The sequence below is a fragment of the Lactuca serriola genome, chromosome 1 (assembly GCF_051521515.1).
Source record: "Lactuca serriola cultivar US96UC23 chromosome 1, Lser_US96UC23_V15, whole genome shotgun sequence".
NCBI classification, from domain to species: Eukaryota; Viridiplantae; Streptophyta; class Magnoliopsida; order Asterales; family Asteraceae; genus Lactuca; species Lactuca serriola.
In genome coordinates, this window is record NC_136408.1 from 152,519,401 (window position 1) to 152,591,489 (window position 72,089).

General features: G+C 36.0%; 4 protein-coding genes and 1 long non-coding RNA gene across 9 annotated transcripts; 1 reads left to right on the forward strand and 4 right to left on the reverse strand.

Annotated features, from left to right (window-relative positions):
• Nucleotides 1-14,387: 14,387 nt before the first annotated feature.
• LOC145099998 (TMV resistance protein N-like) lies at nucleotides 14,388-21,156 on the reverse strand. 2 transcript variants are annotated; one of them, XM_079037447.1, is made up of 7 exons: nucleotides 20,497-21,156; nucleotides 18,643-19,780; nucleotides 18,223-18,546; nucleotides 17,189-18,109; nucleotides 16,494-17,100; nucleotides 16,294-16,359; nucleotides 14,388-14,894 (listed from the first exon to the last, which is right to left on the reverse strand). In XM_079037447.1, the coding sequence occupies exons 2-6, from the start codon at nucleotides 18,949-18,951 to the stop codon at nucleotides 16,295-16,297; spliced, it is 2,226 nt and encodes a 741-aa protein (XP_078893573.1). In that variant the 5' UTR covers nucleotides 18,952-19,780; nucleotides 20,497-21,156; the 3' UTR covers nucleotides 14,388-14,894; nucleotide 16,294. The 2 variants fall into 2 exon arrangements, with proteins under 2 accessions (XP_078893573.1, XP_078893578.1); XM_079037452.1 differs by lacking the exon at nucleotides 14,388-14,894 and adding an exon at nucleotides 14,919-15,500.
• Nucleotides 19,019-21,029, reverse strand: LOC145063020 (disease resistance protein RPV1-like). The gene is made up of 3 exons (XM_079010626.1): nucleotides 20,497-21,029; nucleotides 19,311-19,780; nucleotides 19,019-19,041 (listed from the first exon to the last, which is right to left on the reverse strand). Exons 1-3 carry the CDS (start codon nucleotides 21,027-21,029, stop codon nucleotides 19,019-19,021), a joined length of 1,026 nt encoding a protein of 341 aa, XP_078866752.1.
• Nucleotides 21,157-39,467: 18,311 nt separating the features above from the next.
• On the reverse strand, nucleotides 39,468-41,782 carry LOC145100027 (uncharacterized). 2 transcript variants are annotated; one of them, XR_013704778.1, is made up of 4 exons: nucleotides 41,106-41,782; nucleotides 40,966-41,014; nucleotides 39,745-40,863; nucleotides 39,468-39,633 (listed from the first exon to the last, which is right to left on the reverse strand). It is a non-coding gene; the product is annotated as an uncharacterized LOC145100027 (long non-coding RNA). The 2 variants fall into 2 exon arrangements; XR_013704776.1 differs by having other exon boundaries at nucleotides 39,468-40,863; nucleotides 41,106-41,780.
• A 12,405-nt stretch (nucleotides 41,783-54,187) lies between these two features.
• Nucleotides 54,188-57,595, forward strand: LOC145063028 (uncharacterized). Its single transcript, XM_079010633.1, has 3 exons — nucleotides 54,188-54,782; nucleotides 56,820-56,867; nucleotides 57,591-57,595. The coding sequence occupies exons 1-3, from the start codon at nucleotides 54,188-54,190 to the stop codon at nucleotides 57,593-57,595; spliced, it is 648 nt and encodes a 215-aa protein (XP_078866759.1).
• Nucleotides 57,596-63,917: 6,322 nt separating this feature from the next.
• Nucleotides 63,918-71,036, reverse strand: LOC145099972 (disease resistance protein RPV1-like). Of its 3 annotated transcripts, none has more exons than XM_079037433.1 (9): nucleotides 70,849-71,036; nucleotides 70,600-70,693; nucleotides 69,188-69,828; nucleotides 67,351-68,491; nucleotides 66,935-67,258; nucleotides 65,991-66,857; nucleotides 65,319-65,913; nucleotides 65,115-65,180; nucleotides 63,918-64,330 (listed from the first exon to the last, which is right to left on the reverse strand). In XM_079037433.1, exons 3-8 carry the CDS (start codon nucleotides 69,718-69,720, stop codon nucleotides 65,116-65,118), a joined length of 3,525 nt encoding a protein of 1,174 aa, XP_078893559.1. In that variant the 5' UTR covers nucleotides 69,721-69,828; nucleotides 70,600-70,693; nucleotides 70,849-71,036; the 3' UTR covers nucleotides 63,918-64,330; nucleotide 65,115. The 3 variants fall into 3 exon arrangements, with proteins under 3 accessions (XP_078893559.1, XP_078893563.1, XP_078893567.1); XM_079037437.1 differs by having other exon boundaries at nucleotides 70,600-70,717; XM_079037441.1 differs by lacking the exon at nucleotides 70,600-70,693.
• Nucleotides 71,037-72,089: the final 1,053 nt, after the last annotated feature.

Consider the following 72,089-nt stretch of genomic DNA (forward strand, 5'->3'; position numbering starts at 1 on the left):
ACCTTTCTACAGTCGGTTGGTCGTCCAACCCAGACCGCATCTCCCATACTGCACCATCCCTACTCATCCCTGAGTCTGGCGACTCCAACTGGCACATCATCCACAATTCCCTGGCGCTCACTTTATTTCCCTTTCTAATGGATGCTCCACAAAAACTTGCTCTTCATGGCCATCCGGCCCCATACTCATTCACCACTGATCTCAGTCTAAACAATCCCCACGGAAATAACTAGTAAACCAGTAATACTAACCGCCACAAGCCATGGTACTCAAACCACGTGGCCACCTCTCGATCTGCTATGAATCATGATACCTGCACCATGATATCTCCTCTTAACCTTTTACGAATCAGGGTACTCGAACCATGTTCCATCTTCTCATTCCATCTCACATCATGGCATTCGAACCATGACATCACCTCTTAACCCTCTACTCATCATGGTACTCAAACCATGTTCCATCTTCACAATCCTGCTACTTAAATCCTCCGGATTAACCTTCCGGATCCCCGCGGTCATCTCGTCACAAATCATATGGAGAATCTCATCATCGCTAACACCACTGCTCTCCGGTGTGTGGTGTACCAACCATGATACCTCAGAAACACAACACAAAGATACCAGAGACTCGATTGAGTATACCCGCACTCGATCACCCAACCTTACTTGTTCCTTGGTACCCTAAGGATTTTTACTTGCACTGCCCATTGATCCGGTGTGTCCAGTAGTACGGGCCCTATACTACCTTTCACACCGCATCAATATTCATCCCAAGTTCTCCTCCTAGGATCCCAGCTCACAAGTGCTCTATACCTTGCTAAACATAGGCTACCCTTCGGTAGACCTCTCATAAGCTCCTCACAGCTACTTACTCACTCTCGAAGCATCACATAGCAGCAGAAATCTCCTAGGCTAAGGCATCACAAATCAGGCCACTCTAGTCCTAATATGAATACCTACCCTACTATCATGCATAGCATACCATATCATATCTCATAATACATAATGTAAGGGTATTTTGGGAAATCACCGTTCAGGCGCTGGCTGATCGTAGACACTGCTCCTTTCTGTCCGTCTCAAAATCTTTTACTCTTTTAAAAAAAATTATTTTATGAAAAACTTTCTCAATTCCTCAGTTTGAGTTCAGATTCATTCGAAGATGCACCCGAATCCCTCAAACCAAGGCTCTGATATCAACTTGTAACACCGTGAAATTTCAAAAAAAAAAATTCATTTTAAGTTTATAAAAATACTCCAATCACAATTCTCAAAAATGTGTATCAATTGTTTTCACATTACATAAGTGCAAATCAAAATCCCCAGAATCTTAAAACATCTCCACCATAAGTGTGTACGGATCATGTCGACGCTTTCCCGTGATCCTTGCTAGTACCTGAAACACATATCATAACAACTGTAAGCATAAATGCTTAGTGAGTTCCCCAAAATACCACATACCACTCATACGCCTTTCCAGGACATAACTCCATAGGATCTTCCGATCCATGTGCCTCAGCGGACTTCTGTTCCAAATCCTGGTGGACCTTCCGGTCCTACCCGTATTGACCTTCCGGTCCATGTCATCTTGACCTTCCGGTCCTTATCATACATAACGCATACATATCACATAATATCATATAGCACATACATCTCATAGCATACAAGACCTTCCGGTCACACATAGGTACCCTTCCAGGTACAGTATAGTGAGAAGACTCACCTCAATGAAGTCGGACAAACTCCCATGCTCAACGTCCCGACTTAGCCTCATCCTATTATTCAAATAGCATCCGCGGTCAATATTCTCTCATGATCTCATCTCTACAGACTGGGTAGAAGGCCATTCTACCCTTTCCTGAACTCTCCTGAATCAGTCTTGACCAGAACCCTAAAGTCAACGAAAGTCAATGGTCAAACTTTGACCCAACTCGTCGAGTGCACAAGGGCGACTCAGTGAGTTCATGCGGGTCCTCTAAATCCTTTCAGCCTCTCATGGATCGTCGAGTCATCCTTCCCCTCGATAAGTTACACCTGTCACGAATCGTGGGGCAACCCCGACTTGACTCGTCGAGTCTACTTATGGACTCGGCGAGTTGCTCCCATAACAACTCTCAAATGACCTTATGAGGTCAGATCTGCTTTATTAAACTTAAGATCTAGCCTTCCAGTGCTCAAAGGTCACATAAAGGTGCAACCTTTTACGTGCATGCAACCCACATCAAGCCATAAATGGAGAAATAACTCTAAAAATGGCAACCTAGTCTCCAATCCTCCATGAACAAGCATAAAGGTCACATAAAGGTGCAACCTTTACGTGCATGCAACCCACATCAAGCCATAAATGGAGAAATAACTTTAAAAATGGCAACCTAGTCTCCAATCCTCCATGAACAAGCATAAAGCAGAATGGGAAAGGTTCTCTATACCTCTATGGCTCCAGATCAGAGGTCTAACCCAGCAAGGGACCAAATACTCAACCTTTCAAACCTTAAAAGGTTTATAGAAACCCTAAATCATAGATTTTAACCCAAAATAGAAGGAAAGTTTGATTTGATACCTTAATAGTGTAGATCTGATCTTGAAAACCTTGGATCCACAGCTCCCTTGACCTCCTCTTGTTGGAAACCACTTTTCTTTTGCTAAAACACTCAAGAAATGGTGAGTTAGCCTTCCTCAAGCACCACAAACGCTCTCTCTCTCTCTCTCTAGGGTTTCTCTAGGGTGAAGTGGCCACAATGGAGGCTATAAAGGCCTTTAAATAGGGCACAGGCTCCGAGCATTAGGGTTTCACTTAATAGCACGGACTCCTCGAGTCCACCCATCAACTCGTTGAGTCCCTTCATTAATCCAGTCAACCAATCACGATCCTACTCGACGAGTCTAGGCATTGACTCGTCGAGTCCCTCCTCATGACTTCAAAAGAAATACTCAAATTAAACATGCCTGGAAATCCGGATGTTACACTTCTAGCACCAAAACACACCAAAAATCACTTTTAAGCACTACAATCACTCAAATGTCGGTTAAGGGTTGATTTATAGGGTTTTGAGGGATGGAGGCTGAAGGTATTAGGGTAAGGTTATGAGATAAGGAGCTTAAATAGGGTCCAAGACCCTAAAATAGGGTTCAGGTATGATTGGTGTACGCCCAGCGTACTATGAAGAACATTCGCGACCATTATGGTCAGTACGCCCAGCGTACTTCAAAAGTACGCCCAGCATACTAGTACGCCCAACGTACTCTTTTTGTACGCCCAGCGTACTCAGCTAAGCCTGAAACTACTAAACTTCTGAAGGCCATAATTTCTTTGTTATAAATCCGTTTTCGACGATCCTTATATCCACGAAAAGGTAACGAGAAGCCCTAAATTTCTATCAAATTATATATTCCTTAAGACCTTCCGAACAAAAGACCATTTTACACAAAAGCCCAAACTGACACTTTACCGAAATACCCCTTGGTTCCATAACACAAACCGAACATCCGGATCGTTTCTAATACATCACTCGCACCCAAAATGGCCTAGATATTACCCTTTCAAAAGCCATAATCCTTATGAGGACCGGCCTTTGGGCCACAACCTTAGACTAGGAGTCAATTCAGAACAGGGCATTACAACTCTTCCCCACTTAAGTTAGATTTCGTCCTCGAAACCGCTTCTTACTATCACTCGTATCAAGACAACTATCTGAGGAATACAACCGATGCCCCAAACCGAAACTTCCATCCATGAGCACTCTGCTGCTAACAACAACTGACGACCTATCCTGAACCATCAAGTACTTATCCCTGACATTCGTAGGGGTACAACCATTATTCTGTGCAGTCCATGGCCTTCCCAAGGCAACTGGAACCCGAACCCAAACCTCTTATCCCGAAATTAACACTCGAACCTTCAACCCTGCAACTCATTTTACTTCCTGAGTCCTGAAATCAATAACGGTCTGACTTCCCGACAACTGCCTGTGTTGAACAACTCCTTATCAGGATCTCACTAATAGCAACTCAATCATAAACCTTCCAACTCTGAGCATTCAATGGATCCTTAGAATAACTCTTCAAACCTAGTGAAGACCGAATTCTCGCTCTCTCAAATAAAACCAACCCCACTTGCTTTCAAATCCCTAATCACATTGCTATCAAGAACGGATCAAAGTCGCTAACTACATACCACGACGTCACACTTATACTCAACAGAGGGCTCAGATAATCCCACTATGATTCACTTGTCACTTCCCAATCAACCAGCTATTCCGTTCGTACTTACAACCTAAAACATAAATACTAATATTGTGCAAACACTGAAACTACCAGAAATACTGAATTGCCTGAAGCAGTATGTTGCCACATGGCTACTTTCCAAAAGCTACCGAGACCTCCTCGGTCTCAATTCGCTCGCCAATCATCTGAAATACTGGGTTCCGGCCCGGCTATAGAGCCAACGGACTCCCACTCAGTCGCCTCTCACGGCTTCTAAACGAAATCCTTCTCTGGACTAGTTTCCACTGGTTATCATGCCACTGTGGCTCTAACAACCTTCTGATCTAACTGATCGGGTCCATGCATTGAATCCTTTCATCATCAGTCTAAGGCTAAAACTGATTTCCACCTAACCAATGGTAGACTTATATCGCAAGCAATCTTATACAATCCATTGTTTCCCTGACCCCATAACTGTAGTGGCGCTCCTACAGTCTTATCACTAGGTCAACCAGATCTAATCCATCTAGGTAATTCTGAAATCCAATTCGTGTATTTCCATATCCTCACTGCTGCACCCGAACTGGTGGTTACTACTGCTCCTTCTGCGTTCTAACAACGCGCTCATGCCATTTACCAACCTAGTGAATGCTACGGCTACACCCAGAAACTTACAACACTCTACCTACTGGGTCAAACACGTACTCGACCTAACACAAAACTGAACTTGAATTCTACCTGGAGCTCAATCCTGGTTCCTGAAACCTGTTGTTTGAGAGTCTCGAATGTTGTCTACTGCTCAGGCCCCCAGCGAAAGGCCACCGACTTCTTGGTTAGTCGAGTCAAAGGAATCGCAATCTCAGAGAAGTCCTGTATAAATCTCTAGTAATAACCCACTAGACCCAGGAAACTCCGAATCTCAGATGGAGACCTCGGAATCTCCCACTGCATCATGACCACGAGATTTCACCCCATGCAACCAAGACTCACATTTAGAGATCTTTATAAAAAGTATCTCCCCCACTTAGATTCAACTAAGTCTTCATGGTACACAAGAATTGAAGGATTCCCAATCCTTCTCGCTCTTTAGTATCCCACTGCTGACAACCTATGCTTACCAATGCTAGCGATTAATCACTAGTTAAACCTTAAGATCGCCCATACTCGGAAATATTTATGAGTACTCTTGAAATATGGTCCAGTCTGACACCTCAATCTACCTCCCGTGCTGACACTAGAGGCCTCAATCTTCACTCTGGCTGACAAGTCCTCGTTCTCACTTCCAATCTTACAGAACCACTGAACTCTATCTATACACAGCCTATGCGAAAATATAATTCTCTTGAACCTCTAATGATCGGACACCCATGCATCTAACACTCGCAACTGACTCTACTATCTTCATGCTACCAGTTCTTCCCTAGCAACAGTAGTTCCTTGAACCCCAAAGTTCATCCATAGATAATTGTCGACTACGCTTGTACAATGATAGAACCCCTGGACGCCGACGTCACTGGAGATCTATCACTCTAACCCTGAACAAGTATCCTCTAAATAATACTCTTTCGCAGATCCCGACAAAGATCCGGAATGATACGGTACACGCGAAACCCACTCTGCAAGACGCGTCCCTCAGTGGGTTCATCAAGGACCTTTCAGCATGTAGGATAGCATACATTATTTTTGATAACCCAAACACTCGCAGAAAACCGACCCGAGATCTGACTCATCCAAACTCACTCACAATCCTAAAGCGATACGTATCCCCAACAGTCATCTATTAGTAGAAGAAGATGACACACCCGTAATATCTGGAGGAATACTGATCACCTTCAGTTGACTTGATCAACCCTACCACACCTGTAGTAGTCTAAACCCTTGGAGTGACAAACTCCCTTGTGCACTTTCTCGTACGTGTTGCACTGACTCTGGCCTTGCTGACCTTTCACCCGATGATCAGGATTCATGGATCTCTTCCCAGGACCCTTTATTACATGTACCTGGCATGACCCTATCTTCCCAGGGTGCTCCAAATCGATCTTGCATTTGCAAACTCTTGGAAATCATATCTTTCAAGGTCTGACACCCTGTCACACTCACTAGCTCACTTGCCAATGACTAAGCCGCAACAACTGGAACATCCTATGTCCCTAAACTGGGTCACAAACTCCTCCCCAAAGCTTCTTAGATTCTCCAAGACTCTCACCGATTCGAGTATGGATCATGTTCTTTCAGTAGTACGACCCAATACTACCTTCCACACCTATCCATACTTTCCTCGAAAATCCTCCTGAATCCTCCAAGTCACTTCCTTAAACTGGTACCCAAGTCTCGCTACACCTCGCTACTAACCCACTGAAACATATCCTAGGCTTTCCTAGGTTCCCGTATCCACCCAGCCCTCAACTGCTGAAAGACTCCCAATATGTCAACTAGCTACCTCATGAATATAGCCACATGCAATAGAGATCAGATAATCCTTCAAGTAAAATACTCATCTCTAGAACGGTTAGACTCAAAAGAGAGCTGCGCAATAGGGTCAATTCCATCACTCTGAGATTATCCAGTTTGTGCCACATGTGACTTAGCATATTCACTTGATAACTAGCTCACATTACTAAAAGCCCCACAAAGCAAAAAGCATGCAACATTCAGACAATGGAAATCTAACCAACATATTTCAAACAATTCAATATATTCCCTTATCAAGAATCTATACACACATGTAACTTCAAAGGCTAACACAATTAGGCATAACCTAAATAGGCTATCCTATCACTAACTCATCAATACTAGCATACATGTCTACAAGAAAATACAATAGGCATATAAGGCATCCTTCCTAGATCCTTATCCCTAGTCTAGCATGTAGTTCTCATGATCATATCATAACATATCATTTCATAACATGTATGGGTATCCTAGGGAAAACTCACTTGAGCTCGGCTGATTGCACGCATCAAACACCTTGTTCTTTTCAAAGTTCCCTTTTTCTCTTTTAAAATTCTTTTCAAAACTCTTTCTAGAAAATGATTTTCCTTTTGAAAATTTTCATACAAAGTCCTTAGTTTGAGTCCAGACATACTCAAAAGTGTGCCCGAATCCCTCAAACCAAGGCTCTGATACCAACTAGTAACATCCCAAAAATACAGACTAAAAATTTCATTTTAATTAAGTTATTGCATAAAACCAATCAGTATAAAAACTTTTGTTATAATATCTCTTGTCAAAAACCAAAGTTTTATTAATTAATATATACTATCATGAAACCGTATCAGAGTGTAATACCAAGGATCTTGTGTGTGGAAAACATAGTGTGATACGCTGCGATCGAGCCAGCTCCTTTCCTTTGAAAACAAGGTACCTACAACCAAAACTGAAAACCGTAAGGACGAAGCTTAGTGAGCTCCCCCATTATACCACACATACAATAACACATACTATCAGACATACCGGGGTGCCCGACCTACCCCATTCCAGGCATACCAGGGTGCCCGACCTACCCCGTTGAGCATACCGGGGTGCTCAACCTACCCCTATCAGACATACTGGGGTGTCCAACCTACCCCCTAGGTCCTAACAACCAAACTTGGGGACTATTCCCCTCTTACTACTACTACTACCGCATAAAGCATACCAAACTAGCACATAAATATTTCAGGTAGCAGCACACCTAGATGAGTATCACAAAAACAATCATGTAACATACAACTCCTACTGGTGGGTCGGCATTGTAGCCATAGACCCACAGCTACTGGAAGGTAACTTACCTCGAATGCAGAAGCCTCCCGAAGAAATCCTTGTTGCTGCACTGTCCACTTCCCGAGCTATCAATACCAATCAATATACCCAATTAGCAATTGGTTCCCATACCAAAATCCTTAATCCATGCATGGGGTAAAATGACCATCCTACCCATGGCCCAGTATGATCCAGAACTAAGGCCATAACCCAAACAAAAGTACAACACTATAATGTCCATAATCCAGTTAATGGCACAATTTTCTAAATTGGGCCCAAACCTTTACGTGAGTCTTGACATAAGGCCCAATCATTCTTTCCAGTCCAATACACTTCATATTTGTCACACCCCGCTAAAGCGGAAACATGAGGCGTGGCAATATAAAGGGTTTCATAGCAAAAGTTAAAAGACAACACCAACCATAGTTTAAAAATCATTACAAGTTTACAATGGGTTTGAACAAATTTTTAAAAGAAATTACAATGTAAACTAAAATACAACGCATGCGAATGCTCCTAAAAGTGATGTGTCCCTAAGTGCCACTTACTCGATGATTCCTGAAAAAGCATATAAAACGAGCGTCAACTAAAAAATAGTTGGTGAGTACTCACAGGTTAATATAATATTGGTTTCATGAATCGTAATCAAAGTTTTAATAGAAGTTTCCATAAATAAGGTATATTGTTAAAATGAGTAAATATGTTTGTATAAACAAAGTTCATTGTCATCATGAGAGATAAAATATATTGCCCAAATGGGATGCAACGTTCATATTCTCATGGGAAATAAAGTTTCCATAAATAGAAATATATTGCAAATGAGTAAATAAGTTTACATAAACAAATTTCGTTGTCATCATGAGAGATAAAGTATGTTGCTTAAAAAAGATGCAATGTTCATATTCTCAAGGGAAATAAAGTTTGTTGCTAAAACGAGATACAAGGTTCGTATGTGCATAATGATTATACCATGAGTTCACAACCCAAGCCTAACGACCGAGGATGCCCTCTTCTATGTCTATCGCTAACATAGGGAAATATGGCAAAATGCACTCATGTGACTCGTGCGAGTAAGGAGTTGTCTACCTCCTAATAGCGCTATCCATAATAACCATAGGCTCAAATGAGTTAATGAGTTGTGTAAACAGATTCCAGGGACTTAAATGCGATAAGGCCTCATGAATTAACAATAACATACACATACATAGCAACATATAACAACCAAGTTTGATACAAGTCAAATTAAATACAACGAACATAAATATTTTAGGACATGTTTTTCCACCCCAAAACATAAAAACCGAAAATAGGGGGAGTCGTGAATACTCACAATATGTATTGAGGTGATGCAAATGGTGCCTTTAACTACGATCCACTTGTATCACTATCAATTCCTACACGATGTTACACACTAATGAGTCTCTAATCGAAATCTAACACTAGTATACTTACTACTACGATAAAATTATGCCAATATTGTGTCAAACTTTAATATTGATAAGTTACAAACATTTTTCTTTAGAAATTAAATTTCAAAGAATCAATTGTTATATAACAATTTAAGTGGAAATTTCTCATTATTGAAATGTTAATATTTAACATTTTAAGAGGTGTTCCAATGATTAAATAATCAAAAACGAAATCAATTAAGTTCTAAAATTTCTCAAACGTTGCATTTCAGTTTTAACTGAAGTCAAAGACCTCAAGATAAAGTTTCTTGAATTTTTGATTTGTCTACCTATTTTTCTCCATTTTAATTTCTTGAATAACCATAAAATCATGAAAAATACTATACAATTAATAAAATTTACCAAACTTCAGATTTTGGTTCTAACTACATTAAGAGACTTCCAGATAAATTTTCAGGGATTATAGATATTCATAACCATTTTTCTTTTATTTAATTCTCTATATTCATTAAAATTCATGAAAAATAGCAATGAGTTAAGAAAATTCCCTAAACTTTTTATAATACTGCCATTACACATACTTAAGCTGGGAAAAACAAACAAAATGGGTTTCTAAACTGTTTAGCCCAATTTTATGAATTTTGAGCATTTATTCTAATAAAAATTGAAATAAATAGAAAATAGTTTCTAAAATTTCCCAAAATTCTTGAAACACTGTTATTAAACATTATTAAGCTGGGAAAAATATAAAAATGAATTTATAAACTATTTAACTAAATTTTATGATTTTTGTGTAATTATTCTAATAAAAATTGGGTTTAAATGTATTTAATCTTGGGAAAATAGAAGAAAAATAGCATACAAAAGAAAAAAAAATTCTAAATTTTTATGCAGCATCCTAATACATTATAAGAGTTTCTGGTAAATTTTGATGAATTTTGGATGAGTAAAACTATTTTTCCTGTCTTTAATCCATTATAAAAACAAAAATCATGGAAAAATAGATATACATTATGAAAAATTCCCAAAATATTTTCCTGAGTCTTAAATATAGGGTACAAGCTGCGAAAAATAAGAAATAATATTTATACATTCCCTAAAGTGGTTTTATGATTTATTGGAGCTAAATAAAAAAAATTAAAAACCATACTAAATAGTAACAAAAATCGATGAAACTTGAGTTTGATGTTTTAATCCTTAAAATCGATTTTTACACTAAGATTATGAACATGCAACCTTGTTTATCATACATGCTTGGTGTTAAAACAAATTCATGATGTTATAAAAACCATTTTAACAAAAAGAAAACAAGTTTGAAGAAGATGAAGAAGTAGAAAGTGTAAGAAAAATAGCAAAACTTGAAGGAAAAGTGAAGTAGAAATCGATTTTACCTTCAAGAACATCACAAGATGATGAAGATTTCGAGATTGAGGAGTGTTCTTGGGTTTGTTTTCTGGAAAATTTTGTGGTTCTTAGAGGGAGGAAGAGAGAATGGAGTGGTGTTTGGAGAAAAAATTTAGAGAGAAGGTAGAGAGAGTTTTCTAGAGAGAGAAAGAAGAGAGATGTGTGTGTGTTGGATAATGAGAATGTGACAAAGATATGGGGAGAGAGAGATCCGAATTTTTTAGTATAATACCCCTTTCTCATTCATTTTCTTTTATAAAATTTAAGTTCTTTTATAAAATATCTCAATTTTTATATAATATGTACACTTAAATCAAGTTTTTATTCATAAAACCTTAATTTTTGATTTATAAATTAAGGGCAAATGTTAATGAGTTAAATTTTATTTTCCGTGAATGAATTTTTATAATTTTAATTATTATAAGATCATATTATGGGGTTCATAACTATTTTTATAGAATTTTTAAGGTTAAATTTCATAAATTTAGGATTTTAGGGCATTTAGGGTTTTTGAGAGTTTGTAAATCTTTGGATATCAAAATCAATAGAATATCTATGGTATTATAACTCTTTTATAGTTATAATAATGTTTGTAACTTGTTTTATCATCTAATTGGCATTTTTATGTAGTGGTTTCGAGATTCAAGCGAAATTGAGGAAATCAAGTATACTAGTCCTAGTTTTCAACTTTAACTTAAGTTTCTATGAGACTATGACCTAATTTCTACAACTAGGTCAAGTGCATGATGTGTGTGTATATGATTCATGAAATGGAGTTCGAGTAAAAGAGTGACCCGAATATGGATGACCTCTACAGTTAAGTAGTAGTAGAATTCACATTCCAATGTGAAATCCAAGCATATTATCCATTGTTTCTAATTGATTCCAAGTTTCTAATAGGTTATATCTTAACTTCTAGTTACTAAGTCTAGTATGTGTCGTGCCTATATGTGTAACTAAGTTTGTTCAAATCTATAACCGACTCGAATTTTGATGGTTGTCACAATATTCTGATGGCCCAATAATAATCCGAACACTTAAACCTAAAATGCTAAAAAAAAACACGTGTGGCCCGGCCCTAGACCATATTGGGCCTCCACAAATAAAATATCAACCAAAAACCTGATGGCCCAACATCGCCCAAAACAACAAGCCCAGAAGATGGCCCAAACCGAAGCCCAAAAACCAAAATCCCATACTACTGAGTACGCGGGGCGTACTCAGCTTGTACGCTAAGCATACTGGCTTAAGGGCTTGTACGCCCAATGTACTCCTCCTGATGACCAACACTCAATCCTAGTTCTTAATCCATTAAGCCAAGACGTCCAAAACCTCAAAATAGCTTAATAGAAGTGACTTGACCCATAAAGTCGAATGCTTTAAGCCTTTGCATGGCTTAATGAATTCCAAACACCAAGGATGAATTCTAAAAGGTCAAAATCACTCCTAAAATATCTTAAAACTTCTTAATACCTTAAGACCTCAGTCCAAACTTCCAAATCTGATTTCAAGGGACTTCTTAAGTCATAAAGTTTCCAACTTTATGACTTAGCACAACTCAATGGGGCCTAAATCTAATACCTAATTTCCAAAATTCATCAAATGACTACCAAATCATGCATGGAAGGTTTATACCTCTCAAGATCTAAACTTTATGGAGTAACTTCTACTCACAAGAACACCTCAAAGGGACCAAAAACCATAACAATGTACCACTTAGCTAGATCTACATGAAAAAGTTTTCAAGGTTGAGACTTTATGCATCCAGAAGATACATCTAGGTACATAAAGCATGGATCCAAAAGCTCCAAGTCAAACAATGACTCTTCAAGAAGTTCATTCTTCCTCTTCTAGCACCAAAACACACCAAAAATCACTTTGAAGCTCTACAATCACTCAAATGTGGGCTAAGGGTCGATTGCAAGGGTTTTGAGGGATGGAGGCTGAAGGTATTAGGGTAAGGTTATGAGATAAGGAACTTAAATAGGGTCCAAGACCCTAAAATAGGGTTCGGGTCTAATTGGCGTACGCCCAGCGTTCATATGGTACGCCCAACATACTCCAAAGAACATTCACTACCATTTTGGTCAGTACGCCCAACGTACTCTAAAAGTACGATGAGCGTACTCTTTGTGTATGCCCAGCATACTCGGCTAAGCCTGAAACTACTAAACTTTTGAAGGCCATAACTTCTTCGTTATAAATCCGTTTTCGACGATCCTTATATCCATGAAAAGGTAACGAGAAGCCCTACACTTCTATCAACTCAGATCTTCCTTAAGACCTTCCGAACAAAAGTCTATTTTCCACAAAAGCCCAAACTGACACTTTATCAAAATACCCCTATGCTGCAAAACACAAACCGAACATCCGGATCGCTCCTGATACATCACTCGCACCCAAAATGGCCTAGATCTTAGCCTTTCAAAAACCATAATCCTTATGAAGACCGGCCTTCGGGCCACAACCTCAGACTAGGAGCCAAATTAGAACAGGGCGTTACAAAATAATTGATTAGTGCCAATAAGAACCATAAATGGCTCAAAATGACCTCAAGACAACAACTAAGTTAAATGTGTATGAAAATAACCTGAGATCAGACACACAACACATAAACGTTACATCCTCGTCATCAAATTTATTTGAAGTAAAAAACCAAATTATGAACAGTAAATAAACCAAGTTATGCTTCAACCAGATAAATTAACACCTGGTACTAAATTTGGGAAAAAGTCAACTGAAACATACCAATTTCGTTGACCATGTTATGCATGTGGCATGATATGCTCTAAAGATCAACAAAAATAGGAAACCAAAGGCATTTGGTTATAAAGAGAGCATCCAAGATTGCCATTTGTTTTTCGTTGTTCATAATTGTTTCATCAATAATGAAGTCAGCCATCCATTTCATCTTCTTCCCCTTCAAGATGATCCTCTTATGCAATGTCCTAAATGTTTAGACCTAGGGATCATGAGCAAGTTACAGTTACCACACAAGAAATGTTCCAGGTAATGATTACTAAAATCTGTTCGGAAAGTGACAAAAATACCTTTATTATCCCCAAATAAAATATGTCCAACCTTTACACTTATCTTAAAGAAATGACATGCATTATGAAGTGAAGTCAGGAAACTCAAAACTTTTGTAGAAAGCCAATGATGTTGTTATCTTGGAGGAGCTCATGGCCTTTTTCATCAAGCCCATAACACTTCTCTACTTTTCTATTAGATCAGTGCATCATAAATTACAAAGAACAACCATTCATTTACTTAGATAAGATCAAAAAAATGATTTTACCTCTTCTTTCTATTCGTCTTCTGAAACTAAAATAAGGTATTTTTAGTGGTTATGCCTAACAATGACGTTAAAAATCAAGAATTATAGTCGAACTCCCTTGGATATCTATAGTTAATCAAAGAAAACCATAGAGATATACACCAAATGGAAGTAACAAAGATTGATTCCAAAAAGAACAAACAATACAAATAAAAAAATTAGAAAAAAAAAATACAATTTGAGGAATTTTAGAATTTGGAATAGAAATATAAAAACATAAAAATTAGAATAGAAACATACAAATAGTGTCCAAATTAGTGATCGCTTCATCAAATGTCTAGAAAAAAATCGGAAAAATAAGTAATTTTAGAGAAAAGGAAGCCAAAAGATATGCCATTTAAAAAAAAATTAAAAATAAAAAAGAATTATACCTAGGCCGTGTGTCTCTCTGTGAGGGCGTGGTGGTGGCTGTGATATTGTTAATGAAATAACCAAAACCCGAATGAAACCCCAATGAAAATTGTAGCAAAAAAATAAAAAACAAACAAATATACATATGACCATTTGCAGTCTACGTTTTTTTTAATGTTATACAAAATGAATTAGGTTTTTATGTGTAATTAAATGAAATAGTGGCTGCCAAAAAGCTAAGTTGATATGGTAGCAAACATGACATCACATCACTCCCTCAAGCCTAAGAGAATGTATGGTTAGTGTGAATACATAAATCACCAATGTAGTTACCAAAGATAACTCAAATCTATGTAATCCACCCAAACAAAATTTGAGGGAGTTATTGACTCACTATGGCTTCCACAATCAACTACTGCAGGTAGTAACCACATGTCCAGTGACCAGTGTCCCCTACGAAATTATGAAAATTGGTGAGAAGATATATTAGGAAAGCAAAGGGAATTCAGATTGATACCATATTGTTAATACATCCAACCCCAATTTAAATTTGATTTTTTACTATGGTTAAGACTTAAAAGAAACAAAACAGGACAAATGCACATGTAGATCAAAATAAACCCAACAATACATTAATGACACAATGAACATAACTAGATTGATGTTCTCAGCTGCAACAATACATTAATGCCCTTATTACCAATTTCCAAAGAAGTTTATGTCGTGGGTAATATTTTGGATATATTAAAAGGATTCCTCATGTGCACTTATTTATTTTTCTTTAAGCGGTGTTAAATATTATACCAACATAAAGGATAACATATAACTTTCCAGTTAATTTTTTCTAGCCCTGAAATCCCCTTTTTTCCTTAAATCTTCGTAAGTTCTGGTAAAAATTTAAAGCATGTTACAAATGAAACGAAAAATTTTCAGAAGTCAAGTATGATACACCATACAAGAGGTAAATGACATGTTTTTAAAGACACATTAGTTATGGTTAAAAAAGAGTGAAATACATGGGGACAGTAATTTTGAACAAGCATTTGATGGGTGCCATTCCTGCATGGTTATGGATGAAAATTTATTAGTGAGGTAGATGTGTAACATGTTGTTTCCTTTAGAAAAACATCAAGTACATATGAGTAAAGCTAGAGCGTAAGATCAGTTTATTAGCACGAATATGTGTGTAATATGATCAACTCTTTGATGAACATATTGACACTATCTTCTTTATTAATGTGAGAGGTGAAATCTCTCTCAAAGAAAACTCTATCACAAAATATATGAATAAATCCCTACTCCCACATCTCTCCGCTATATACACAACTCCTTAACAGCACAACTAACCTCTGAATCCTGATCAACATTCTAACTAACTCTTTGTTGACTAAGTTTGACGCTAACTTTAACTTCTTTTTAACTATGACTTTCTAATTGACCTTTTCCCTCTTCTAGAGACTCGTCGCTCTGTTGGGCAATACATTGTGTTTTGAGGAGATAAATATGTATAAATAAAGTAGATCCAACTTAGTTTTGGTTAAAGTTTCAACATGGAAGTTTGGAAGATCCAATTCTTTGGGACAACAAAACACCAAAACAAAAGCATGTACATTGCCATTAGGAAACATATAAATGAACTGGAAAGAAGGCTAACTAGAATTGCAAAGTTGTAGATATGATCAAAGTTCGGGTGAGCCAAAAGTGTAAGTTGATTGAATGACAAAACTTAACGATTATTGCCTGCTGGAAATTTATTTATTTATGTGAAAACATATTTGAAATATGTTTGTGACCATTGATTTCTGTAGTTTTCTACTATGTGATGAGAAAAGGGGTTTTGGGATAAAAGTACCTTAAGGGCCATCCTCCATTACTGCAGACTTCCTTTGAGACAAAGCTTTGAAGTAGACTTGCTTATCTAATGAAAAGAAGAAGATTAAAGATTTGACAACGATTGCAAAAAATCATAACATTAGTTATTTATCACTACAACACTATCATTTAATTATTATCAGCTTTAGATAAAACATAATACATAAGAATGAGTTCTACCTTTAATTAAGCGGGCTCCCTCTTCACTAAGATTGCCAGAATTTAGTAGATACGTATCAATGTAAGGCCGCAGAATTCGACTTTTCTTTAGGATGTATTCTCCTGTTGTTGACTGAAATCCAGTGAGATCTCCACCAATGATGTGATTCCATGACTTGTAATAACCCAACACATCTTCTTCTACCTTGTTCTCTCCATCATCATACACAAAACTCACCCCACACTCCTTTGTAACTGCATCACCATCTGGAACCTTCCTTTGGGTAATAGTAATAGTAACGTGGTCACCACATTCCATTTCATTCGACCCAAACATCCAATGGCTTAACAACGTCAAACACTTTCCACCGAGATAGACTACGTCAAGGTAATGTTGGTATATCCAGGTGAGGTTTTTTGTTATATTACTAATTTTGATCAAGGGCAGATAAAAGGACTCAGAGAGATATAGAGGCGTCTGCACAAAGCAGAAATTCAATCCAGTGAGTTTGTTAGGGGATGATGGTATGGTAAATGATATTGATGGCCCTGTGCTTCTATCCGTAATCCAGCTCGGCATCTCTTGGCCTCCATAAATTGTGCTGAATATTCCAAATTCATAATACATCTGCCAAATACAACCACCGTAATTAATCACCATAAGTTATATATACATGTATATTCACACAGTGACATATATTTAACCAGATTTATACCTGCATTTCACATTCCTCTCTTCCTCTGTAGCCTGTACATGTTACCACGCACCTATCATTATGAGAGTCTAGCTTAGTCCAGCCCAATCTACATAATACCTTTTCCTCGACACTTTCCATTGGTTGGGTTTTAACCATGCCTTCAATTTCAAATGAAGAAGGTGCTAACATCTTCCAGTCCATAAAGAAATCGAGTGGGGACATTTGTGGGTGAAATATAACTTTTCGTAGCGAAGGCCTTTTAGAATCAAAATATAGTTTCATAAAAGTTAGTGTGTGTGGAGGATGTTCGACTGACGTCAACATATTACACTTTACCATACTAAGTGTCTCAAGCCTAGGAAGGCTTCTCACACAATTGGGCAAGGAAACTATAGGATTTTCATCTAAATATAATTCCTTTAACATGGACAGGCAACTGAAGTCCATCGGAAAGGATTCTGTGGACAAATTATTATCCTTAAGTGACAAGCTTACTAAAGATCTTGGTAAAGAAACTGTAAAGAACCTCAAATCACTTGGTATAACCTCGAGAATAGCGGAGGAATCCAGTTTAGTGTTTACACCAGTGCTGTTAGCCTTGAACTTTTCTATTGAATCCATATCCCTAATCTTGATTTGAGATTCACCGAGATAACAACCATTTAGAAATATTTTTTTAACTCTTTTTAACATGCCTATGATTCTTGGTAGTTTTTCAAGCTTGTTGCAATAGCTCAGATCAACAAGGATAAGTTCAAGACATTGCTCAACTGATAGACAAACCTCAAGCAAACCAATGCAACCTTTAAGTATTAACCTCTCAAGTGAAGGGAGGTGGTCAAAGCCACTAAGACTATAAAGTTGTTCACAGAAACTCAAATTAAGAATTTTCAACGATCCAAGCAACCTTTTGTCTTTTGAGCATGATCCAATCAATTGCTGAAATTGAGATAAGTTAGACCCAATCAATTGTTGAAACTGAGATAAGTTAAAACAATAGTGAATTTATCAACCAGACATAGAAGAATAACAAATGGTGATAGATAGATTACCTTTAGCCTCTTATGAAGTCGTTGTGGAAAGCTATAATGAATCCCAAATGATTCAATCTTGCTATACGACATGTCAAGAGAAACCAAATTCTCCATCGGTAATTCTGAAGGTATAGATTTCAAAGGGAACCCATGCATACACAACCATCTTAATTCCTCAGGAAAATTCTTGTAAGAGCCGGTCATTTGTACGTAGTTGAGTTGTAGCAGCATTAGCCTATACATGTTACCAAATACATTTGTTTTCAACTCAACTGATCCATGCAACTTCTCTTTCTTAAGCATTCTCATGTCAATAGTGAGACCAAGAACATTTTCCGTACCCTAAGAAAAAGTGGATGCAAAAATACTTAAAAATATTACAAACATGTATATAGAAATGCAACATGCATGCTTTAAACAAGTGTACATGGCTCTTACATTTTTTTGTTTCAACACTCTAAATGACTCATGACCCCATAATCGACTTCGTTCCCACGGTTTGTAAAGTGATTCTTGACGTACTACAAATCTTTCCATCTCTTGAACAAGCTGATGCATCATCAACTCATTATTTCGTCCAATCCTAAGAAGGCATCTGTCAATGAGATTCGTGATCCCGGTTTTTGTTTCAATATTGCATGCCTCTAATATTGTTATAGCAACATTTCTGTCCATTCTGACAAAAATAAATGTAATATGCTTAAACAACTCCTTATCATTTTCTGATGGCAAAGAGTCAAAACTCATTTTCAAGACATTATATATAGGGGAATCATTTTTTTCCTCAGCCAGTCTATGTACCCCTCCCAATAATTTACATCTCGATTGTATAGAGACCTGCCCAATAATTTAAGAGCCATTGGATGCCCTTCACAATAACTCACAAGCTTTTCAGACACTTCTTCATAACCTGCCTTAGGATTGTTGCTCATGAATAATAAAAAAATAAAAAAAAAAAAACAGAACTTTTTGTGATTCGGTAGTAGATAAGCCTTCAAGCTTATGCACTGTATACTTGGGTTTAATGTTCGTTTTGAATAGTGAACAACTTTGTGTCAACCATGCGTCCTTTGTTGTTATTATTATTTTGCTTCTTGGACGAAAACCTTTTCTTCCAAGTAACGCATCTATTTGGTCGAGACTACCAATATCATCAAGAACCACAAACACCTTTTTACGGGCTACTGCAGTCTCAATCATTGAGGTGTATATTGAAACGTCATGAACTTGAATTGAACTTGGTTTTGAAATGTCATCGTAGAGTTGTTTTTGTACATCAATAATCCCATTATATCTTTCATCACATCTCCCATTGATATCTTCAATGAAGCTACTTGTGTCAAATTCATGAGAATGTAACACATAGGCAGCTTTCGCTAAAGACGTCTTACCGATCCCACCCATACCCAAAATAGTGAGTACGTTTGCAGTATGTGTGGATGCATCTTTCAACCATGAAGTGATGAATTTAATGGAATTGTCCATCCCAATAAGTTGTGGCAGTGGAAACCTTGATGATAAGCGTAATTTACGGAAGATATCCTTAAGAATTTCATCAATAAACTCCACCTCTGGCCTGAAATTTAATTTAATAAGAAGTAAGAACCACAAAATCAAATCCAAAAAACTAATATTTCTCACATGATAAATATTATGGTATTTTCACTTCTAATCATATAAGCATCTAATGTGCAAGGTCATAATGATTACATATAACACGACCAGAGCCATGAAGGTAATATATGATTCATTAAGGGTCAACCACATTTCTTTCTGCTTCTACAAAGCAATCAAACTTCAATATTGACGTGGTTTTAATTGAATCGTAACAAAATGGCAGTGAATAATTATAAGTTAAACTATAGTACTTACAATATCATAATAAAATATAATATGACCTGAATGTAGAATGATATAAAGAATAGTTGATGCATTACAACCAATCAAAATATGGCTATAGATATAATTAAATTCTTCAAAGCATATAAAATCATGAAAATGGTGTATCAAAATGAACTTATTTACGATAAAATAAAAAAATGCATGACAAATGTTTTAAAATTAGCGGGATGCTTAAACCTACCTGCATGAACTAATTTATGAGATCACATAATTGCAAAAGTAGAATCAATTTAAAGCATATTTTTATCCGACTTTAAATGCTTAAAAATATGTCTATTTGATGATTATGAAGAAATATGTCGATATTCATAAGGAGAAGATGATATGACATTTTATGTGTTGATTAAACAACATTAAAAAATATGGAAATATGGCTAAGAATGTGATTACCTGCCTTTTACGTTCTTCCCTTTTAATCCAGCAACTTCGGTAAGGGCTTTATTCCACCTGTCCATCTTTTGAGCCCAATTACTTCTTTTACTTGCATTTGTTTCTGCCTCCATTATCTGTCTATGCTTAGCCATTGCATCTCCGAAGGTATTTTGTTGCTTCCTGACTTCGGTTGGCTCAACATGATAAAATATGGGGATAACAATATGGTTGGATGTCATACGTTGCTCAAGGATCAACACCAATTCATCAAGACACCGTGTGGAAGCAGCATATGTCTTAGACAACACGACAACAGAAGCCCTGGATGCTTTAATTGCACTCTCCAATTCTGGTTTCAGATCTTCCCCTGTTTCAATCTCTTCATCATCCAAGAAGGTGGTGATATTGGCATGAATGAGGGCATTATAAAGGTGATTAGTGAAACTATGACGAGTGTCAACACCTCTGAAACATAAAAATACATCATATCCATGACCATGAGCTGATGAAGAAGATGAAGACCCTTTAGACATTTCATGGAGAACAACCATTATGAGTTACGGGTTTAGGACTCTTCACCTTTCCCACGATTTTGTGGATTTCAATTTCTCTTTTCTCCTAATGATTGGGTGTATCCATGTAAGCTCTGAAAACTCTTCCACACATCATCAGTTAGAATTGGTCGCTCAGAAAGCAAGTATTGTGTTCCGAAAAGTCTATATTATTAATACCTTATGCAACTAAAGTCTCATCAGAAAAATAACTTCAATGATAACTGCTTATAAATAAAATTAAAAAACAAATACATATGCACCTTCAAACATTTCAATGTGAATTTAATATGCTTCACAAATAATCAACATTTATACAATTATGTATTTATATTGAATCCCATAACATTCAAATGGGAATTGTTTACTAGAAGATCCACTACTGCATCCTATGAAAGAGATTGCAAAACGTATAGGCGATTTCCAAACTTTCACTAGATATGAAGTTATGAACAAACATTAAAAAATCCAAACACAAGAATAAATAAGTTTCTTGACAAAAAGAATCTTTTCAAGTTTATGGTGATCTCCTGTTATACCAAATTAATGCACAACTAGAGCAAGGAGTGACATAAGTTTTTACTGACCAACATTGTAGGTTTTAACTCTACAAAGAAATCCATTGTAAAATTTTCTACTCAAAGAAAAAAACAACTAATTCAGCTTATTCACAAATAAATGGAGAACTACTTGATTAATTTACGCACTAGCAAGAACCTAATCTTACAATATGGCTTCAATAATTCAGCAAATTTTTGACAGTGGGAACATAAACATGAAATTTATATTATTACAACTGAATATTAAACTCCGATCATTATGAGTATTTAGATACCATTCAAGAGCAGATATATCATTCAAAAAGAATCATATGTACGTTTTTATAAACTGAATAATATAAAGGATTTAAGGAAGTAATACTCGAAGATTGAAAATTTCCCCAATGTGCAACAAGTTTAGTTCATCATTCTGGACTACTATACGCAAAACGTGATGGATTTGTGTTATCCTAAGTGGTTATAAACAGAGAAAAAGTCATTTACATAATAGAAATTCCAATCGCCTGATAATTGAAAAAAAAATTATTATGATGTGATTTATAATTAGTAAGATGAAATTGTCTAACAACGTGACAAAGTAGCTTTGTGAGAGTTTCCTTTCATAGTTACCTGGAGGAAACAAGAGCCCTAAAGCAGCGAGAATAGTTGACGAACCAATGGCAGACAGAAGGAACAGCGAACGGTGGTAAGTCTTCGGATGTCGGGTCAACGGAGAAGGGAACGACGACAGAGGAGAATGATTTTTGTTTTTATTTTTTTTTTCTTTTTCTGCTGGAGCGCCTTCAATATGGCCCTTTTTTAGGAAATTATACATATGGCCCCTTGACTTCACTCAAATTAGCAGGTTTTGATATAACTGCCATTATGTTTCAAAGACATCCTGATATTACATTATGTATATATGATGCCTATATGGTATGTGTGTGGTGAAATTTCTCTAATTGGGTGGTAGATTTCTTGTTAATGATCATTTTAAGGTTGAAAAAAACTAATAAAAAATGTCAGTATATTATAAGGATCAAATTTGAAATTTACTTGTATTATAACAATTTAATTACAGAAAAAGTCATTATGGTATATTAAAATTACACCACTGGTCCAACTTTGGATTTAGTTACATGGATAATCAGAGTGGTTTCACTTTGTTGTTGTTTTGGTCTTGCTTCATTAATTTTGGCTTATTACTAAAAAAAGACATTATTACATTGATTTTAGCTTTTTACTGATTTTATTATACAAAATTAAATAAATGGTCCTTGTTTTTTAAAAGTTTTCAAGTACATGACAACTTTAGATTTTGATACATGTGGTAGATATCATGTTACTACATATTTTGTCCTTTTAACCAATACCATTAAGTTTCACCATTATGAGTATGTATAATGACTAATTTACCATTTTTTCTACTTTTATTGTAACGTCCTAAAAACAAGGTCCTGAAAATTTCTTTTCAATTAATTAAATAAACCATAATAAACAAATCATATAGTTCATAAACAAAAGTTGTTATATCAAATCAGAGTATCATCTCAAAACATGTTCTTTTATCGGAGTATAAGCCTCCCAGGCTAAAGCTTCTTAGTGTGTGCGATACAGTCATCCCGAGCTCCTCCCTCCGCTACCGGAAGTACCTAAAACCAAAACTTAAAACTGTAAGCACGAAGCTTAGTGAGTTCCCCAATCTACCACATACCATAGATAATCACATACTGCAAACACTGGACCTAACCTGTGTGGCATCCCTAAAATCTCGGCCAGAAAAGAATTGCGGAATTTGTTCCCAAAAACAAAGCATGATAAAATAATATTTACCAAAACATTTCGTAAAGAAATATACTTTCATTATATAATCAAAACTCGGGATGTCATGTTCCGATACAGACCATAAAGCATAAACGATAACATTACAAGTCATTCAACAAATATATACATGAACAGACTTGTAAACAAAACAACTTGATGATTCATCCATCTTATGCCCTTGCGCCACTTCCTGTAATACAAATAAAACTGAGTGGGTTAGGCTTGGGAGCCTGGTGAACATATAGGGTTTTCAACCCACAATAAATAATTATATTTAATTCCACCAACCAACAATAACCCAATTACCCATTCTCGTTATTCTCACTTTACGTCCCTAAGACAACTAACATAATGGACCTAGTCTAAGAATATTTCATCGGGGCGACAACACATGCCTCGGGGGTTTCCCAGCAATATATGTCAAATAAGGCAACCATGAGGGGGATGGAGTATAGTGAATGAACACCTAAGTTCATTAACACCTACAGGTGGCGAATCTGCTAGCGTTCCACAGCACTGTCTAGAAAAGTCTGTGGTCGTCATCTAAACTCCGCTAGATGACTGAATCAAAAACAACATCAAGACCTCTCATCTGTTTATCACACAACTATCTACCCATGTTCTACCCTACATATTAGTAGATAAAAATATATATTTTTATACATAGTTAAAACCAGTATAGCATGTTCAATCAATACGTATTCCATATAACAGATGAGGCACACACACATAACACGTATTTCATAGAGAATAAATCAGATCTATGAGATAGAAGAAAGTGAATATACATTCACACATAACATGTATTTCGTATAAAATACTTCATAATTATGTGTTAGAAGAAAGTAACCACACACTCACTTGATGAGAAGACGATTAGATATCACTACGGCTTGTAATGGTAGTATTCTTCGGTGAAACCGGGATCACTTTACACACTGGGCTTCTCGCGGGCAGAGCTTCGGCTCGGAAACTCTTTTCTTCTCGGGATCTCCGGGCTTCGGGACTTGATTCGGGTCTCGGGATGAACATCGGGGCTTCGGGGGGTTAAAATAGGGCTTAGAAAGAGTATCGGAAGTGGAAGAGAAAAGATGGAGCAACCAAAATCGACTGCCCCTTGAATTCTATTTATAGGGCTGATTTTCATTCCTCACATCGTGAGTTTCTAAAGCTCACGTCATGAGCCCGATAGGTCATCACGTTCGTCATTCGTCCACTTGTGTCTGCAGCTTTGAAAGGTCAAATCAGCCTGCTCACGTCGTGAGCACCGTCTCAGGTCGTGAGTCTTGACACAGGCTCGGTTTCGTGCCACGAACTTCAGAAATTTATATCTTTCGCATACGAGCTTCGTTTTTTATGTTCTTTATATCCACGTGTAGGTGAGATTATGCTCTACAACTCTCATTTAGACTCCATTGGATAATTTTGACTTTAATTTTAATATATTATTTTTAGTAGGCCGTGACAGGTAAACTCCGTTCGAAATTCATAACTCCTTCATCTGAACTCCGTTTTCGTCTGTCTTTTTATCGTTTCACTACTATTGATGAGATCTTCGATTCTCATTTAGATTGTTTCGGCTAAAAATCACTCGATCTCAAATCGAGGATTCGGGTTGCATACTGCTAAGTCAAAACTTAGAAAAATCATAACTTCCGCATACAAAGTCAGATTTGGGCGTTCTTTTTATGCACGCTCTCGGTTTAACGAACTCTACAACTTTCGTTTAGATCACTAAGGCTAAATATCGCTCTAACGTAAATTTCACTTTTTACGTCATTCAGCGTCGTGTCGGTTTTGTCGCGAAATTTCGATAGGTTATAACTTCTTCGTTATAACTCGGATTTCGGCGTTCTTTATATCCCCAGAATCCTTGTTTCGACCACTACAACTTTATGTAAAGATATCGGGCGTATCTCACACTTTAATTTTGATGCTTATTTTTATCCTTTATTAATTATATCTTTATAATTAAGTAATAAGCACACAAATACACATAATTCACATAATACTCAAATATTTCATCATTAATACTTTAAAAAGAGCTACAAGTGTTAACCTAGACTATTACATCAACAAAAATGCCTAGCCTGGAAACACGGGCGTTACAATTCTCCCCCCCCCCCCCCTTAGGATGATTCTGTCCCCGGAATCACACATCAACAAACACATGCAGATAGCGACTCAAAATGTCACTCTCCGTTCCCTAGGTGAGATTTGGCCCATTCGAATGTTTCCAACGGACAAGCACTAATTCGACCATCTTGCGTCGAAGCTTCTTAGTCTTTCGGTCAACAATTGCCTCTGGTTCTTCAATTAACGTCTTGTTTTCATCAATTCTCAATTCAGAAATTGGAATTATGTCAGGAACTTCTCCCGTGAAATTCCTAAAATAACACACATGAAAAGTGTTATGAATTCCATTCAGTTCTTCTGGTAGTTCTAGCTTGTAAGCTTGGTTCCCAATTCTTTGAAGAACTTTAAACGGTCCAATAAACCTTGGACTCAACTTTCCCTTTTTACCAAATCTTATAAGTCCCTTCCACGGTGAGACTTTAAGTAAAACCGAATCCCCAACTTCAAAAGTCATCGGTCTTCGCTTCTTGTCAGCATAGCTCTTTTGACGATCTTGAGCTGCTAACATTCTTTCCCTGATCACTTTCAACTTCTCGGCAGTCTGATGGACCATCTCGGGTCCCATAAACCGCTTTTCTCCAGCCTCAAGCCAACAAGACGGCGTACGACACTTCTGTCCCTACAAAGCTTGATAAGGTGCCATCTTTATGCTCGAGTGGAAACTATTATTGTAGGAAAATTCTACCAAAGGTAAATGCTAATCCCAATTACCTAGGAATTCTAGGGTACATGCTCTCAGCATATCTTCAAGTGTTTGTATTGTTCTTTCACTCTGACCATCAGTCCGTGGATGGTAAGTTGTACTTAAACACAACTTAGTACCCATTTCCTCTTGTAGACTTTTCCAAAACCTTGAGGTGAAACGACTATCACGATCCGATACAATCGTTAATGGAACACCGTGAAGCCTCACAATTTCCTTCACATAAGAATTTGAGAGCTTATCCACAGACCATTTATCATTGGCTGCTATGAAATGCGCACTCTTAGTGAATCGATCAACGACCACCCAAATCATGTCGTGACCACTTTTCGTTCTGGGCAGTTTAGTGACAAAATCCATAGTAATGTCTTCCCACTTACCCATAGGTACAGGTAAAGGTTCTAAACTCCCATATGGTTTCTGATGTTGTGTCTTGACTCTCGCACAAGTCACACACTCGGCCACATACTTTGCAACATCAAGCTTCATAGTTGGCCACCAGTAGTAGGGTTTCACGTCCCTATACATTTTAGTGCTGCCAGGATGAATCGAGTACATGGTTTTGTGAGCTTCTTCCATCAGAAGATCTCTAATTCCTCTGGAATTAGGTACCCAAATACGATCTTGGAATACCTTCAGTCCATGACCGTTTGTACCAAACACCAACGTTTTGCCCAAACGTTCCTCCTTTCGGTCATTTTTTCCCAGAAGCTTCTTCTTGAGCTTTCTTTATACTCTCCACAATTGTCGAGACAGATTCTATTCTCAACGCTCTTGGCCTTTTTCTCTCAACATTAACTTTCCGACTGAGAGCATCAACAACAACATTAGCTTTATCGGGGTGATAAAGTATCTCACAGTCGTAGTCCTTGAGTAACTCTAGCCAGCGTCGTTGCCTCATATTTAACTCTTTCTGATTAAAGAGATATTGGAGACTCTTATGATCAATGAAAAGTTTGCACTTCGTGCCATAGAGGTAATGCCTTCATATGTTTAGAGCTAAAAATACGGCTGCCAACTCCAAATCGTGAGTAGGGTAGTTCTTTTCATGCTCCTTCAACTGTTGAGATGCATATACGATCACCTTTTCTCTTTGGATCAAAACACAACCTAACCCAACACCATACACATCGCTATAGACAGCAAAGTCTTCAACTCCATCGGGTAAAGAAAGTATCGGTGCCTCGCGTAGCTTCTTCTTTAGCTTCTCGAATGCTTCTTTATGCTTATCGCTCCAAGCTTAAGTAGCTCATTTGTGGTTCAAAGTTGTTAACGGAGTAGCAATCAAAAAAATCCTTGGATAAACCTTCAGTAATATTCGGCTAATCCTAAAAAGCTTCGGATCTCCGTGGGACTTTCGGTTGTTCCCACTTCATCACAGCTTCAATCTTTGTTGGATCAACCATTATCCCTTCTTGGTTGACCACGTGACCCAAGAATTGGACTTCTCGAATCTAAAAATCACATTTGGAGAACTTTGCATACAACTTCTTCTTCAAGACTTCTAACACTTCTCGCAAGTGTCTGTCATGCTCCTCTTGGCTTTTCGAGTAAATCAAAATGTCATCTATAAACACTATCATAGATTTATCTAGGAACGAATTACAAACCCTATTCATCAAATCCATGAACGCTGCTAGAGCATTGGTTAGTCCAAATGACATAACCAAAAACTCGTAGTGCCCATATCGTGTTCTGAATGCAGTCTTCACGATATCTTGTTCACTTACCTTCAGCCGATGATATCCTGACCTTAGATCGATCTTCGAGAAATAGCTCAAACCTTGCAATTGATCAAACAGGTCATCAATCCTTGGCAACGGGTATCTATTCTTTATTGTTGCCTTTTTTCAGCTCTCTGTAATCAATGCATATTCTCATGCTCCCTTCATTCTTCTTTACGAATAACACCGGAGCTCCCCAGGGCGATGAACTTGGTCTAATGAAACCTTTGTCCAATAACTCCTGAAATTGCATCATCAGCTCTTTCATCTCCGTCGGTGCTAATCGATACGGTGCTTTTGCTATTGGTGTGGTTCCTGGTAGCAAGTCTATTCTAAACTCCACTTGTCTATCAGGTGGTAATCCAGGAAGATCTTTGGGAAATACTTCTGGATAATCACACACCACTGGAATACTCTGCATCACCTTCTTTTCCTTCTTAGCATCGATCACGAATGCTAAATATGATGTACATCCCTTGGTCAAAAACTTTCTGGCTTTCATTAGGGAAATTATTCTAGAATTTACTCGCCGTTTGTCCCCGTACACCATAAATGACTCTTTCCCTGGTGGGTTTACTTTTACTATCTTCTTTCTGCACAATATTTCGACATCATTGGCACTAAGCCAATCCATTCCCAGAACGATGTCGAAACCATTAAGTTCAATAGGCAATAATTCCTCGTGAAACTTATTTCCATTAAGTTCGATTAAGATGTTTTTCATATGATGGATAACAGGTACAAACTTGCCACTAGCAACTTCGACTAATAAAGCATTATCTAGTCTATCAACAGGCAAAGCTAGTTTTCTACCAAACTCATGCGAAATAAAGGAGTAGTTGGCTCCAGAATCAAACAAAATTTGAGCAGGTAATTCATTTACGAGAAAGGTACCTGAAGCGACATCAGCTTCATCCTTTGCAGCCTTAAGTGTCATCTGGAAGGCTCTTGCCTTCGGCTTTGGTGGAATGTTGGGCTTAGCTGCCTCCTTCTTCTTCGGACAGTCTTTCAAAATGTGCCCCTCTTCATTGCAACCAAAACACATCCTTTTGTTGGACGGACACTCATTGGCAAAATGCCCAATTTTTCCACACTTGTAGCAGGTTACATCCTCACTACATTTCCCAATGTGCTTTTTCTTGCACTTCTCACACCATTTCGCTTCGCCTCCTTTTCCTCCAAATTTTTTCGAATCAGACTTCGAAAATTTGCTTTTCTTATTGGAACCTGAGGTTCCTTCAAACTTTCTCTTCTTGCCAACTTCAACCTTGCTGGCGGTTCTTCCCTTGATCATATCCTCAACAGACTTGGCAGCCCAAATAGCTGCCTCTAGAGTAGGTGCCTGCCGCACTTGCACCGCGTACTCCCATGGCAGTCGTTTTGCGTATCGGTCAACCTTTTTCAGCTCATCTGGCACGATGCGCAAAGCAAACTCCATCTTGTCTATGAAATTGTTAGTATATTCGTCAACTGACATGCTGCCTTTTGTCAATGTCAGAAACTTGTTTTCCAATTCCAACAGATTTTGAGCCGAGCAGAACTTACGCTTGAACTGCGCCAAGAACTCTGCCCATGTTAGTTGTAGTGGCTCATTAGGGCTTAGGGTTTTCCCTAAAGTGTTCCACCAACAAACAGCTCCACCCCTAAACTGGCGTACTGCAAAAGTGGTCTGCAACTTGCCTCTGCAGCCACACGTCATGAAGGCTAGCTCCATTTTTGATATCCAATCCATGACTCCGATCGGATCCTCCTTTCTAGTGAAGGTCGATGGTTTGCAAGTCAGAAAGTCCTTATACTTGCATCCCATTCTATCATTCCTTACATCCTGATTGTTTTGCCTAACTATCGGTGGGTTGGCTTGACCAACAGATCCACTGAAGTTTCCACCTTCTGAGTGCCCTTCATTTAATTCGGGCTCTTCCACTTGAATTGACACTTCTTCACAATTCTGTTGAAGCAACCACCTATTCTCCTCCATTTGACGATCCAACATTGTTTGAATCATCATTTGTACACCAGCCATTGTTATTGGCTCAGGTGCTGCAGTTACAACAGGTATTTGTTCAATCACTGGTGGTTAATTCCTGTTTTCATCAGCATTTCCAACTCCACTCCTCGTTCTCACCATTTTTGATCTATACACCGAATAAGGTGAAATTAGATCCTAATTCATGATAGATATTCAAATCATCCTTATCACTCCAAAACGTTTACATGCTAGTTCTAATATCATAGACGTACGCTTAGAATCCTACACACATAAGGTTTCCAGATCCGGTCGGCAACAGACCATAGATCCGAATAAATAATATCACATATGGCAAACATATAACATTTAGCACATAAAAGCATTTTAGGCAATTTTCCTAAAATAAACTAGTGCTCGTGTCAAAAATATAACAGACACACATCTCAAAATTTCACTTAGCATTCTAAGTTTAAGTCTAGAAATCCTACAAATTCCTAGTTCGCTTAAACTAATGCTTTGATACCAACTGTGGCATCCCCAAAATCTCGGCCAGAAAAGACCGATTTTCATTTATGTTTTTAAAATAATTTCGGAGTAAATCCGTTTGATTTGAAAGAGTTGCGGAATTTGTTCCCAAAAACAAAGTATGATAAAATAATATTTACCAAAGCATTTCATAAAGAAAAGTATTTTCATTACATAATCAAAACTCGAGATGTCATGTTCCGATACAGACCATAAAGCATAAACGATAACATTACAAGTCATTCAACAAATACATACATGAACAGACTTGTAAACAAAACAACTTGATGATTCATTCATCTTATGCCCTTGCGCCTCTTTCTGTAATGCAAATAAACCTGAGTGGGTCAGGCTTGGGACCCTGGTGAGCATATAGGGTTTTCAACCCACAGAAAAAAAAATTATATTTAATTCCACCAACCAACAATAACCCAATTACCCATTCACGTTATTCTCACTTTACGTCCCTAAGACAACTAAGATAAGGGACCTAGTCTAAGAATATTTCATCGGGGCGACAACACATGCTTCGGGGGTTTCCCAGCAATATATGTCAAATAAGGCAACCATGAGGGGGATGGAGTACAACGAATGAACACCCAAGTTCATTAACACCTACAGGTGGCGAACCTGCTAGCGTTCCACAGGACTGTCTAGAAAAGTCTGTGGTCGTCATCTAAACTCCGCTAGATGACTGAATCAAAAACAACATCAAGGCCTCTCATCTGTTTATCACACAACTATCTACCCATGTTCTACCCGACATATTAGTAGATAAAAATATATATTTTTATACATAGTTAAAACCAGTATAGCATGTTCAATCAATACATATTCCATATAACAAATGAGGCATACACACATAACACATATTTCATAGAGAATAAATCAGATCTATGAGATAGAAGAAAGTGAATATACATTCACACATATCACAACAAAATATACACATAACAAGTATTTCGTATAAAATACTTCATAATTATGCGTTAGAAGAAAGTAACCACACACTCACTTGATCAGAAGACAATCAGATAGCACTACGGCTTCTAATGGTAGTATTCTTCGGTGAAACCGGGATCACTTCGCACACCGGGCTTCTTGCGGGCAGAGCTTCGGCTCAGAAACTCTTTTCTTTTCGGGATCTTCGGGCTTCGGGACTTGCTTCGGGTATCGGGATGAACACTAGGGCTTCGGGGGGTTAAAATAGGGCTTAGAGAGAGTATCGGGAGTGGGAGAGAAGAGATGGAGCAACCAATATCGGCTGCCCCTTGAATTCTATTTATAAGGCTGATTTTCATTACTCACGTCCTGAGTTTCTAAAGCTCACGTCATGAGCCCAATAGGTCACCGCATTCGTCATTCGTCCACTTGTGTCTGCAGCTTTGAAAGGTCAAATCGAGGATTCGGGCTGCATACTGCTAAGTCGAAACTTAGAAAAATCATAACTTCCTCATACGAAGTCAGATTTGGGCGTTCTTTTTATGCATGCTCTCGGTTTAACGAACTCTAAAACTTTTGTTTAGATCACTAAGTCTAAATATCTCTCTAACGTAAATTTCACTTTTTATGTCATTCAGCGTCGTGCCGGTTCTGTCGCGAAATTTCGACAGGTCGTAACTTCTTCGTTATAACTCGGATTTCGGCGTTCTTTATATCGCCGGAATCCTTGTTTCGACCACTACAACTTTATGTAAAGATATCGGGCTTATCTCACACTTTAATTTTGACGCTTATTTTTGTCCTTTATTAATTATATCTTTATAGTTAAGTAATAAGCACACAAATACACATAATTCACATAATACTCAAATATTTTATCATTAATACTTCTAAAAGAGCTACAAGGGTTAACCTAGACTATGACATCAACGAAAATGCCTAGCCTAGAAACGCGGGCGTTACAACCCGCTACATCGGGCCCCGCCCGGCATCAGGCCCCACCTGGGATCAGGCCCCACCTGGGATCAGGCACCGCCTAGCATCGAGCCCCGTTTGGTATACAAATATGTTTCTACCAGGCCCCATCAATCTTCGGGCCCTACCCCTATTCTACTACTAATGAAATATGGAACCCCGTCCACACTCAACTAGTGATGAGATACGGGCCCCCGCCCACACTCATCCCCCTACCAGGTACATACACGTATCTCAAAGACAACGAGTATAACTACACATACACTACTGCCTTGGGTACCACCTGACATCGAACCGTAGATCAGAAACATACATATAAACCTTCATCGGGGCTTGTCCGACATCGGATCTAAATCCGGTATTCACTAACATACATAAACGAGCCGGCATTGGTGCCTTAGACCCATTCTTACTAGAGAAAACTCACCTCGCAAAGCTGACTGTAGAATCCTGCGAATAACCCCTCGTTACTAGTTGGCAGATCCCCGAACTGCTGATCCCTCAACTCCTCGAGCTATCAATACCAAAATATCAGTTGGTCCAAATCAATAATCCTCCTTAGGGTAAAATGACCATTTTACCCCTAGTCCAACTTGGTCCATATCTAAGGCTTAAAACCATAAATAAAAAGGCCCAACACTAGATGGGCTTCCCAAACCCACTAGTGGCCCACTAATGACCCAATTTGTTAAATCGGGCCCAAATCCTCTAGTGGGCCTTACCCCAAACCCAAACATCTTCTTGGCCCACATCATATGACTTCTGCTGGCCCACTAAGGCCCAAAGTCCAAAATATGGCCCAATCTAAAGCCCAAACTTATAGAGTATGCGGGGAGTACATTCACATACACTAAGCATACTAGCCAATGGTGTGTATGCTGGTTATCATCAGATGAGGGTCAGAGAAGAGGATACGCAAAAGGCAGCCTTTTGAACTTATTTAAGTCATTACAAGTTTGTGGTGATGCCCTCTGGGATCACCAATGCTCCAGCCGCATTCATGGATCTCATGAATCGTGTATGAAGGCCTATGTTGGATCAGTCTGTGATTCTGTTTATTAATGACATCCTGGTCTACTCCAAGACCTAGGAGTAGCATGACGAGCATCTGAGAGTTGTATTGGAGACCATGATAAGGGAGAGATTATATTTGAAATTCTCCAAGTGGAGTTATGGTTGCACGAGGTGTAGTTTATGGGGCACCTTGTCAACCAAAACAATATTCTAGTCGATTCGACCAAGGTTGAGGCGGTGATGAGGTGGGAGGTTCCTAGGTGTCCATCTGAGATTCAAAGTTTCTTTGGATTGGAAGGTTATTATCAGATATTCATTCAAGATTTCTCCAAGATAACAATTCCCTTGACTGGTTAACGAAGAAGACCGTCATGTTTTGTTGGGAGCTTGAGCAGCATGCAACTTTTAAGAATCTAAGGCAGAAATTATGTAGGCTCAAATTCTGACACTGTCGGAGGTTGTTGAGGACTTTGTGATGCTTTGAGGCAGTTGAATCCTCAAGAGGTGAATTACCCTATGAACGATTTGGAATTGGGGGTTGTGTTGTTCGCCATCAAGAGTTGGTGACATTACCTCTATGGGGTCCGCTGTATTATTTACATCGATCACAAGAGCCTGAGGTATTTGATGGATCAACCGAATCTGAATATGAGGTAGCATAGATGGTTGGATGTGGTGAAGGATTATGATTATGAGATCCTTTATCACCCGGGGAAGGCCAATATGGTGGTCAATGCTCTCAGCCACAAGGCGGCCGCTGCTTCTGATTATGGATGTGTGTTTGAGGATGATAGTGATTACCCCACTCTTTGACAAAATTTGAGTGGCTTAGGTTAAGGCTATGAAGGAAGAGCTCTAGAAGAGTGAGCGCATAGTGTGTTAGGTGACTTCCTTTGATTATGACAGCCAGGGGTTATTGATCCTTCATCGGAGGGTGTAGGTTCCATATTAGGGTGGTGCACGTCAGGTTTTGATGGAGGATGTGCACAAGTCGATATTATCTAATCACCCCGGAGCAACAAAGATGTATAGAGATCTCCAGATAGGCTATTGGTGGCGTTGCATGAAGCGAAATGTGGCCTGGTATGAGGAGATGTGCCTGACTTGCAGGAAATTCAAGACCGAGCATTAGACGCCTCATGGAAAATGGAGCGGTTGGGAGTTCCTGTTTGGAAATAGGAAGATATTACGATAGATTTCATTAGAAAGTTACCACGGACGGCGCGCATAGTGGATTTGATATGGGTCATCGTGGATCGATTAACCAAGAGCACACATTTCATTCCGATTCAGGAGGGTGTTTCAGTGGATAAGCTGGACGATGTCTACATTCGGGAGGTAGTGGCATGCCATGGGGTTCCTGTTTATGTGGTCTCTGATAGGGATGTTTGGTTTACTTCTAGGTTCTGGAAGAGATTCCATGAGGAGTTTGGTACTTTTCTGCATTTTCACATGTCTTTTCACCTAGAGAATGACGGTCAGTGTGAGCAGATTATCTAGACTTTGGAAGATATGTTGTAGGCATGTGTTCTGGATTTTGGCGGTAGATGGGATGTGTATCTTCCTTTGGCATAATTTCCATATAACAACAGTTATCATGCTAGCATTGATCAACCTCCTTTTGAGATACTCACGGAAGGAAGTGTAGGACCCAGATATGTTGGGGAGAGGTCGGTCAACGAGTAATGGGGTGTACCAAGGTGTTACTCAAGATGAAAAAATTGATTCAATAGGTCTACAACAGAGTTTAGACAGCTCAGTGCCGATAGAAGAGTTACGTGGATAGACACCAGTCAAAATTGGAGGTCCACGTTGGGGACATGGTGCCCCTGATGATGTCACCTTGGATAAGTGTCATCCAGTTTAGGAATCGAGATAAGCTAGTCCCCAGGTATATTGGTCCTTTCAGGGTTTTAGCTCGGGTAGGCAAGGTGGCGTATCGTTTGATCTGCCGAAGAGCTTAGTCAGATTCATAGCACTTTTAACGTCTCTCCGTTGCAGATGTGGTTGGTTGATGATTCCACAGTGGTTTCATTGGAGGATATTCAGGTGGATGACCGCCTGAATTATATAAAGATACCAGTGTTGTTCCTTGATAGGAGGACGAAGACTCTACGAAATAAGATGGTGGATTTAGTGAAGGTGTAGTGGCAGCACCAAAAGGGTTCTGAATGGACGTGGGAGCCCGAGGACAAGATGAGGGAGCATTACCCGGAGTTATTTGCGGAAGCATACTTCAAGGAAAAAGTCTAATTTCAATGGATAGGAATTATAACACTCAATTCAAGGTACTTTTCACTTTTGATGCTTAGTGTGTATAAAGTTTGCAAATTTGGTCCCTAGGGGCATTGTTTCTTTTTTTGGAAAAATGGGAATACTCTAGACGTACTTCTCATACGTCGGCCATACGCAATCAGGGGACAAACCCTAAATTTTGGGTTTGGACCCTATTTAAGCAACATTATGACCTATGATCCTCTCTTTTACCAGCCTCAATTACCCTTTAAGCCTTATTTAGAAACCACGACCCATCTAGAGAAGATTTGACCTCTTTGTGTGTGTTTTAGTATGTGCTGGTGAACCTTTAGGAAGAAGAAACTTGAAGAAGGAGATTTGATAAGGGAGAGCTTATAGATTCAGATTCTACTCATCATTTCCAGCTCCATTGAGGTATAAATCTTGGAACCTGGTCATTTTATGCTTAGATCTAGTTATTATGGAGTTCTATTGACTTTTTAGTCACATAAATGAGATCCAGTTGGATTCTTCCATTCCAGAAGTTAGGAGTTGCTTCTCTTTATGTTTCTAATGTCCCTAGTCTATAAAGTTAGCATCTTGATGGTTGAGGATCAACCATGCATTGGTGAAAGTAGGACGCTAAATCTAGGGTATGAGTTCATTTGAGCCATGAAAAGGATCCAAGCTAGTAACTTTATGATTAAAACATCCCCAAAGATTAGATCTGAAGTTTGGATGTCTGGTTGTAAGCATTAAGTCCTTAATGGAAAAAGTGCTTAATGGGTGCGTACATTGGGCGTACGTAAGCGTACGCTACACATACCTGTTCGAGCCCCGATCAGGCAAGCCTCCGAATAATTCGGGTGTACTTTTGGTACGTATAGCGTACTAGGCCCAATCTTGGGCTTTAATGGTTTGGGCCATATTTGGGCTATTAGTGTATTGGTTTTGTTGGGTCACTAGCCGTTCTGACTTTGGGCTATTGTTAGGCTTTGGTTCTTCTTAGATTTAGGCCCATTTTAGGCTTTGGGTGTCCTTTAGAAATTGGGCTACTATTGGGCTTTTAGTGCCATTAAGTTTGGGGCTTGGTTATTAGGCCGAGTGAGGAAAGGGTAAAATGGTCTTTTTACCTTGGGTGTTGGAAAAATGAACTAGATTCTAGGTTATGGTTTATGGCCCAATTATTAATTGAGCTTTTATTTGATTAGTTATAGCGGGTATTCTCCGATTCAGTAGCCCGATCATTTGTTTGATTGACAACAGACTGAGTTGAGTTTGCTCACTATATTGTAGGATACTAGGATATGTCATGTGTATGTAGTCTTTATTATCCTTTTTTATGTGTTATATGCATGTGTTCCTATTTACTATATGGATTTAGGGTGAAATAGACCTGGTACAGCCTTGTGTTGACATATGAGTTGAAATAGACCCGGTACGGCTTTGGGCCAACGCATGAGTTGAAATAGACTCAGGAGTGAAATAGACCCGGGGGTGAAATATATCTGACACAACCTTGTACTGACAATATGTATTGTATACGGTATTTTGGGGAACTCACTAAGCTTTGTACTTACGATTTTCAGCTTATATTTCAGGTACTCCCGGATTGCATCGCACACACCATGACTTTTCACTCATATAAACTCTGATGTGTTTTAGATGATAATGAATATGTTATCAATTCCCTGTGGCTTTGATAAACACGATAGGTTGATGTTTTATTTAATATAAAAACAAAAAAAAATGGTTTTGAGTTTTGGGACGTTACATATAGGATCGTATGACATTAACAAATATTATTCTATAATGACTCGTGGACATAAAGATCTTTAATGTTAATGACATCAAATCTAAAGCTTGTTGAAATCTTGTATGATCTTGTTGTGAAATCAAAATTTGGTGGTATGAAACCAGAAATTATATTCTAGATGTTGGGAAAAATATCATGAAATAAGAATTTATTGGGATTTTAATTGATTTATGTTTGAATTTGAGTATGTTTGTATATTTTATACTTATTAAGCAACTTCATTCATAAGTTTTGTCAAGCATATATGGTAATATGATCATTTTCATCATTCATCACATTCAGTTATAAGCAAAATCAAACAACATGTTTCAATCAAAAGCATACTCAGTTAGAGCTTCTGCTCAATCACATCTGACTTAATGAACAACTAATAAACAACTCGTTATCCAATTGCATGTTGTGTGGGATTGTTTATTTATCTGTCCAATATATATATATATATATATATATATATATATATATATATATATATATATATATATATATATATACTAGCCGTTTACCCGCGTTAAGCGACAGGTGAATATAGTTTTTTAGAAATTAGTTTCTTAAGACGATTAGTTCTTTTCCGCAAATAGTTTACTACATCAAAACAATTATCAATAAGAGTTATGGTAACAAATACGAAATCACTAAGAAAAACATAAAGAGTTAGAATTGTTTATAAATGAGTAAGCACACATGATTTATGAATCTTTTTTCCAATGAGTAGTGTGAAATCATATGGTATGAAAATAAAGTCGTGATTGATGACTTGTGGCAAACTAAAGAGATCAGGCGACCTCAGCTGCTCCGTTTAACACCCAAATGCAGCCTCCACATCAATATCTTCCCAATATGCCCTCACAACATTCAAATTATGCATACATGTGGCGACTACCACCACCGACTTCTCCTTTTTTTCGAACCCCCTCTTGTTCATCTAGTTTTTTGTTGTCTTATGAGAGTTTTGAGAATGATCTGGATCTACACGGCAATCGCACCACCGAGGTATGTCGATGTTGGAGGGAAGACTATTCTAGATGTATGTTGTGGCAGATCCGAAAATGGTGACAGTTTATTGTGGCCCGATGGCGGAGGAAAACTGCCCATGTAGGTAACCAGCCAACAGGGTGGTCGTTGCTTCTTGTGTGGTGGGACATGTTGTAGACGATTAAACATGGTTGAAGGGTAATTTTGAACAAATCTTCCCAAATATTTGGCATTAACACACACAAAAATCATCGTAGGGACAAAAAGGTCAAAACTTGACAAATATAAACACTTTTATGTCAAAAACCTTTATGGAATACATTTGAAATCCAACTTTTAACGAATCTTGTTTTGCCTTTGGAAGATTTGTAACTTATATAGATACATATGTTTTCTATCAGACTGTTTAAAAAAAAAAACAAATAAGAACACACACATACCTTTTTATCAACTGTTTCTTGACAAATCATTTATAAAAAAAAATTATATCGATAACTAAAATAAGAGTATAATTGGTGATAATGATGCAATACTTACTTTATGAGCATCCACGTTATGAACAATAAATCTCATTTAAATCATCCACAATTATATAATAATCACGTTTGGTAAATAAAACTAAATCAAATATGAACATTTTCCCACTACATATGCCAAATGTTTAAGCTTGGGCTTTTATTAATGTCGTGCAAGCTAATACTCGTCGGTACTTGTATAAAGTTAACACACCATTTGTTTTATCATAGCATCTTACTTCCTTTGTTGCTAACTATTTTAAGTGAAAAATAAAAGAACCACACTTTTTGGTTGTTTTAGGGTGAATTTCCAAGACTACTTACTACATGGCAAGAAACATAAATATATTTGGCGTTTTTGTAATCAACCCAGAGAAATAATGAAAATATGATATTGTGAATAAACAAATATATTAAAGTACACGACTATTTCTTGCTAAATTCTAGAAACATCAACATATGTTAAGCTATTTTTTTTTTTTTAACTTCTAAGCAAACATACATTACACGCAAGACACAAAATCATTTTTAGCTAAAACACAACAAATATACATAAACACAGGGACCATTGCTGCTAATATGGAAAATATTCACATATGTCTGCCTATATATGTATCACACATATTCAACCAACACAAGCACGTCATAAGTATACATATTTATATACCTAAAGATTTAGACAAAATTCACCTGCCCCTGCCCTCTCCAACAACCCCTATAAAATTTATGACTTACATCATGTGTAGTCACTAATCTTTCAAGAAATCTGAAAATTTATATGATATTCTCAAAACTCAAAAGCAATATATTTTATTATGTAACGTACCTTTTAGAGTTGAGAATCATAATGAGGTCCCTCTTTATTATTTTTGAGCAAAGAAATGGTTGAAGAGACATCATATAACATTGACTTTATAACATCAAAACTACATTACTGCAACACAAATGAAGCCACTACTTGAACTTGGTGTTGTAATGATAATGTCTTTCTATTTCTTAAAACTGTATTACTGAAACACAAATGAACACTATACTTTCACAATACAAATAAAAACAACAATTTTATATTTTTGGCATAAACAAATGAAAATTATGTTTATATTTTACAAAGTTGTACTTGAAAACCGATTTTCTTTCTAGAAGGGCAACACCCACAACAAAACTTGAGCAGATAATGCTAGTTGGAACCAAAATAAATTTAGTGTATTTACAAAAGATGTGAAACATGATAGTTGATTACATGTGGCCAAGAGGATAGGTTTCTTCAAAGGTCTATTTTAAGGGGTCACTTTTTTTGTTTGTTTTAGACGCAGATAAACTTATTTACCAATTTGTTCAAAATCATTAATTCAAAATATTTGTAATTTACTCTATTATATGAAAGTCAGAACAAAAATGAGATCTTTTTGTCTCACTTTCAGAAATATGAGATTTAAGTATTTAACCGACTTTTTTTTAAAGTAAAATGGTAAATATACCTTAACAAACAGCACAATAGCCTTTTTAATTGATTTTTCCCTTATTTCCTTTATCGCACCTATGAGCAAATTCCTTAGAAAATAGCCCATATTTACACAAAAAATACCACTTGCCCACCTTCCAAGCTCTTGGTGTGGGAGAAGGGATTTAAGCTTTACCTAATGAGTGATATTTAGTTACAGGTCCTTATGTCTTCTTCCAAGTGACTGAAATCACCAAAAATTCCATTTTTATTTAAATTTTGTAAACACAATTGCAAAATTTAGGTAAATACATGTATAAAAACAGGAAATTAGGTTAATCTTTCCAATTAGTTTGTGGTTCCATTCATTTCCAGGCACCAAGAACATCAATCTGGGGTTCGTTCATTTTCATTCTTCAATAAAAAAAAACATGAAAAATCGAAAACATTAACCAATGGAAGTGGTTTTACCTCAGATTATGAGTCATGGTCAAGAATGCAAACCTGGACATTGATTAAACAAAAATTAACATGTACTGACAAATTAAAATACAAAATGAAACAAAACAAACATAAATCTTTGAAAATGTTGAAGCAGAATCTGACCTTTGAAAACATAATTTCTCAATATAACCTCTTTTTAGCCTTCATGATTCTTCAAAAACCCAAAAAACAGGAATCTTTCAAAAACAAAAATAGATATACAGCAAGAAAGAATAGTAGGAGGTGGTTTTGATAACTTTTACCATGTGGTGGTTGTTACACAGATGAAGAAGTCACAAACAGGAGGTCGGAGGCCGTTTCAGATAACCAAATCGTAAAGAACAATCATTGGGAAAATAAGCCACTTCTCGATTCGTGAAATCCAAAATCAAATAGTTTTTGGAAACACACACACATATAAAGAGAGATAGAAAGAGTAATCGGGGTGTTTTACCTCTTTTTAGTCGTGATAGAGTAGCAGGTGGTCCATTTGTACATTGGTGGTTCGGTGGTGGCAGGGATAAACAGTGGTGGTGAGTGGTGTTAGGGTTTTTTTTTACTGAGAGGAGAAGGAAATATATTTCATAGAAAGAGAAATGGAAATTATATCATTAAAGGAGAAGATCGCCTGATATAAGGGGAGGGCAGGCCAGAATTGAAAGAATTTTGCCGGGATCTCTGGCTTCAAGATGACTTCATCACAGATCAAAGGACCGGGTCAAAGTGTGTGATAGATAAGCGAGAGAAATCAAAATAATATGGAAAGAGTGTGGGTGCTAGAGTTTTTAGAGTGATTCTTGAAGAGACTCAATTCAAATTTTGAATCGGGTGAACAGATATTAGGGTGGAAATTATGGGTTGATGATGGTAACAGGCGAGATCAGGAGCAGATAACAAATTTCAATTTTGACTTTTGATAGATTCAGTTCTTTGACCGCACTGTAAAGCATAAATTGATTATAGCATGTGGGAAAGCGGACAATTTCTATTTTTGCATTTTTTTGAATTTTTGAATGAAATGGAAATTAAAGAATGAGAAAAGATTGGCTTTGTTATTTGTACTATAAGCTTAATAGTTTGGACGTCTTAAATCTATTTTTAAAAATAATAAGGTTTGTATAATAATATAGTAAGATATATCGACATATATTTGTAAGTCGATATTTTAGTTTACTATTCATATTTGTTTAATATATTAAATAACAATTAACAAGCTTATACTCGCAGACACATCCTCTACGTGGCCCCCACACCCCCTTGCGACACTGACACATTTTGATTTGATGTGTAGTTACTTATTCTGCCCAATTCGTTTTTCTAGCATTATAACTTTTTTTTTTGGAAAAAAATCTATAAAAATTAAAGTTCTTAAAATTTAATTTTCTATAAAATGAACATAATCATGAAAATTTAAAAAAAAGTTAACTTTTTAAAAATTTTAATTATTATAAAAACCCAGAAAAAAATTCTCCATAAACCTTAAAAATTTAAATGATATTTTTACTCAATATACTAGTAACTTTTTAAAAATAATTTTTTAACATAAGTTTTTGTGGTGTTTATATTTTAATTTTAATAAATATTTTTATAAAATATAACATACATGTTTTTATCCAAATTAAAAAAAGCAAATGATAGAGTTCATGGTAATACTATTTTTGTGAGTTTATATATATATATATATATATATATATATATATATATATATATATATATATATATATATATATATATATATATATATATATATATATATATATATATATATATATATTGTTAAGGATGCAAACATTTTGTTTCAATGATTTTAAATTTTTTTGAAAAATAAGATGTGAAATTTTCTGTTGTTCGAATAAAAAAATCCTTTTGAAGGTTTATCATATATCATATATTATAAAATTTTTGAAAAGAATTTTATAAATATGGTTGTTTTGATGCCAATTTTATTTTAAATGATTATAAGATTTGTTTTAAATAAAATCAAACATAATATGATTCAAAATGAGATGATTCAAAATATTTATAATTCAGAAAAAAGTTATCATTCAATATTATACGATCCTTAATTTGTTATGATCTAAAAATATTTTGATTCAAATATTTTACGATCATTAAGTATATATTTTATTATTCAAAATTAAATGATTCTAAATGTATAATTATCCAAAATTTGTGTTTTGAACAAATACTTTATTTAATTGAATATATTACTGATCTGAAATCATATGATTCGAAAATGATATGATCCAAAACACTATGATTCAAAATGTAATGATCAAAAAATAATATAACTTAAAAATAGTATCAACGGAAAATATTATAATCCTTTAATATTTTTCTTATTTAAAGTTTTGTAATTGTTACACATTTAAAACTCAAACATATATTTAGTTTAAAAAAAACAAAAAAACAAAAACAGAAAAAGCACCAAAAACAAAATAAACAAAAACTTTATTATCTTTAAGTATGTAGTAAAAACATTACAAAAATAAAAGAATGAATAAAAACGAATAAAAGAAAAAAAATTAATTTTCTTGAAAATAAGATGAGAAAACAACCTTGAAAAACCGAGTGTGTGTGCGTGTGTGTGTATATATATATATATATATATATATATATATATATATATATATATTTAGAGAGAGAGAGAGAGGGTGCTAGGATCACATATAAATGGACAAGTATTGTGTAAATGTGTAACTCAATGTCAGCCAATCATTTTGAAAACCTAGATAAAGGTATTATGGTAATTAACAAAATAATTAATAAATTATATATTAATTTTTTCCATTAGTTTAGGTAACAAATTACTCATTCCAAATTTATCTCATTGTTTCTCTCTCTTCTCAAGGATGGGTGATTCATGTGTGAACATCAAAGCTTTTGGAATGACTTCTTCAAGAGAATATCATTTTCTTTCATTGCAGCCTTGTTGTAGGATTCTTGCGATAAACAGCAGGCCATGGAGACCAGGTGACGATCATTTCTAATTTTTGCATATCCTGCACTAGCAAGAACCCTAAGTTAAAGGAGATCAAACCATGGTTTGTATTGGGGGTTAATGGCGCAAGAATTGGTAAATACTCAATACATTTCCTTAATTGTTTTTTAATTGCATACTATTTATTTTTTCTTCAACATATTTGATTTTTATTTGGATTCCAAATAGGTTTATGCTTATTTTAGGATGAGTTGTTTGGTAATCTTGATGCTTATATAATTTTACATGAAACAATTCATTTCAACTTTTTTTAATTTTCATGCTTGGGTTGGTTTCAAAGAACGAGTTTAATTGCTTTTTAGGTGGTCTATGTTAAGATGCATATTACATATTTGATACAATGCCTTATAAAAATTGAATCTGTTTTAAAAATTAAAAACTTTTAAACCATTAGCATGATGGAATTCCATAATCGATAATTCCTTAAGTCTAGCTTATCCACCTTCCAATCATATGTGTTGACCACAAAGGTTTTTCTTTATGACATCGTGATAGTTTCATTCCTTTTTGTTTGAATCTGATGCAAATTTCGTTGTTGTTGTTGTTTTTTTTTTTTTTTTTTTTTTTTTTTTTTTTTGTAATTTAATACAATTCTATTTGTTTGAATTTGTGTAATACTTTTATTTGAGAATGTTACTGCTCATATAATTTCGATTTCTTGAGTGTTAAATTTGTTTTCTTGTTTTTGAATATGATGTAAATTTTGTTTTTTTCATACACTGTGATACACTTTTTCATTTCTTACACAGTTAAATATATATTTTTTAATCTCATGGAATTATTGATTTTATTCTTACACTAGGGAGAAAATCCTTGTCGTCACTATTCACCAATCCTAGAATTTTGCTTATGTGATGTTTTTTGGTTTGTCAAACATCACAATTTGAAAAAACTCGAAAAATAAGCTAGCTTATTAGCTAACGTTGTGTCGCACCAAACATATCTAAAGTGTTACATGCATATCTAAGTAATTTTAAATGTTTACTAAATTTGCTTTATTTATAATAATCCACAAAACAAAAAATAAAAAAAAAATAAAAAAAATGACATTACCATTTAGTAGGTGTGTGTAACTCGATTTTTTTAATCATAAATACGTTTCCATATAAATGATAAACGAAACGATTTTTCTATTATTAATTCTCCAACCTCTTAAAGTAATCATTTTCTACAACTGGGTTTTAATTATCTCAGTTAATTGATATAATAACAAAGATGACCAATAGGGAATTGATATAAGCTTTGATATTTTTTTTAAGAGAGTCGGGTGTGGGCAATGCACGTTCCGCGTTATCTTAAATGGCAAGCACCTTTAACGGCGCCATAACGGCAGGTGCCCGTTAAAACCGTTACGTCATTAGGCGTTACCGTGATAACGAGTCGTAACGCCAAAAAATGTGACCATGTGCAATTTGTTCCGTTGAAAAACGGTAATATTACCGTTTGACAGTGAAATGAAAAAAAATTACTGCTTAATTTAATTTAACTATATCAATACATATATCTCATTTTATTACACTTCTATTCCTCTATATGTATCTCTATTTCTCTATATCTATCTCTATTTCATTCAAAAAAAAAAAAAAACTACTATGGATCAAAACCCGAATACCCCTCCTCCGAAGACAAACACATCCACTCCATTAGGTTTTGTGGGATATGAGGGATACATGAACCTTCTAAACTCCTAAAACTCATCACAAATTCCATATTCCGGCAATTTTTTCAATCCCGCCTCATCCCCACTATAATTCTCTAACTCACCATTTATGCAACAAAATGCAAACATTCAACAAAACCATTTTAACACATTCGGTCCCATGCGCCAAACTATAACACCCAAAGTTTGAAAAGCCAAGAAAAGAAAGAAAACCCCAATTTTAAGGGGAGACTCGACGAGTCCAAGGAGGGACTCGGCGAGTCCGAGCGGGATCCGGGTTGAGGTGTAAGCGACCAACTCGGCGAGTCGGCCAAGGTGACTCGGCGAGTCTGGTCTGAGCAAGGAAAACCCTAAATCCGGGACTTGGAGCTTATTTAAACGTCTCATTCTCTCCCCTAGGGTTCCTTTACTGCGTCTCTAGCACATATCACTAAACCCTAGCCGCCATAATCGTTTTGGAGCAAGATTTTCCCTTAGTGAAGCTTTTGAAGCTTGGAGAAGGAAGAAAGGCCTTGGAGGTGCAAGAAGGGACTGTAGATCCGGGATTGAGAAGACATTTCAGACCAATTGGAGGTAATAAGCTGTTGCCTGGACCCCCTTTGCATGTAGATCTATTCTTATGTGTGAGTTTTGGTCATTTTGGTATGATATGTAACCATTTCAAGTTAGAGGTCCAGATCTGAGGTTGCTACCTCAGATCCATGTTTGTTTTGGTCTAGAATCCCCTAAAGTATCAGCCCTTGGTATGTTGAAGATGTATGTTTGCCATAAACCCTAGTTTAATGTGTTTTGAGCCTAGATCTCTTAATCTACACATAAAGTTTGCCACTTTACGTAGGGGATAGGCCTTAGAAGTATGGATCTATAAGTTGGAAGCCCTGTTTGGCTCGAAAAGTCACTGCATGGATTAAGGACTAAATAGACTCGGTGAGTAGCTTGAAGATGAGGAGGAACTCGACGAGTGGGATGAACAGCTCAACGAGTCGGATGAAGTTAGGCATGGACTCGGCGAGTTGGAAGAACAACTCGACGAGTTGGTTGAAGATTGTCTTGGACTCGGCGAGTCTATTCTTGGACTCGGCGAGTCAGGTCGCGAAACCCCAAACCCTTCGAGTTGAAACTCGAATCAGTGAGTCGGGTGGAGACTCAGCGAGTTGGACAGGTTAGGACTCGGGAATAGTTGGACTCGGTGAGTCATGGACTGACTCGGCGAGTCGAGTCGCGAATAGAAAGACCCTGAGCATATGAACTCGGCAAGTCATTAGGAGGACTCGGCGAGTAGGGTTGACCTGGAAGGTTGACTTTGACCAAGATTTTGACCTTGACTACAGTTGACCTAGTAGACCCTTGGAGGTCAGTTGCACTAAGTGTGATATGGTCGTTGGTAGATCGAGGAGCTAGTGGAGCAGCAGTTCGGAGTCAGAGGTCAAGTAGCAGTCAGAAGGATTAGCAGCATCAGTTCAGCAGACTCAGGTGAGTTTCCTTCCAGTAGGAACGGGTCTAAGGCCACAATGCCGGCCCGTTTAGCTAGTAGTAGTTTCCGGATTTTGATTTGATGCAGTAGTTAGTATGTTTGATGCCTTCGTGGCTCAGACAAGATTTATGTGTTATGTGTTCCGGGCTACGGCCCAATGTAGTATGCAGTATATGTGAGTTTATGCCAGGTGATATGTTATGATATGTTGTGTTCAGTTAGCTTTGGACTTTGGTCCGATGTAGGGGACAAGGTCCCAGTCAGTTAGCTTCGGACTTCGGTTCGATGGAGGGGACAAGGTCCCAGTCAGTTAGCTACGGACTTCGGTCTGATGGAGGGGACAAGGTCCCAGTCAGTTAGCTTCGGACTTCGGTCCGATGGAGGGGACAAGGTCCCAGTCAGTAGCTTCGGACTTCGGTCCGATGTAGGGGACAAGGTCCCAGTCAGTTAGCTTCGGACTTCGGTCCGATGGAGGGGACAAGGTCCCAGTCAGTCAGCTTCGGACTTCGGTCTGATGGAGGGGGCAAGGCCCCAGTATGTGCTTTATATGTTATTGTATGGTATGTGGTAGTTTGGGGGAGCTCACTAAGCTTCGTGCTTACGATTTTCAGTTTTGGTTTCAGGTACCCAGTTTTCAAAAGAGGAGCTCGGGGAGATTGCAGTGCACACACCATAGTCAGTTAGCCTGGGAATGTTTGACTCTGATAATGATATTATGTTTTGAATTAATACTCGAGAAATTATGTTATGACTTATGATACAGTTTTATAAATATGATTTTAGTAATGTTTTTAAAGAAATTTTTTGGGTCGTTACACAAACACTTATACAACCCACACCCGCGCAAGAACCCGTTCAAGCCGGGGGTAGTCAGAAAGCATCGGGAAAAAAAAGCGAGACCAAAAAAGAAAGGGAAAGAGGTCGTTGTCGGGACAGATGAAACGAAAGCACCTCCAACATGGTGGACACCGGAGGAAGAGAATGCGTTGGCGGTGGCTTGGTGCGGTACTTCGAAACATCCAACTATGGGGAACGATATGAAGAGAGTTGCTTTTTGGGATGTCGTAATCGTCAAATTCTACATAATTTTGAACAAGGGTGACACATATCGCAATAATGATATGCTTAGTGGCAAATGGACTCAAATTAGCCGGAAGTGCACCAAATTCAATTTCATATACAACAAACTTTCTTCGCAACGTCAAAGTGGTGCCAATGATTTCGATGTGTTTAAAGCTGCGAGGGAGGAATATCACGTGCAAATGGGGCACGTATTTGAGTATGAAAAAGTATGAGACATAGCGAGGAAAGATCCAAAATGGATGAAAACGCCAACATCATCGGAAAAACAATCAAAGAGGTCTTGTGGTTCGGATTCGGTTGACGTTTCCGACAGACACACGAACGTCGACCTCAACGCGGACACCGATGAGATCCCGGACGAGTTTGATGACATCGAGGAAATCTCTCCGCCACGACGATCGATGGGACGCAACAAAGCCAAACGCGCGCAACGACATGCGCAGGAGAATGAAAGTCGGCTCCAAGAGCACGACGAAATGAAAAAAAATTCGACGACCACACGGAAATCGCAAATAAAAGATATTAATTGCAACGGGAGCATTTGGATTTCCTTCATAAAGAAGCCGAAGAAGATCGTATATCGAAGGATTTGGCAATTCTTACGACAAACGAAGAAAATTTACCATTGGGACGAGCTGGAGTGATACGGAGAATGAAGGAAAAGATCGAGAGCAAATACTTGGGCGAAGAATAGTTTGTCAGTGTTTTTTTTTTTTTTTTTTTTAATTTTATTATTATGACTATAATGTGTTTTATTTGGTTTGTATGGTATTTACTATTTAATGAAATTATGTTTTATTAATTTATATGTTTTTTTATAGATATATGACTTAAATAAAAAAATAAAACGAATTAGAAATATATTGTTAGGGTCAAAGTGTTGTAATAGTCGAAGTTTGTATTTAGGGTCTTCGAACCTTTATGTATTTTTATTTTACTAAGGCATAATATTTGAAGCATATTGTTTTAGTCATTAGTATATTTTTTGTACGCTTTCCTCTCCTATAAATAGGAGAAGTTACTAGTGTCTTAGTAACAAACTTTTTACAGAATATTGATTGTACTCTGTAAACTTAGAAAAAGCGTAATAGAGCCAAACAGATCATATTTACATCGGTGTTCAAATCTCGCATACTTACTTTGAATTAACTCTATAATTCATTCTATACTTGATTCATTGGTTCATCAATTGGTATCAGAGCAGGAATTACATCTCTAATCTGATTTTCACTTTGTTTAAAAGGTTTTTGAATCAACTTTTTGATTCAAAAGTTTCCGCACTTTTTGGAAGTGAAAAATTCTTTAGATCTAAGTTTGTAATTAGATTCTGCACTAAATTCATTGAATTGAGTGTTATAAGAGTGATTGTGATCTGAGTCATATAGTTTGTTGTCAAATTCTCATAGTTTCTTCTAAAAATCTCAAGTATTTCTTCCGTACAAAAATGGCGTCCTTCAATCTGAATTCAATGACTTCATTTTCTCATCTTCTAGGATCGTCCACCAAAATTCCTATGCTCATCCCTGAGTATTACGATTAGTGGGCTGATCGTATGCAAGATTATCTTAATGGATTGGATGAAGATCTGTGGAATTGTATTTCTGGCAATCGCAATCCACCATCAAATGTTCAACCACTTGGTTCTTCCTCTGGAAACTCTGAAGTTGAAAATCAAGCTGATCGTCTGAAAAAGTTAGAGAAAAGATGTATGAGAGAACTAAGAGGAACTTTGCCTCTAGTTTTCTACAACTACGTGAGGAGTTATAAAACTGCAAATGAAATCTGGAACAATCTCAAGGAAAAGTTTCAGGGAAGTGAGAAGCCGAAGGTTAATTCTGTCAAACAATGCTTAGTTGAGCTGAAGGACATTAGACAGAAAGATGGTGAATCAATTGAAGTATATTACGATCATCTGAATGAGTTGATATATCGATGCAATCGATATGGGATCACCAGATCAGCAATGGAATTCAATATGATATTTGTCATGGGACTTCGAAAGGAATGGCGGAGTGTGAGCATGATGGTGAAGAACCAACAGAGCTTTGACACATCTACATTGAATGACTTGTACAACCAGCTTAAAACTCATGAAGGCGAAGTGAATGAAACAACTGAAGAATCGAAGGCTATGTTGGGAGGTCCACTAGCTTTGATGTCAAAGATTTATGAGAAAGATGCTGAGAAAGATGCTTCGGATGAAGATGAAGGGTTCATCATGAACTTTGATGATGAAGCAATTACGTTTTACTCAAACAATCGTGTGAAAAAGTTCTTTAAAAAGCCTTTCAATCTTAAGGCAAAGTCGTCTAAGATAAAAGGGAACTTTCTGATTAAAAATGTTGGGGAAGAGAAGAAGAGAGAAGAGAAGAAGAAGGAAGAGAAGCAAGATTCGAAGGCTATTGAGGGAAAGAGTGAGAAGAAGCTGAAGGGAGATACTGGGATTGACTGTCATTATTGCAATGGTGCGAATCACATTGCAAGTGACTGTATGCTTCGAAAGAAAGATGAGAGGAAGATGAAGGTGAAAGATGAGGCATACTACGCTGAAAAGTTAGAGGAGGTTCGAACGAAAGCTAAGAATTTGTCTCTAGTTGCAGAGGGCACTGATGAGGAGGAAGATGGTACATATCAAATCTAGTCATCTGGATCAGATGATGAAGAAATGCACAATCCAACCCATGGAGCCATGTTTGCAAAGACGGAGGAGGATTCAGAGGAGGAAACACACGAAGTGTGTGGAAAATGCTTCGTATCAAAGGATGCTGACAAGTCACCTATGACAACAAAGGTACGAAACATTCTTGAATCTTTTAATATTCCAATACATGCTTATAATTCTGAATTAGTATCTTTTGATGAAACTGTTACCTATTTCGATTCAATTGTGGTATCTGCTAGCAATGAGGCTAAGAAGCTGTCAATGCAATTGCTAGAGACCCAGAAGAAGTTAGATTTGAAAATATCTAGAATAGATTGTCTAGAACTCCAAATAACGAATATCATGGTAGATAGGGACAATTTATCAAGAGATAATAAATTGTTATTAGCACAAAGAAATATCTACTGTAATGCTGCTAAGAGATTATATGGAAAATTAACTCAACTTCATCATTCGTGTGAAATCAGTAAAGAACAACATAGGAAATTGCTGCCATTTTTAGCTTTTGAAAGAACTAAAGTAGATAACATTTCGTATGATTGTGAAAAAGAGATAGCTGATTTTGACAAAGTTCCAAATGACAAATATAGATATGGAATTGTCAAAGTCGATGAATGTATTGATTTGAATGATTTAGTTAACATTGTAAATGATACTTTGACTAAATCTGAACAAATTCACATTTTGAAAAAGACTGAGAATTCAATATCTGATTCTCAATCTAATTTTGTTGATATTGAAGATGATTCTGACAATACTATTAGTGAAATTAGTGAGCTTGAAGATGTTGATTGTTCTCAGTTAACTGTTGTTAATGTTGCTTCGAATTCTAAAGGGAAAGAAAAAGTTAAGGATTTGATAGTTGAGTATGAAACTGATATACCATCAACTTCAAAAGTTGGTGAAATGAACTTCGTGGATCTCAAAGATTGTCAAACTGATGATAGTGATGATGAAGAAGTTGAGAAAGTTTCGAAAGAAAAGGTATCTTCAAAAGAAGAAGAAATTCCAAGAATTGTAGTTGACCAAGTGTATGGTGATACACAAAATTTCGAAGAAGTGATGAAAGAAAAAGGTTCACATTATCTTGAAACAAACACGGTGGTCTTTCCAAATTTCAAGTGCACAGATGATGTCATTTTTCCAAATCAAGTCTTCGTAACTAAAGGCAATGTTAAGAATATTAAACCAGAGTTAAAGAAGATGGTTGAGGAAGATAACTCAAAAACAACTGAGGAAGGTTTTTTTGCAAATCAAAACACCGTTGAAAACACCTTAACAAAGAATTCGTATATCTTTCAAAGACAAAAACCACAAAAACAATGGGTTGAAAAATCAAAAATTGAAAAAGAGACAAAGATAAATGTTGAAAAGGAAAAAGAAAAAGTTGTCAAATTTAACTCAAAGGAATTTAAAGATAAAATTGACAAATTTTCGAATGAAAACAACATTTCAAAAAGACAAGCAAGAAAGAAAATGTTTTGGCAATATATTGAATCACAAAAGATGTCTGAATCACAATCAACCAAAAATGTTTTTAAAACTAAAAATGATTCTTTTTTAAAAACCCAATGATCAAATATAACAAGGTCTGAAGTAAATAAGCAAACAAAGTTTTTGAAAGTCTCAGAGACTAACAAAACAAGAGATTTTTCAAAAAGACCTAATCCAAATCAAAAAGTTTTTCAACATCAAGATTTCTAATCAAAAGTTAATACATCCTATGTTGATTCTTATGTTGCCAAACCTAAAGTTGATTTTGTTCCTCAAAAGCCAAATTTTCCTAATTACACAAAGAAAGAAACAATGAGGACATCTCGAGAAAAAGGAATAGCTTCAAGGAAAAACATTGACCATTGGCTTGAAGGAAAAGGAAAAATATATCAGTCGAATAAGTATTCAAAAGAGCAAATTAATGAAGCATACGAAAAGTATGTCAATACTTCTTCGAATGGCAGCTCATCATCTAAGGATTCGAATATCTCAGTAAAAGCATGGAGAGCTGTCTCAAAAGCGAAGACAGTTCAATCACAAACTCAAGATGCGAAGGGAGAAGTCAATGAACATTCGAAACTATCAAATTCTAATGTTTCAGTTCCTTTAGATGATGAAGTGAACTTAATTGATAATCTCAAAACTAAAGTTTGTGATTAGGTTAAAAGTTCTTCATTTCATTCTAAATTGAAATCTAATTTCCAAGGACCCAAAAAGCCTTGGGTACCTAAAATCTTTCATTGATTGTAGGTTTTATGTGACGAGCAATATGATAACAAATGGTACATCAATAGTGGTTGCTCTCGTCACATGACTGGAAAGAAGGAGAACTTAAGAGATTTTCGAAGTCTCAAAAATGCTGGAGTAGTAAAGTTTGGGAACAATCAAAAATGTCAAGTCCAAGGATATGGAAAAATCACAAATGGACAATTCACAGTGAATCGTGTTGCATATGTTGAAGGTCTTCAACATAACTTGATAAGTGTTTCTCAACTTGTTGTGGGCACTGGCAATCAAGTTCTTTTCAACGAAGAAGGAAGTGTTATTTCGAATGTTAACACAAACAAAATATTACTAAAATCTAAAAGGAAAGGTGGCATGTTTACTTTGGACATCAATCCAATTGTAGGCAAACCAACAGTATGTCTACTTTCGAAAGCTACATCTGATTTGAGCTGGTTATGGCATCGAAGACTTTCACATCTCAACTTTCGAAACATAAACAAACTTGTGGTACAAGATCTGGTAAGAGGTTTACCTGTACTTAAATTTGATAATGATTCTTTATGTGCAGCTTGTGAAGTTGGCAAGCAACATAAACAAGGTCATCCAATTATAATTGATTCAAAGATTGTTGCACATCTGGAGTTATTACATATCGATTTGTGTGGTCCTTCGACTGTATCAACTCTCAACAATAAACGGTACATTTTAGTTATTGTTGATGATTTTTCAAGATTCACGTGGGTTTATTTTCTCAGGCTCAAATATGAAGTTGCACAAATTATGATTGATTTTATCAAAAAGATGGAAATCACGTTGAAAAAGCCTGTTCGAAAAATCAAGAGTGACCATGGAACTGAATTCAAAAACAAAATTCTTGATTCCTTTTTAATGGACAAAGGAATTTCGCATAATTTCTCATCTCCATACACACCACAACAAAATGGTGTTGTAGAACGAAGAAATCGCTCATTATGCGAAGCAGCAAGAACCATGTTGGCATATGCGAATTTACCTCAATATCTATGGGCTAAAGCTATTTCAACTGCATGTTTTACTCAAAACAAATCGTTCATTCATCGAAGATTTAATATTACACCATACGAAATTTTGAATAATCGAAAACCTAATGTGAAGTTTTTTCATGTTTTCGGATGTAGGTGCTTTATTATGAATCTCAAGGATCATCTTTCGAAATTTCAAGCAAAAGCTGATGAAGGGATTTTTCTTTGATATTCGCACAATTCAATGGCTCATCGAGTGTTAAATAAGCGAACACGAAAAGTGGAAGAAACGTTTAATCTCACATTCGATGATTATTATGTTAAATCAAATGAACATCAATTTTCAAATTATCCAATTTTACAAGAAACACAAATTGAAACTGATTCTATACAAATGGATGATATTGATTATGATTTAATTTTTGGCATCTCAGATCATGCTGTTGATGCTGAAGTTCATGCTCCTGATAATCACATTCCAGAATTTTCAAAACTTACTGATGAATCATCATCGACTCCTCAAGAAGGCGAACCTATGAATGATAGTCCTTTGGAGAGGGAGCAATTGGATTCGAATACTTTGAATGATGAAGAGCATTCTTTTGAGGGGGAGCAAGAACAATTGAATGCTGAAATTGAGGGGGAGCATGTTGTTGAGGGGGAGCATAATGTTGATGATGCATGTTCAAATGCAGGCTCAGAATATGATGAAATATTTGAAGATGCTCCTTTGGAATTTGATCCAGCATATCCACCCATGGAAAAATGGACTAGAGACCATCTGAAGGATCAAGTGATTGGGAATCCACAAGAAGGAGTGTTTACAAGAGCTCAAATTCGTGCAAAGAATGAGGTTTTGAATACTCATCAAGAATTTTGTATGTTTAACGTTTTCATCTCTAAAATTGAACCAAAAACAATTAAGAATGCAATGGAACACTCAGATTGGGTTGTTGCAATGCAATCAGAATTGTCTGAATTCGAAGGAAACAAGGTTTGGAGATTAATTCCTAAACCAGAAAATGTTTCGATTGTCGGGTTAAAATGGATTTTTAAAAATAAAACTGACAAAGATGGAAACATTATTCGAAATAAAGCCAGACTTGTTGTAAAAGGCTATTCACAACAAGAAGGAATCGATTATGAAGAAACCTTTGCTCCTGTCGCAAGACTCGAGGCGGTTCGAATGTTTCTGGCTTATGCAGCTCACAAAGATTTTGATGTTTATCAAATGGACGTGAAATGTGCATTTCTTAATGGAGAGCTTGAAGAAACGGTTTATGTGGAACAACCCCTAGGTTTTGTTAACGAAGAATTTCCTAATCATGTTTATGTTTTAGATAAGGCAGTTTATGGTCTAAAACAAGTACCACGAGCATGGTATGCAACTCTTACATTATTTTTGAAACAATCTAAATTTAAACAAGGATCTGTTGATCCCACACTATTTCGAAAGAAAGTAGGGAATCATCTTATGCTTGTTCAAATTTATGTTGATGATATTATTTTTGGCTTGACTGACCCTGCTTTATCTAAAGAATTTGAAGACTTGATGAAAAGCAAGTTTGAAATGAGCATGATGGGAAAAATCAATAATTTCCTTGGATTGAATATTCGTCAAAACAGAGAAGGTATTTTCATCAATTAGGAAAAATATACGAAAAATCTACTTGAAAAGTTTGGATTGACGAATAGCACAAAGCTTCATGTACCAATGGCAACAGGCATAAAGTTAACACCATCGTTAGACAAACCTGTTGTTGATATAATGTTGTATAGGAGCATGATAAGTTTGTTACTTTATCTTATAGCAAGTTGACCTGATATCATGTTTTCTGTGTGTAATTGTGCTAGGTATCAGTCTAATCCACGTGAACCACATCTTACTGTTGTGAAGAATATTTTTCGTTATCTTAAAGGCACTATTTTGTTAGGATTGTGGTATCCTTCGAAAACAGGATTCTTCGTTCAAGCATACTTAGATGCAGACTTGGGTGGTTGTAATCTTGATCGAAAAAGCACAAGTGGTGGATGTCAATTACTTGATGGCAAATTAGTCAGTTGGCAGTCGAAAAAGCAAACATGTGTGTCGATTTCCACGGCTGAAGCAGAATATGTGGTTGTTGCTGCATGCACTTCGCAAATAATATGGATTCAAAGTCAATTACGTGATTATGCAATTAATATGAAAAAGATTCCATTATATTGTGATTCTCAAAGTGCAATAAGAATTTATCATCATCCTGTGCAGCATTCGAAGACTAAACACATAGCTCTTCGTTATCATTTCATTAAAGATCACGTGGAGGATGGAAATATTGAAGTTCATTTCGTGAAAACAACTGATCTGTTAGCTGATATTTTCACGAAAGCTTTGGATGAAAAGTCTCTACTGCGAATAATAGAAGGTCTTGGAATGATCAATGGAAATTCTATTCCATGCGAAAAAGACGAATACTAAGCGAAAAGGAATGAATCAGAGGCGATGAACAAAGTCATTTAGCATTCAGCGGTTACTGTTCATAGTCAACGCTTCGACCGCTTCAAATTTGCATGATTGTCACTGATATTTAGCGTTGAATCAGTGGTTACTGTTCATAATCAACGCTTCGAACGCTTCGAATTCGTACATTTGTTATTTTTCAAAGAATGTCAAATATTTGTTTGTTTGCAACAAATCAAAAACACAAAAAGATTTTCTTTTGTTTTGTCGTTAAATTTTTGAAAATTAAAAATCCAAAAAAATTTTCTTTTGTTTTGTCTTTAAATTTTCGAAAAATTAAAAATCCAAAAAGATTTTCTTTTGTTTTGTCTTAATTTTCGAAAAATTCAAAAACAACAAAAATATTTTTAATTTTTTTTGAATTTTGTTATAGACTTTGCTGATGATTTCAAAGGGAAAAAGCAGGCAGTATTGGGGACAGGTAAATTTTTTTTTTCGTATACATCACTATCTTTTTCATTATTCAAATTAGTTAGATTGTCCCTAGAAGCATGTTGTTGCATGTCGACCAAAGCCTCCATGACTCAATGTGTGTGTACGAAAGCCTTAATAAAATTTTTTATACAAAAAATTCTTCCCAATCAGGCTTATATTCACATTAGTCTCTGAGCTACCTTACTCTTCTCACAATGAGTTAAGAGTTTTCTGTTTGGTCCAAAACATAACAGAGGTACTTTTCGTGTCTTACACCAATCTTTTTCATCAAAACATTCTTACACGATCACACACAAAGACGTATGTCCGAGAGGTCTCTGATCAAACTCATCGAGACCTAGATATATAAAAATTCTGTGTTAATGATCTGACATCATGAGTCCGTGATGAAAGTGAAACCCAAACATCTTGAAACTTAAGGAATTGACGGGGAACATTGTTCCATATATTAACAAAACTTTTGTTTCCGTACCAAAATTTGAAACTCCAAATCATATTCATTTCGAATGCGTGGTCTTGATCAAACATTCGAAACCCAAGATGTTTGTTACCCAACAAGATCCAGAACACAAACTTTTTTATGAATATGATTTCAGTGTGAGTTTCATTCGAATATCCTTGTCATGATCATATTTTTCAAAGCAAACTTGTCACTGACTACACTGGTCAAACAAGTAATTTTTGTTACAATTTATCACCTTATGTTTAGGTTGACATGTAACGAAATTTTAAACCAACCCAAGAATTACTTCTAAAAGAAGCCCTTTGATGCTTATCAAAAAGTAGTCGATTGTACTTCACGAGAACATACACAAGCTGTTGATCATCTCTCTTGATGGTTAACGAAGCAACCTTTGCCCGGGGTTTAACTGCATTCGTGTCAAATTGAATTTTTGACATCACTACATTCCAAATTTTTTTAATTGTTTCTTGTCTAACCTTTCTTTGGCACAATACACACATGAAATCCTTGAGGTTCTGAGTAATACCAACTCAGGCTGATGATTTCGAACATCTGGCATATGACTTCGCTTTTCATCCCAAAAGTGAAAGAGCCTTGCCTCCATTCGAACAGTTTTAACGGTTACCATTCAATAAAGGGGATAGTGACAAGCTGTGTAACCGTGACGTATGGTATTCAACCCGGTTTTCTAGGAGATGTGACAGACACTTTTTAACGCATGGCTAACTTTCCGCAAAACTGGTCCGATTTTCATGGTGCCACGTCGGATCTCATTAAATGCATCCCGCTTCAAATTCAAATCATCCAACGTTACATATAAAAGGGGGTTTAGAGTACATTCTACGTTTTCGCGATCAAACACTACAAAATTCCCAAAATTCTCTGTTCTTCATCTTCTTCAAACCCTAACAATGGCGACTACTTCTCATGTTGATGCTTCCACCGAAGATACATCCTCAGTACCAGTTATGAAGATTCAATCAACCAATTATTACGTAAATGGTGAACTTTCGCAGTGTCCGGAGGAATTCAAGATGCTAATTGTTGCGTTAAAACACTCTGTTTTATCAAAAGCAATGTTCAACTCTTTTTCTGTTCCGTTATCCTGGCTTTCTCAAGCAGGATCTACGGCTACATACAATAAAGCCACTGATTCGATTACCTTTCTTTTAATCAATGATAAAAAGGTTAGGCTTTCCAAGAAACTGTTTTGCCAGATTCTTGATATTACAAATACACCTCCGTTTCTTGAATTTCAATTTTCTCAGATCATTCATATGTTTAATGAAATGGGATATCAGCCCCCATTGTCAAAAATTAGTGACTTTAAGAAGTCTGGTCTTCCAAAAATATGGAATTTTTTGTTTGGAATATTTTTGCGCTGTTTAATCGGAAGAACAGTTGGCTTGGATAAAGGAAGAATGGAGATATATGCCATGGTGGCTGGTCTATATTATGATCTTCCTGCTGATTATTCCACACAGCTATGGCAAGAGTTCCAGAAAGGGGTAGAACACACGAATGTTGTTCATGGCATTTCGTGTGCTCGGTACTGGAGTCTTATTTTACAACATTTCTACAACAAGGAAGGTATTCTGGTCTCTAATGAATAAGAAAAGGTTACTTTTCAGTCTTATCATTTTCCAAAGGAGGTTGTTGATGATGCTGACGAATTTCCAAGTGTTGCTCGGATTCCCGATGCAATGCTTAAAAGATTGGATCCTTCGAATCCTGTCTTGCAGGCATATTTAAAAACCTCCGATTCTTCTATTCCTATAGGAATTTTATTACCACGCGAAGCAAAGAAGACTAAGAAGTCGAAGAAAGATGAGCCTACCTCTCCTGAGAATGTTGCTGTGACAGTCGAAGCAACGAAAGTGATTACGCCAGTAGTGGAAGAGTCACAAAAAAAATGTGGTTATTCCTTCGAAAACATGGATGTTTCGAAGAATAAAGATGAAATCCAAGCATAAACGCAAGTCTTCATCTCAGAAACTGCTTTGTAAACCTTAACTTTCTCATCAAGGAGTAATGTTTTGTGAGGTTTCAGTTCCTGTTTCTCCCGCATCCAAGAAACGAGTGGCCGAAGATATGGCGAAACATTTATCCCAACCAAAGAAGAAGAAGACGAAGAAGGCTAGGAAGATTGTTTCCTGAAGTGAGTCTACTGAAGAGGATCAACGAGTACTAGAAACTCCAGAAGTCACCTCTATTCTTACAAGCTCAATTCCAGAGACCACTGTCATATTCACCCCTGAAGTTTCGATTGCCAAGTTAATTTTTGAGGAGGTACGAACTTCAGGCTGGGTGAAAATGTTTCGAAGGATGCAGCTCAAGGTCCATTTATCTCTACTCCTTTTGAATCATTCGTTTCTGTTCCACTAAGCTCAACCATTCCTCTTACTTCAATTACTATATCTCCAACCTTTGAACACATCCTCAATCAACCAATCACTTCCATATTCTCCTCTCAATCAACTGATACCCCCAAACCAAATTCACCCACTGAAATAGATCATAAAGGGTTTGGAGGAACATTCGAAGATTTGGAATTTCAAGATGAAGAAGAAGATTTCCCTGATCACATGCTCATGACCATGAAACAATACAAAATTTTGAGTCAAAAGTTGAACTCCATTATTCAATCCCAAGCAGATCTTGGAGGGAGTTCATCAATTTCCAGTTTGGAGGTTGAGTCAATGTTAAAGATCTGTGAGTCAATAATAATTGCCAAAGTGTCAGGTATGTTGAAGGCTTCGGAGACAGTGCTTATGGAGAAGGTTGACTATTCAGATCAAACAAATGAACTTCGTCTTAAAAATCAAAGATCTGATTTTCTGGGAGAAGTGAAAGATCTACGAAGCGTAGCAAAAGAAAGACATGTTCTTTTTGTTCAGGAGGTTAAGAAGGTGAGGGAGGATGTGAATTAAAAAATCCAAGAGCTTCATGAAGAAATGAACAAAAAAAATTTATCTGTTCAACATGATTATGCGTCCTTACATCAGAAGATCGATATAATATGTGATGCAGTGACTAAATTTGTCAAAATGTACGAAGGTTTGAGTCCACAAATTGCTCAAATCTCTAAGTCTGAAACTGAAAATTTTGAAGGAGTGATGAAGCTGTTGAAAGAGTTGTAGGAGATATCCACAAAACCAGTTTTGTCTCCCTTGATCACTCCTGAATTTTTGTCACAAAAAATTGTACAGTTCGAAGCTATTCTAAACAAGCAACTTGCTCCTCTCTTTCGCATATCTAGTCTTCTTCCCACAACAACTTCCCCTCCTGTTTTCACAGGGGTGCAAGGGGGAGAAAGGAAGTCACAGAAGAATAAGCGAAAGTTGTGGGCAAGGTATTTTCTTCGAACATCCCATCAACAAAGCCAGTGTTTGTGTCTGCTCAACCAGTGACTTCAACAATTGTTACAACATTGCCAACTACACGAACAATTTCGAAAGGAATTGTTATTGGTAAACCTTTGGAGTTTGGTGAGAGTGGTTCGAAGCTAAAAGACTTAACTGAAAAATATGCTTCGAAAGACAAAGGCAAATCAGTTTTAATTGAAAAATCCAAGGAAGAAAAGAAGGCTGAAGCTGAAGCTGAACTCGAGAGAATGAGGCTTGTTCAAAGCATCATGACTCAGAGGGCTGGAGATCCAAAGGGTATGAATGAAGGTGATCCAGCTAAGCATTACAATTATGAAACAATCGAAGCCTTGGTTGCCTTTAACCACATGTACTCATTTGAAAAGAAGCCAAAACAGAGTTATGTGGTTACAAACACTGATGCTTGCTAGTTGGATTTCCCTGTTAATGAGATGATGTTCATCATGCCTCAATTTCAAGCAGAAGGGAATTTCAAAGAAAAGGATGAAGGAACCCACATGAAGATTCGATTTCATGCAGTTCTGGGTAAAGCACCTGAGGAGGTCTGGTCACTAATCAAGATTAAAAAGGTGATTAGCATGAAGAAAGATGTGGTCTTCGAAAATATTGTTCAAAATGTAAAATACATTGTGGCCAGGGCAAATGGTAAAACATGCGAATTCACCATTGCTGACTTTCCTCTAATGAACTTGTATGATCTTAAACAAGTTGCATTGCTTCTTAAAGACAAATCTTTCTCCTATTTGCAAAATACTAATCCTAAAGAATTCAAACTTGGAGTTGCTCACATCAAAATTTTCATTGAAAACTATTATGAGTGCCTTGCACTAACTGATGTGGAGCTGGCAACTGCGAAGGGAATGGAAGTTAAAGTTCCAATGGCTCCTTCATTGACTCAGACTGAGTTAAAGAAGTTTGCAGATGGAGAAATATGTTTAAAGCCATTTGGAATTGTTTTTGCTGGGAAGGATAAAGCTGGAAAAGCGAAGAGATTTTTGTTTCAAGCCAGCGAAGTGGAGAGATATTCAACATCTCAATATACGAACTTAATTGTTCGTATGAACCACTGTAAAAAGAATAATGAAGGCGATAAGAAGGAAATGAAGAAGATTATTTCTTGGTACACTGAAGTTCGAAGAGTTTTGCTTTACTCCATCACTCTACTTACAAACTGAAGACTTCGACTTTTATTACAAAGGGGGAGATTGTTAGGGTCAAAGTGTTGTAATAGTCGAAGTTTGTATTTAGGGTCTTCGAACCTTTATGTATTTTTATTTTACTAAGGCATAATATTCGAAGCATAATGTTTTAGTCCTTAGTATATTTTTTTGTACGCTTTCCTCTCCTGTAAATAGGAGAAGTTACTAGTGTCTTAGTAACGAAGTTTTTATAGAATATTGATTGTACTCTGTAAACTTAGAAAAAGCGTAATAGAGCCAAACAGATGATATTTACATCGGTGTTCAAATCTTGCATACTTACTTTGAATTAACTCTATAATTCATTCTATAGTTGATTTATTGGTTCATCATATATGAAGTAAATAAAAAAAATAAAACAAATTAAAATAATAGAAATTAAAAACATTAAAAAAATAAAAAAAGAAATAGAAAATAGAATGTGTTATCCCATGTTATTTGGTGTTGCCTATTTCTACCTTTGGTGTTATAACACCAAGTTGTGACTAGGATGATGCAGGGGCGGTTCAATCAATTTGGAGACTCTAAACGAACCAAAAATTTGGGGTCTGTGAGTTGTTGACAGTTATTGACAGCCTTGACCTTCAAAAAAACTCAAATTCGTTCCACCTTTGCAATGTTTAGAGAAAATCGTTCCAAAATCCAAACCTTGATTCCAAAATCCAACTTGACACAATGAATATTAAAAAAAAAATTAAACCCTATTAATCTTAATAGATAGTCTAATCAAGAGAGAAGAATGAGTCTACATCAAAGTTCAAAAAATAGATTTACTCATTTTGTGCAGAAAATGAAAAACAAATTTCTACATCAAATAGATTTTTACATCAAAATTAATAGATTTAACTTCATCAAAGTAACAAAATTTAGCATCATATATATCTAAATCCTAAAACAAAACCTCACTCAAAAAATTGTTATGTACTTGCTTCACCCTAAAATCAGAAAAATACAATCTTACAACTAACAACAATGAATCATATAAAAGCTTTACTTACAAACACAAAACGAATCTAACAGTGAGACAGTTAACAAGGAAAATGCTCATATACAAAGTACAAACAATTAAACCCAAACACAAACAGGATTACGGGAAGAATAATGAATTCGATAAGAAAAGAGATAAATAGTCAGAGATTATCAGCCTCAAAAGAAGAATCAACAATCGAGCTAACCTCTTTTTTTTTTTTTTTTTTTTTAAATAAGAATCGGTCAAATCATCAGAGCCAAGAAGAAGAAGATTAGAATCGAGAATCAAAATTAAACCGTTAGACGGTAGTTGTAATCCATTTTGCGGTTACGAGGACAGAGGAGAATGAAGAATGAACTTAGAGGTCACAGATTCAAAGAAAGAAGAATAGTCGCAGATAATTACTTCTGCTTATTGCATTAATGGAGAATCCAAATCGTTAATCCCTAATTGAAATATGGGTTAAGTGAGGCCCGGCCCCTTAGAATGGGGCCCTAAGCAAAGGCTTATTTTCCATATATATATATATATATATATATATATATATATATATATATATATATATATATATATATATATATATATATATATATATATATATATATATATATATGGGTTAAGTGAGGCCTGGCCCCTTAGAATGGGGCCCTAAGCAAAGGCTTATTTTCCATATATATATATATATATATATATATATATATATATATATATATATATATATATATATATATATATATATATATATATATATATATAAGGTCGGGCCTGGGATGATGAGGTGGACAATTTGGGTGTGATAACATGTAATAATATGTTGCCCGCACCTAGTAGTCTTAGGTTTAGTGTAACATTTTGCAATTTCGAAACATCTTGGATTCAACATAGTCTTTTCGGGTTGATTAAGACACATATCAACAAGTAACGGTTTTAGCAATTCTCATGTGAATTTATATTTTGTATATTTGTTTATAGTTATATATGTTTATATACACCTGTTTGGTCATAATAGAGGCATTCCTAAAAAAAAAAAAAAAAAATCCCTTTCTTTCATCTTTTGTTTGGAACAAAAAATTACAACTCGTCTCATTCATCTTAATCCCAAACCTAGTCCGGCCTTGTCTCACCATTTTGGATGACACAAAATATTGCATTTTGTGAGTTTCATTTACAATGTACTGTTCTGTCATAAAGGTCGGAATATTCTGATTGTTTTTCCGATTTAACGATCAGAAAAAATGTTTACAATAGCACTTTTGGAAATATCACCTTGTTTAATTTGGCAAAAGAAACACAAGTTTTTTTGAGTTGCATTTGACTGATCCTGTTCTTTAAGGAATCTACCCAAATATAGCAAATACCTCCAATGAAAGTTGCATATCCTTGTTACCGTGCTCCCAGGAATTTTTCACTGTAGGTGATTCTTGTTATACCCTGTAGAATTTACAATAGGTTAGATATATGAAAAGACATCCGTCTTGTTCATTTAGTTATTTTCCTTCAAGGACGTAAATAACTACATATACCAACATAAAGGATAACATTCAGCTTTCTAGTTATTTTGATTAGCTCTCAAAATTCCTTTTTTTCCTTGTATCTTTCAAAGGTTCAGTCAGAATCTAAAGCATGATGAACATATATATACAAACATATGTAAGCTTAAAAGGAACTTCTTACGAGAGGTAGATAGTGTTTTTTTTTACACATAAGTTATAACTAGGACAGAGCAAAAGATACGGGGCATTCTTATGTGGTTTTGGATGATATTCTTTCCTTATAAGGAGACAAATATATATATATATATATATATATATATATATATATATATATATATATATATATATATATATATATATATATATATATTAGTAACTGTTGACCATAAGATTAGTTTAATTTCCCAAATAAATGTATTATATAGTCAACTCTATTGTGTAATAGGCTGTGTTTTTGGTAGAGGAGATAAATACATATAAACAAAATACATCCAACCCACTATTGGTAAGTTTTTGAACATGAACGTTTAGAAGATCCAACTCTTTGAGATAACAAAATACTAAAATAAAATGCGCCTTTATTGCCATTAGAAAACAATGAAACAAACCTAAAAGAATACCTGCTTGCTTCCTTAGAATCGCAGAGCTGTAGAGTTATTTATTTATGTGAAAATATATTAGAAATGAGCTTGTGACAGTTAGTTTTTGGGATATAAAACTACCTTAGGGACCATCATCCAGTATGCCAGAGTTTCTTTGAGAGAGAGCCCTGAATTGCACTAGCTCATCTAGTAAAAAGAAACTGATTAAAGATTTGAAAGTGATTGCAGAAAATCAAACCATGATTTATTCATCATCAAAACTTTACCATTTTAGTTAAATAAGCTCTAGATATATAAGAAGTGATACAAACGAATGATATCTACCTTTAAAGTGGACACCATCTCCATACAAAGACTCCGATGATTGTACACGAATATCAATTTCAGTCAGCAAAAATCGCCATATGGTTAGAATGTACTCTCCTGTTGTTAACTGAAATACACTCAAATCTCCACCAATAATGTGATTCCAGGACTTATAATAACTCAATGCATGTTCTTCTTCATCATCCATGTCTCCATCATCATCATAAACAAAACTCACCCCACACGCAACAAGAAGTGGTTCTGGGCTCATGGTAATAGTAATCTGATCACCACATTCCATATCATTCATCCCAAACATCCAATGGCTTAACAATGTCACACACTTTCCAATAACATCGACTCTGCGAATGTAATGTTGGTATTTCCAGATGCGGTTCTTTGTAATATTACTAATTATGATCACTGGCAAATAAAAGAAGTCGTAACCTAGATATCGAGATCTCAGCACACAACAGAAATTCAATCCTCTGAGCTTGTTTGGAGATGATGGGATGGTAAATGACATTGATGACCCCGTGCGTCTATCTACAATCCAACTCGGCATTTCTTCGCCTCCATAAATTGTGCTGAATATTCCAAATTCATAATACATCTGCCAAATACAACAACCTTCATTAATTATATATACATGCATAATCACACAAAGGCATATACTAAAATAAAGCAAACCTGGATAAAAGATTCCTCTATTCTATCATCAAGATAACTTCTGAAGCGACTTAAAATAAGGAAGTCTAGCTCAGTCCAGCCCAAACTACGTAATACCTTTTCCTCAACAACTCCAAATGATTCGATTTTCACCATGCCCTCAATTTCAAAATAAGAAGGTGCTATCATCCTCCAGTCTATTAGGAACAAAAGTGGGGACATTTGTGGATCAAATACAACTTTTCGTAGCACATGCTTACTAGAATCAAAATGGAGTTGCATAAATGTCAATGTATGTGGAGGATGCTCTACTGACGTCAGCATATTACATTGTACCATACTAAGTCTCTTAAGCCTAGGAAGGCTTCTCACACAATTAGGCAGGGAAACGATAGGATTGGCATCTAAATATAATTCTTCTAACATGAATAGACAACTGAAGTCCATGGGAAAGGATTCAGTAGACAAATTATTATTTGCAAGTGACAAGCTTACTAAACATCTTGGTAAAGGAACCATAAAGAACTTGAAATCACTTGGTATAGCCTCAAGCTTTTCCGCTGAATCCATATTTTTCATCTCGATATGAGATTCACTGAGACGAAATCCATTTAACACGAATGTTTTAACCTTCTTTAACATGGTTATGTTTCTTGGAAATTTTTTAAGCTTGTTGCAGTAGCTTAGATCAATGAAGACAAGTTCAACACATTGCTCAATCGATTCACAAACTTCACGCAAACAAATGCAACCTCTAAGCATCAACCTCTCAATTTTAGGGAGCTGGTCAAAGCTACAAAGACTACGAAGTTGTTCACAGAAACTTAAATTAAGAATCTTCAACGATCCAAACAACTTTTTATCTTTTGAGCATGATCCAAGCATTTTCTGAGACAGGAGCAAGTTAAAATAGAAGTCAATTTCATCAACTTAATATGGAAAAGTAACTAATGAAGATAAGTCACCTTTTGCTTCCTCCGAAGCCGTTGTGGATTACCATAACAAACGCCAAACGATTCCATATTGCTATAGGACATGTCAAGAGCAACCAAATTTACCATCGGTAAGTCTGAAGGTATAGCCTTCATAGGGAATCCATGCATACACAACCATTTCAATTCTTCTGGAAAATTCTTGTGAGATCCAGTTATTTGCACATAGTTAAGTTGTAACAACATTAGACTATCCATCTTACTCAATGCATCTATTTCTATCTCAAGTGATTCATGTAACTTCTCTTTCTCGAGCATTTTCATGTCAAGGGTGAGGCCTAGAACATTTTCCGTACCCTAAAAAGAAAAAGGATGCAAAATTATTTTAAATTGTTATAGATATTTATGTAGAACAAAATGCTTTATAAAACGTATATACAACCTCTTACCTTTTTTTGTTTCAACACTCTGAATGACTCATGACCCCATAATCGGCTTCGTTCCCATGGCTTGTAAAGTGATTCTTCACGTACCACAAATCTTCCCATCTCTTGAACCAACTGATGCATCATCAATTGCATAATCATCAATTCTTGATTCCATGTGATACTAAGCAAGCATCTATCAATAAGATTTGTGATCCCAGATCTTGTCTCTATATCACATGCCTCTAAGATTGTTAGAGTAACATCTCTATCCATTCCAACAAAAATACAAGCAATATGCTTAAACAACTCCTTATCATTTTTTGATGGCAAAGAGTCAAAGCTCATTCTCAAGACATTATTTATAGGGGAATCATTTTCTTTCTTTAGCCTGTCTATGTATCCCTCCCAATAAGTTACATCTCGATTATGTAGAGACCTACCCAAAACTTTTAGAGCCATTGGATGTCCTTCACAATACTTCACAAGATTTTCCGACACCTCTTCGTAACCTAGCTTCGGATCATTGCACATAAATGCATGATAACACAAAAGTTTTTGTGATTCAATCATAGATAAACCTTCAAGCTTGTGCTCCACATACTTGGGTTTATTGTTCGTTTTGAATAGTGAACTACTCTGTGTCAACCATCTGTCCTTTGTTGTTATTATGACTTTACTTCCTGGATGCAAACCTTTGCTTCCAAGTAAAGCATCTAATTGGTTGAGACTGCCAATATCATCCAGAACTAGAAACACCTTCTTACGGGGGAATGCATTCTCTATCATTGAGGTGTATATAGAAACATCACGAACTTGAACCGAGCTTGATCTTGAAATGTCATCATAGAGTTGTTTTTGTACATCAATCAAACCATTACATTTTTCATCACATCTCCTATTGATATCTTCAATGAAGCTGCTTGTATCAAATTCATTAGAATGTAACACATAGGCTGATTTGGCTAAAGACGTCTTGCCGATCCCACCCAAACCCAAAATAGTGAGTACATCTCCCGTATGTGAGGATGTATCTTTTAACCATGAAGTGATGAATTTAATGGAATTGTCCATCCCAATAAGTTGTGGCAGTGGAAACCTTGATGATATGCGTAATTTAAGGAAGATGTCCTTAACAATTTCATTAATAAGATCCACCTCTATCCTGGAATTGGATACTAGTTAGAACCACAAAACACAATCCATAAACTAACATGTTGTAGTAGAGATTTAGATTTAATCTAAAGATCCAAATTTAAATTGTATAATAATAAGATACTATTTAATTAATCTTTTCACATCATAACTATTATCATATTTGTACTTCTAACCATATAAGAATCTAATGTGTATCTATGAAATCACCAGACCGATGTGGTTTTGCATTAATCGGAACACAATGTCAGTGAATACTTATAAGTTAACCTTTGCTAGTTACATGTAAGACCTTTAGAATATCATAACAAACGATGGCATGCTATCATGGTAGAATGACATAAAAAATAGTAAATGTATTAAGACTTTTGGTTTATTAATAAACAGCATATAAAATCCTTAAAAATGGTTCATCTTAATGAGTTAATTTATGATCAAATAATAAATGTGGAGCACATTTGTTACATTAGACAATTTCAGAAAATATAAGGGGTTTTAACACACTAAAAAACAATAATATTAGCCTTTTTTAAGGGTTTGATGAAAATAGGTTCAGTTTTTCTGAGGTTTGCCCTAAAATATATGCGTATTTGACGATTATGAAGAAACATATTGAAATGCAAAAGGAGAAGATGATATCAAGTTTTCATGTGTTAATTAAACAATATTAAAAAGTCGTGAAATATGGATAAGAACATATAGTTACCTGCCATTTATGTGCTTCCCTTTTAAATCAGCAACTTCTCTAATCGCATTATTCCATCGGTCCATCTTTTGAGCCCATTTACTTCTTTTATTTTCATTTGTCTCCGCCTCCATCATCGTTCTATGCTTAGCCATTGCATCTCCAAAGCTGCCTTCTTGCTTCCTGACATGTGTAGGATCAACGTGATAAAATATAGGTATAACAATATGGTTGGAGGTCATACGTTGCTCAAGGATCAACACCAATTCGTCAAGAGACCATGTGGAAGTAGCATAATTCTTGGACAACACGATAACAAAAGCCCTAGACGCTTTAATTGCACTCTCCAACTCTGGTTTCAGATCTTCCCCAATTTCAATCTCTTCATTATCCAAGAAGGTAGTGATATTGGCATCAATGAGGGCCTTATGAAGGTAAGTAGTGAAACTATTACGAGTGTCAAAACCTCTAAAACTTAAAAATACGTCATATCTATGACTATGAGTGGATGAAGAAGATGAACCTCTTTCCGAAATTTCATGGAGAACAACCATTATGATTTATGGGTTATTGACCCTTCACCCTTACTAATAACCTTGATGCTTTTTTAGCCATGCTTTCCTCACTTCTGGCTCAATCTCAATATCCCATGCAAGATGTCTCTACAAAAACATCAAATTTATTAATATGTTAATAACTATGCAACTTATGTCTAATCAAACAATTTAAACCTCAACCATGATACCTTATTTTCTACAAAAAGAAAAAAAATAAGTGTTAAAATGACAAAACATATGCACCTCCAAACTTTTTATGTGAATTTAATATGCTTCGAATATAAGAAACAAATTAAAAGAACCCACATATACAGCTATGTATGGATATAGAATCACCATAACATTTAGATGGGAATTGTTTAAAAATCAGTACTTAGTTAATTTGATTGGTTGACCTGTTTTCCGGTTAAGTAACATGTCTGACCGAATAAGATATAAATTTCAGATTCAGATGTAAAATTAAAAGCTAAACAAACACCCTGAATGGAAAAGATTCAGATCTGCCTCTTACTAAGAGACAATAAGAGGTAAACAAACAGCCCTTAACTCACCATAGACATCCCTACATATTTTCTAAGCAAATTCCATCTAAAGTTCAGTTAAGTAATCCTCAAACAAATCAACATCATCCCATGAAAGGAACTGTAAAATATATTGGTAATTCCAGTTTTTTACTGTATATCAACAATCAATTAAAAGACCCAAACACAGTAAAAAATAAGTTTCTTTACATGGTTTTTTATCCCTGGAATTAACAAAAGAACAATCTTTTGAAATGTGAATTTTTCTATCACTAAATCTACAAAGAAATCACTTAACCATTCTGTACTTCAAAACAATATTATAATTCAGCTTAGCTAATAAAGGAAGCATTACTTTATGGTTTCGGATCTAGCTTCTTCATTGTGTTTGTGAGTTTGAAGATATATAGGATCTAAAGAAGTCAACGTTGAACTCTCCTCTATCCCAGCTGAAAAAATCGAAATTTCAATCCCTAATTAATGAAAAAAGCAAATGATGATGATGTGATCTTTAAGTAATAAGATATAATTGCCTAACAACATGTGAATCTAACATGAAAGAATGTTCATTCACAGTTACCAGCCTACAGAGCTACAGCGATACCTGAAGCAGTGAGAATAGCGGACGATCTAACAGCGACACGATCAAGAAGGACTTCGAGTGAAAAATCAAGAGCGAACAGCGCGAAGTTGGCCGTTATACAGCGAGTCAACGAGGAAGGATGGGCGACAGCGACAGAGGTGAGAGAGGATTTTGGGTTTTGTTCCACGATATTTCCTTTTTCAGTTTGATATTTGATTTTCTAGAGTAATTACACGAATGGTCCTTCTTGTTGTCAAAATATTATGGTCTTAGTAAAAAATAATATGGGTTTAGGCGGCTTCAATCTACTTATTGTTCTTTTTCTATAACATAAAATCATTAGGGTTAATGCAACACCCGTAATTTTGGGTAAATATTTTAATCCTTACTTGCAATTTTTATAAATTTAAATTAAACTCTACATTTAGCTTATTAGTAATAATTATTTACATTCCAAATTTAGTTAATTTTAATAATTAGATTTAAAATTCTCCTTAATAAATGAAGTTTTTTGCCACTTGTCAACCTCTCATGAGTTTTGATACTTGTAATTTTGTGGTAATTTTGAAATAAATATTATCCACTTGTCAATTTTTTATTTCTTTTAATTTTTAATTAAAATCATATACTTATATATGTAAAGTATTAAATATCATATATATGATATTAAATTGTAATAAATACGTTTCTTTCTTTCTTATTTTAAAGTTGTACACTAAAAAATATATCGTTTTTATACTTTAAGTTTAATCATTTTTTAAATCAACCTGTATAATATACGGGTCTCACACCTAGTTAACTAATATATTATAAAATTAAATTAAACTCTACATTTAGTTTATTAATAATAATTATTTACATTCCAAATTTAGTTAATTTTAATAACTAGATTTAAAATTAACTAATATATGGGATGGAATTAAGGTGATCTGAGACTTAGAGGCAGTGGCGAGGCTACATATATCAAAGGTGGGTCACTTGACCCACCTATTTTTTTATTTTTATAAAAGGTTAATATAAAAATATAAATTGTGAACTACCTTAAATATTTTAAGTGAACCACCTTAATGCTTTTGGCAAAAACAAATATGTATAAATCAAGATTTTCAAGGCCTATCTTTGATTTTTTTTTATTGGTTTCCTTTGAATAGTGAACCATGCAATTTTACGTTCTAAACTCGCCACTGCTTAGAGGTTGACTTTTCAACCATATAAGTTACGATATGACTTTTGATTAAATCTAATTAACTAGATTTTATACT

Excerpts from the sequence above, each read along its gene's own strand:
- LOC145099998 (XM_079037447.1), bottom strand. The coding sequence starts at position 18,951 with ATGAGTTTTGACTCTTTGCCATCAGAAAATGATAAGGAGTTGTTTAAG. Across the intron at positions 18,547-18,642 it reads GAGTGTTGAAACAAAAAAAT|GGTACGGAAAATGTTCTTGG; the intron begins GTAAGAGCCATG and ends ACTTTTTCTTAG. Across the intron at positions 17,101-17,188 it reads GAGAGGAATGTGAAATGCAG|ATGTATTATGAATTTGGAAT; the intron begins GTATAAATCTGG and ends TGTATTTGGCAG.
- LOC145099972 (XM_079037441.1), bottom strand. The coding sequence starts at position 69,720 with ATGGTTGTTCTCCATGAAATTTCGGAAAGAGGTTCATCTTCTTCATCC. Across the intron at positions 67,259-67,350 it reads GAGTGTTGAAACAAAAAAAG|GGTACGGAAAATGTTCTAGG; the intron begins GTAAGAGGTTGT and ends TTTTCTTTTTAG. Across the intron at positions 65,914-65,990 it reads TAGAGGAATCTTTTATCCAG|ATGTATTATGAATTTGGAAT; the intron begins GTTTGCTTTATT and ends TGTATTTGGCAG.
- LOC145063028 (XM_079010633.1), top strand. The coding sequence starts at position 54,188 with ATGGCTCATCGAGTGTTAAATAAGCGAACACGAAAAGTGGAAGAAACG. Across the intron at positions 54,783-56,819 it reads GTTTACAAGAGCTCAAATTC|ACTTTGCTGATGATTTCAAA; the intron begins GTGCAAAGAATG and ends ATTTTGTTATAG.
- LOC145063020 (XM_079010626.1), bottom strand. The coding sequence starts at position 21,029 with ATGGTTGTTCTCCATGAAATGTCTAAAGGGTCTTCATCTTCTTCATCA. Across the intron at positions 19,781-20,496 it reads GGGAAGAACGTAAAAGGCAG|GCCAGAGGTGGAGTTTATTG; the intron begins GTAATCACATTC and ends ATTAAATTTCAG. Across the intron at positions 19,042-19,310 it reads TGCGTTACTTGGAAGAAAAG|GTCTCTATACAATCGAGATG; the intron begins GTTTTCGTCCAA and ends ATTATTGGGCAG.